We start from the raw sequence: 60,948 nt of genomic DNA on the forward strand, positions 1-60,948 counted from the left end.
TGTCACATCACGTCACGTGACAAAAGAACGAAAGACGAATGAGACCCGAAGACTCGAGAGGTGATCTAATCATTTCTCTTTCCGGTACAGAACATGTTAGGATGTTGCGCGTGTGCAGTCAACACAAAATGACCGAATCACTCTCTGAGATAGTCATATTAACGATTCGTTTTAAAATGAACGACCCATCAATAAAGTTATTCTGTTTCAACATTACCAGGAACATGAATTAACAAAAATAATGATGTGCACAGATAAATAATGTATAAACACTGCAATGTTCCATAATAAATAAGAATCATCCATTTTGATTTTGAAAAACTTTGGTTACAGGCTAATAACATACAGTTATTCAATGTAATCTCTCTAAAGTGGGAGTGAACAGATGAAAGTGCAGAAAGAGGAGGAGGTGAGAGAGAGAATAAGGGTGAAAGAGGAAAAGAGTGGTGTAGATGACGGCAAGTTGGGGGCTTTGTTTATAACCGAGACGAAGTGGACCATCACAAAAGGAGTCAAGCAGAGGCTGGAGGAGTGATAGAAAGACTGATTAGAGGAGAGAAAACAGTGAAAATGAGGACAAAGAGTCGTAGTTACATTCCTGTACTGAACTTAGAGTAATAGAGACCTGTGGAAAAAGCCTGTGCTGTACGTCTACTGAAACATATCTCACTGTACGCATAACTTCAATATCTGTTCAGCTGATGACAGGACAATCTGTCGGGCAATAAAAAGCAGTAATGAAACTAAGCTATCGGCGCCGCCATCTAAATAACGGGCTTGAGCATTGAGGGAAAAGATGAGTAGTTGGCAAGGGGAAGAAACAACAAACAAAGGCAATGTGACTGAGAGAGGCTGATGAGATTACACTTGAAATAGCATGAGCTATAGTGTTCTGGCAGTGTACAATACTGTATAACACTACACTTCGATATTATAGAATGAATCATAAAAATGTCTGGTTTAGTTGCATGCAATTATGCATAATTTATAGTTATTACTACGGTAACTACATGTAGCGTGTAACAAGGGCACTGTAACCAAAGCTTTTATATTTCACCACTTCTGAAGCTCAAATTCGGTCTGAAAATTCGTCAGACTTTGATAGTTGGAACTCCTAACGCCTTCTGCGAAACTAAGTCATGCATGCATGCGATTGTAATAGTGTGAACCTAACTGTTTTCGTGTTTCTAGAAGCTTAGAACTTGAAAAATAAGTGTTTTGCATGTTTATGTGCATATGTGTGTGTGTTTCTAAAAAATTAGGGAGAAAGATAAATAAATTAATATAAATTGAATATATGGCAGATGTTAATGGCGAAGTGAGGCACTGACACACACTCTCTCACACTCACACACACACACACACACACACACACACACACACACTCAGACACTCAATCACTCACAAACACACACACACACACACTCAATCACTGTCACACACACTCACACGTACACACACTCAGACACTCAATCAGTCACACACTAACACGCACACGCACACTCAATCACTCTCACTCACACTCAGACACTCACTCTCACACACACACTCACTCTCACACACTCAGACACTCACTCTCACACACACACTCACTCTCACTCACACTCAGACACTCACTCTCACACACTCAGACACTCACTCTCACACACTCAGACACTCACTCTCACACACACTCAGACACTCACTCTCACTCAGGCACTCACTCTTACACACTCAGACACTCACTCTCACTCAGGCACTCACTCTCACACACTCAGACACTCACTCTCATACACTCAGACACTCACTCTCACACACACTCAGACACTCACTCTCACTCAGGCACTCACTCTCAGACACACACTCACTCTCACACACTCAGACACTCACTCTCACACACACACTCACTCTCATACACTCAGACACTCACTCTCACACACTCAGACACTCACTCTCATACACTCAGACACTCACTCTCACACACACTCAGACACTCACTCTCACTCAGGCACTCACTCTCACACACACTCAGACACTCACTCTCACACACTCAGACACTCACTCTCACACACTCAGACACTCACTCTCACTCACACTCAGACACTCACTCTCACTCAGGCACTCACTCTCACACACACTCAGACACTCACTCTCACACACTCAGACACTCACTCTCATACACTCAGACACTCACTCTCACACACACTCAGACACTCACTCTCACTCAGGCACTCACTCTCACACACACTCAGACACTCACTCTCACACACTCAGACACTCACTCTCACACACTCAGACACTCACTCTCACTCACACTCAGACACTCACTCTCACTCAGGCACTCACTCTCACACACTCAGACACTCACTCTCACTCACACTCAGACGCTCACTCTCACTCAGGCACTCACTCTCACACACTCAGACACTCACTCTCACACACTCAGACACTCACTCTCACACACTCAGACACTCACTCTCACACACTCAGACACTCACTCTCACTCACACTCAGACACTCACTCTCACTCAGGCACTCACTCTCACACACACTCAGGCACTCACTCTCACACACACTCAGACACTCACTCTCACACACTCAGACACTCACTCTCACACACTCAGACACTCACTCTCACACACTCAGACACTCACTCTCACTCAGGCACTCACTCTCACTCACACTCAGACGCTCACTCTCACTCAGGCACTCACTCTCACACACTCAGACACTCACTCTCACACACTCAGACACTCACTCTCACTCACACTCAGACACTCACTCTCACTCAGGCACTCACTCTCACACACACTCAGACGCTCACTCTCACTCAGGCACTCACTCTCACACACTCAGACACTCACTCTCACACACACTCAGACGCTCACTCTCACTCAGGCACTCACTCTCACACACACTCAGACGCTCACTCTCACTCAGGCACTCACTCTCACACACACTCAGACGCTCACTCTCACTCAGACACTCACTCTCACACACTCAGACACTCACTCTCACACACTCAGACACTCACTCTCACTCAGGCACTCACTCTCACACACTCAGACACTCACTCTCACACACTCAGACACTCACTCTCACTCACACTCAGACACTCACTCTCACTCAGGCACTCACTCTCACACACACTCAGGCACTCACTCTCACACACACTCAGACACTCACTCTCACACACTCAGACACTCACTCTCACACACTCAGACACTCACTCTCACTCACTCAGACACTCACTCTCACACACTCAGACACTCACTCTCACACACTCAGACACTCACTCTCACACACTCAGACACTCACTCTCACACACTCAGACACTCACTCTCACTCACACTCAGACACTCACTCTCACTCAGGCACTCACTCTCACACACACTCAGGCACTCACTCTCACACACACTCAGACACTCACTCTCACACACTCAGACACTCACTCTCACACACTCAGACACTCACTCTCACACACTCAGACACTCACTCTCACTCAGGCACTCACTCTCACTCACACTCAGACGCTCACTCTCACTCAGGCACTCACTCTCACACACTCAGACACTCACTCTCACTCACACTCAGACACTCACTCTCACTCAGGCACTCACTCTCACACACACTCAGGCACTCACTCTCACACACACTCAGACACTCACTCTCACACACTCAGACACTCACTCTCACACACTCAGACACTCACTCTCACTCACTCAGACACTCACTCTCACACACTCAGACACTCACTCTCACACACTCAGACACTCACTCTCACACACTCAGACACTCACTCTCACACACTCAGACACTCACTCTCACTCACACTCAGACACTCACTCTCACTCAGGCACTCACTCTCACACACACTCAGGCACTCACTCTCACACACACTCAGACACTCACTCTCACACACTCAGACACTCACTCTCACACACTCAGACACTCACTCTCACACACTCAGACACTCACTCTCACTCAGGCACTCACTCTCACTCACACTCAGACGCTCACTCTCACTCAGGCACTCACTCTCACACACTCAGACACTCACTCTCACACACTCAGACACTCACTCTCACTCAGGCACTCACTCTCACACACTCAGACACTCACTCTCACTCACACTCAGACACTCACTCTCACTCAGGCACTCACTCTCACACACACTCAGGCACTCACTCTCACACACACTCAGACACTCACTCTCACACACTCAGACACTCACTCTCACACACTCAGACACTCACTCTCACTCACTCAGACACTCACTCTCACACACTCAGACACTCACTCTCACACACTCAGACACTCACTCTCACACACTCAGACACTCACTCTCACACACTCAGACACTCACTCTCACTCACACTCAGACACTCACTCTCACTCAGGCACTCACTCTCACACACACTCAGGCACTCACTCTCACACACACTCAGACACTCACTCTCACACACTCAGACACTCACTCTCACACACTCAGACACTCACTCTCACACACTCAGACACTCACTCTCACTCAGGCACTCACTCTCACTCACACTCAGACGCTCACTCTCACTCAGGCACTCACTCTCACACACTCAGACACTCACTCTCACACACTCAGACACTCACTCTCACTCACACTCAGACACTCACTCTCACTCAGGCACTCACTCTCACACACACTCAGACGCTCACTCTCACTCAGGCACTCACTCTCACACACTCAGACACTCACTCTCACACACACTCAGACGCTCACTCTCACTCAGGCACTCACTCTCACACACACTCAGACGCTCACTCTCACTCAGGCACTCACTCTCACACACACTCAGACGCTCACTCTCACTCAGACACTCACTCTCACACACTCAGACACTCACTCTCACACACTCAGACACTCACTCTCACTCAGGCACTCACTCTCACTCACACTCAGACGCTCACTCTCACTCAGGCACTCACTCTCACACACTCAGACACTCACTCTCACACACTCAGACACTCACTCTCACTCACACTCAGACACTCACTCTCACTCAGGCACTCACTCTCACACACACTCAGGCACTCACTCTCACACACACTCAGACACTCACTCTCACACACTCAGACACTCACTCTCACACACTCAGACACTCACTCTCACACACACACTCACTCTCACTCACACTCAGACACTCACTCTCACACACACACTCACTCTCATACACTCAGACACTCACTCTCACACACACTCAGACACTCACTCTCACTCAGGCACTCACACACACTCATACACTCACTCTCAAACACTCAGGCACTCACTCTCACACACACTCAGACACTCACTCTCACTCAGGCACTCACTCTCACACACACTCAGACACTCACTCTCACACACTCAGGCACTCACTCTCACACACACTCAGACACTCACTCTCACTCAGGCACTCACTCTCACACACACACTCACTCTCACACACTCAGACACTCACTCAGACACTCAATCACTGTCACACACTAACACGTACACACACACTCAATCACTCTTATTCACACACACACTCACACTCAGACACACACTCTCACACACACTCACACTCAGACACTCAGTCTCACACACACTCAGACACTCAATCACTGTCACACACACTCTCACACATACACACACACTCAGACACTCAATCACTGTCACACACTCAAACGTACACACACACTCAGACACTCAATCACTGTCACACACACTCACACGTACACACGCAATCACACACAATCCCTCTCTCACTCACACTCAGACACTCACTCAATCTCACACACACACACACACACACACACACACACACACACACACACACACACACACACACACCACCACCCAGTTCGTGTTTGTAAAGCTGAATTCACACATAATCCCAAATTTCCATCAACATTCCAGCATGATCTCCATTCTCTCGGAACATCATTCTAGTGTTTAATCAAAGCTGTAACAAACAATCTAGTCTACACAAGTAACACACCGTACTCCCAATCCCACGAGACGCAGACGTTTACATTCCTCACAGTGTGAGTGCTGATGTTTAGTGATCAAACTGAAGTAAGCTCTCATACACAGGGAGGAACACACACTCCTGCCACATGCGCTGGATCTGTAAGATGACAGCCAGTCACACACATCTCGAAGGCCGTCGCGTGAACATCTCCAGCCTCAGATCGGGTTGCGCTGCGTGTCTTGATCTCGTGTCTGCTGGTCTTTGTTCTCGCGTCTGTGAGCCTGTCCTCCATTGTTGCCCCGCGCCGAGCGCCACTTCTCCAGCCTCCATCTGGGCTCGGGGGGTTGGGTTGCTTTCTCGAAGCTTTAATTGTGTAGGTGAGGCCGATCTTAAAGTGCTTCAGCTAATTGGCTGTAAATGAGTCCATCTGCTTTGATTCGGAGTTGCAGTGAGTCTGCAGTTCTCAACGTCTTTTTATTCTTTCTGTCTCCGCTCTGTTATCCACTGGAGTCGATATGAAATCCAGATTTGCCCTTTATGCATTTGTAATATCACAGAAATTATTTCTATTTTGAAGAAAGAACTTTCCTTCTCTGCTGACATCACTTCCTGTGCAAGCCATTGGATAACGTAAACCAACAGCCGATAAAGTCCCATATTTTACTGTTAAATTATTGCAACTGATCAATATATTTTTGACAGCACTTATTAATCTTTGTTAATGTTAGTTAATAGAATACAATTCTTCATTGTTTGTTCATGTTGTCCAGAGTTTATTAAGGAATAATTGACGACAGGCCGTTGAATTATTAGAAAATAACGCACATCCGAGGCGGTAATGGAGTCAATAATGGACCGATTATTCCGCGTATACTACGGTTAACACCTCAAAACATTGTTCAGATGTTATATTTCAAGACATTTGTCAGGTTTTTGTTCTTCAAAAGCTCTGGTGTGTAGGACTAATTTCATACGCATCTCATCCTAAGCCTTCGGTGCTAATGCATCATTTTAGAGCCAGTGATAGCAGACTAATGTAGTTATTAATGCAGTTATTAGAGAGAGAGAGAGAGAGAGAGAGGGGTTAAGTGTGTGTGAATTACCTGACTCTATGCGTTTCTCAACAGTGTTCGGCAGCAGCGTCTCCGTCTTTAGTAATAGTGAAACTGTAAGTTTATCTGCTTCAAGAACAGAGCCGTTATTACATCGCTAGTGACAAATGTCATGAAGATTTTAAGTTTCTACTGATAAAATCGTCAGAGCAGCACTAACAACTTGTTTCTGTGCGAGTGTGTGTCCGGAGTGTATGTGTGTGTGTGTGTGTGTGTGTTTGAGCGGGAGAAGAAGAGTATGTGCTTTCCGTGTACGATAAAACATAATTTTGTGGCAAAAAAACATTGAAATAATTTATCGTTTTTATCCTATTGTTTACTATATTTATGTGCTTGGTCAGTGTCGGTGTGTGTTTTGGTTCTTTAGTTGTTGTCGGCTGTAAAGACCTTTGAAATAACTGAAATCATTTGGCGAAGTGATATAGAACTGTAACGCGGTCAAAACCTGCCGGAACTACTTTATCTGTGCAAATAACTGCACACCTTACAGCGTTCGTCAGCCAATCAGATTCAAGCGCTCAACACCCCTGTATGTTGTAATTTAAAATTTGTTGTTAGTACATGACAAAAATAACATTAACTAAGATTAACAACGGCTGTAGAAGTGTATTATTATTTTTATTTTGTCATTGTCTTGGTTACATTCGGTCTGACTCCATTTGGCCGATTTTTCAGTCAATTCCAGATTGTACAATTTTTTCTCATGGAATTACTGGTTTCAATCGGAAATACATTGCAAAAGGTAAAATTCACTTTACATTGACTTTAAGTTCAAACTCTGCATTTAAAGAGACCCTGACTCAACCAAACTTTAAGACTAATATTATTAACACATAACTAATATCATCAGCTGAAAGCACAATCAGAGCTTAAACATCTAATAAACAAACGCTTCAGATGTGGATGACTTGATGTAGGTCTGTTTCTGTCATCTTATCACCATCTAACAACCAGTGTGAGTTTCCTGTTTGCTCTTCAGCTCTTATCACTCCATCATTAACAGATGCAGACTCTTTTCCACACGTGAAACCTTGAGAGTTGTGTGTGATCAGGCCCGCATTGAGAACACACTGCAAACCCAAGGACCCCCTTCATAGAAGCCTATCTTGGTGCCACAATGTTTTCTAACACAGGAATAATGAATATTAAAAAAATAAAATAATCGCCCAGTAACTTTTTTAACTTAAATAATGTATTTAATTTATACAGTGGAGAATGCAAAGTCCTATTTTACATTTGTTTACTTTATTTCTGTACCTGAATACTATACTGTTAAACCTAAAAAGCAAGTTTATTTCATATGCATCTTTGTTCTGTTGTATTCATGTATTTATGTTGGCCTGCTGAATGTTAAATGGATCCAATCCTAATTAATAATTAATAAACTCCTAATTACTGCTTATTAATAGTTAGTAAGGTATTGTTGAGTTTAGGTATTGGGTGGATTAAAGGATGTAGTATACACTCACATAAAGGATTATTAGGAACACCATACTAATACTGTGTTTGACCCCCTTTCGCCTTCAGAACTGCCTTAATTCTACATGGTATGATTCAACAAGGTGCTGAAAACATTCTTTAGAAATGTTGGCCCATATTGATAGGATAGCATCTTGCAGTTGATGGAGATTTGTGGGATGCACATCCAGGGCACGAAGCTCCCGTTCCACCACATCCCAAAGATGCTCTATTGGGTTGAGATCTGGTGACTGTGGGGGCCATTTTAGTACAGTGAACTCATTGTCATGTTCAAGAAACCAATTTGAAATGATTCGAGCTTTGTGACATGGTGCATTATCCTGCTGGAAGTAGCCATCAGAGGATGGGTACATGGTGGCCGTAAAGGGATGGACATGGTCAGAAACAATGTTCAGGTAGGCCGTGGCATTTAAACGATGCCCAATTGGCACTAAGGGGCCTAAAGTGTGCCAAGAAAACATCCCCCACACCATTACACCACCACCACCAGCCTGCACAGTGGTAACAAGGCATGATGGATCCATGTTCTCATTCTGTTTACGCCAAATTCTGACTCTACCATCTGAATGTCTCAACAGAAATCGAGACTCATCAGACCAGGCAACATTTTTCCAGTCTTCAACTGTCCAATTTTGGTGAGCTCTTGCAAATTGTAGCCTCTTTTTCCTATTTGTAGTGGAGATGAGTGGTACCCGGTGGGGTCTTCTGCTGTTGTAGCCCATCCGCCTCAAGGTTGTGCGTGTTGTGGCTTCACAAATGCTTTGCTGCATACCTCGGTTGTAACGAGTGGTTATTTCAGTCAAAGTTGCTCTTCTATCAGCTTGAATCAGTCGGCCCATTCTCCTCTGACCTCTAGCATCAACAAGGCATTTTCGCCCACAGGACTGCCGCATACTGGATGTTTTTCCCTTTTCACACCATTCTTTGTAAACCCTAGAAATGGTTTTGCGTGAAAATCCCAGTAACTGAGCAGATTGTGAAATACTCAGACCGGCCCGTCTGGCACCAACAACCATGCCACGCTCAAAATTGCTTAAATCACCTTTCTTTCCCATTCTGACATTCAGTTTGGAGTTCAGGAGATTGTCTTGACCAGGACCACACCCCTAAATGCATTTGAAGCAACTGCCATGTGATTGGTTGATTAGATAATTACATTAATGAGAAATTGAACAAGTGTCCCTAATAATCCTTTAGGTGAGTGTATGTGGTCATGCAGAATAAGACATTAATATGTGCTTTATAGGTATTAATAAATAGCCAATGTCATAGTAATATGCTACTAGTTAATAGCGAGAATTGGACCCTAAACTAAAGTGTTAACATTTATTTTTATTCACTTATTATATATCAGTCTTGTTTCTGTTTTTCTGCACTAGAAGCTTCTGTCACCAACAATTCCTTGTGAGTAAGCACACTTTGCAATAAAGCTCATTTCTATGGTTAAATAAATGACTCATAAATGTTTTTTGTCATACGGCCCAATCATAATCGAAATAAACAATTGTGCTTATAATATTGACCATTTATTATGATTTTTATCATAATCGAGCAGTCCTATAATGAAGACTATCCTTTTTGTTTTACATTCCTGAGCAATTCGATGGCAAGAAGCTTGTGCAAGCAAACAATTGCTCTGAAAATGTTCTGTAAAACCTAGTGCCATAATAAAATAAAGGGCTCGGAGATCAATAAAAGCTTTTCCCACCTGAGGATCCCCGATTTCCCCGTAACTACCCAAACTACTGGTCCTGCTGGGCCCACAGATACAAAGGTACAGCATCAATACCAGCAATTTACCATAGCGGTGTCTTTCTTTATGTGTGCAGTGCATATGTGTGTGTGTGTGTGTGTGGTATCCTGCAAGCAGACAATAATTGGGATGCCACCAGTTTGCATCAATTGGAGACAAAACCGAGGGCCATTGAATGTGCTCCAGAATAATCAGAGAGAAGCGCTTGTCCTTTGTTTGGGCTGGTGCGCGTGAGTGAACGTCACAGAGAGATAGTTGCCGACCAGGAAAGAGCCATGAGAAAGAGCCATGTCTTTTCGTGCTCGGAGGGGATCAGACCATAAGGTGCGATCGGTGGTTTAAATGATTGGAAGATTCAGTGTAATTTCTTCCATTCAGTGTCCGGGCTTCATACTGTGAGAATAATGGAGGCCTGAGAGAGTGTCTGGATGACCGCTACCGTCCTGCTGCTACGCTGAAGAGGAGGAGACACACACACACACACACAGTCACCTTCAGCTCACTGTCTTTTTCAACACTAGGAAGGATCGTTTGCATATTTACACTGAAAAGTGAAGGTCTTTCAACAAACATTCGGACTGTGGCCTTAAAAACTTGGCGACTTTTGAGTTTTTGCATGAAAGCACGCATTAGTAATAAACTATGGTATTTGTAGTGAAAAACATCTTAAACACTATCAAACAACCTAAAAGTGCCCTAATGTTACCCATTATGTAAGTCTAATAATAGTAACATTAACAATACATACCATAATGTTCGTAAGCCTTGAAACTTGACTTTTGACTAAATGATGCACTTTCAAAAGTTTTTGCATGAGGGTTCATTTTAAGGAAATTAGTTTCACACAAGCTCCCAAAACACCATGCAATCATTTCTAATGATGTAAAAGTATACAAGGACATGTTATAGATACATCCCAATTTGCACGATTCTATGCCATTTTATAGTATAAATAGTGTGCAATTCCAGTGCACTTCAAATACCTGATGTACTTATCCATCACCATTATATTCACTGTTTTAATGTCAGGTAAATGTTATGATTGCAGAATTAAACTGTATCATCTGATCATTTAAAAATAAATTGTTCTCTTAGCTTTACTACTTCTTAAAGGTTAGCTTGACTGTAATTCAATGGTACTTTAAAATATGAGTGACATGTAGCTTGGCCGTCACTTTTGAAAAAGAAGTACAGTTTAGCATACTTTTAAAAAGAGTATTGTTACAGATATTAAGAATATACTTAAGTGTGAACTGGATGTAATGTTTTCAGACACTTACCTGCGTTTTATTTACAATTATTAAATTTAAGAGTGCTTTTGACCCATCCAGTAGAAATTAAGCATCTTTATATGTAATTTCATAAATATTTCTATTCTCGTTGAAATATGATTAAACTGCCAAACGTCCTGACAAGCATTATGATAAACTAAAATATACTTCAGTGTCATTTCTATTGAAACTTGAATGTCGCGTATTTGTAATTACACATATGTAATGAAGTTGCAAATTTATGTAATAGAAATTATAGTTAACGTGCTATATGTTAGTCAACACATCAATATAAGTGTACTTCTTCAGAGCATGACAAAAGTTTATTAAAACATGACTTTTAATTTGACACCAAGTGTGTTAAGTAACATCATGAAAGTTTGCTCTATTTAAGTACACTTTTATTTCAGTAATAGTATATGATCTGCAAGCAGTTTTTAATATACTTTTAAGATTAGAAGTAGTGCACACTCAGTTAAGCGCACTTCTTTTCCACAAGGGTTTGAACGCAGCCAAGCGCTCGTTTTCTGTCAGATATGTATTTCAATTGCAGATGTTGGGGCTGAAACGGCACATTTTAACCAGCGTCTGGCTCTTTTTTTCCACCTCCTTGTGTTTTATAGATTCAGTCTCTCTTTCATTCTCATAATCTGGCTCTGAATGTGTCAATAGGAAGACTTAGCTATTGTTTGAGCCCCATCGAGGCCATTAGCCTAGCACTCCCAAACAGCTAAATTACCCTCTTTCTCTTCTCGTCTCATCCCTATTTTTATAGTAATAACACAGAGAAAATGTCCCCTCTTTTCTTCCGCTCGATGTCGTCCTCCACTTTGGGAAAGGAGCGATTGAGAGGGTAGAAAGATGAACTGTGAGAGACGGGGGTTTAGGCGTTTGGGGAGGAGGGAAATTGGAAGCGCCCTTGGTGCAATACAATAAAAACATCCTGTAATTTGCAGTGACTCCCTGCTCTTCTCTCTATCAAATCACACACGCTCACTCGCTCCTTTATCACTCTTTCCCTCCCTCTGTGTCACAGAAAAGATTACCGATGTCTGCGAACCCATTTCAGAAATGACAGCAAATGGAAAAAGGTTATATACAATAAAACAAAAAGTTATTTTAAAGAACGTGTCGGTTTGGTGTTCACTTTTATAGACGCTATGAAACAGTAGTGTCGTATTTACTAAAAGCACAGGTAAAGCAGAGTTAAATGTGAAAGGCATCATCTTCAGTATTGCGATCTTCAATAACCTTACCATTAAATGGTGCACATTAGTACCATAGAGTAATATGTCCCCTTAAGGTATAACCCGTTTGTCACCGGCCCACCGGTGGGCCCTAAGCCATTACATTTTTAAAACAGTAATACTAAACCTAAACTATTCTTGACAAACTATATATAATTTGAAAGCTTACAATCTCTAGTTTCCATATTTGGTTACTGATTTTCAAAATAAATTACAGAGGAGCGGTAATTTATCAATTTGCAACAAGAATATTTTCATACTCCTAAGGCGTGTTCAGACCTTTATTTTGAAATAGCAATAAACATGAAAAATCATGAAAGAAGGGTAGAAACCTCAGTTCCCTTTCGTTGTCACTCCGAGTTCCGTCGGATGACGACGAATGGTGTTTCACTTAGGAAGCCTATCGACTTCGAGTACTAAAAAACGAGCCAATGGCAAAGAAATGCCATGGGTCTGCGGAATTTGCATGGCGCAACTCCGCCCCACCTCGTGGGTATAAAAGGAGGAAGCCCGGCAGAATGCAGACATGTTTTCGCTTCGGAGCCAAGAGCATCTCTTCACTCCACAGCCATTTCTGACTTCACTCTACGAGACGACCCACTCTCTCCGGTGTTGGTGTGACGGCGATCTGCAGCGAGTTCACATTGCCTGCTGATCTGTGCAGTGATCTGCCAATGAGTGTGTTTCTCCCTGCTCGCTTCAACATCGCAGCGTTTTTTTTCTCCTCTCACAAAAGAGCTCGCACGCGGCACGTCTTTTTAAAGACGGCTCGCCCGTGCATTTCTGGTTGCGGTCGACTCATTTCCGATTTTGATGGGCACATTCTCTGCTCTGCGTGCTTGGGCTTGATCACGCTAGAGCAGCGTTTGTGGATGACTCACGTTCTCCCCGCGAGAACGTGACCATCGCGTCATTACGATCGAGACTCAATGATCTCGTTAGAGAGAGAGTCCCCTCATCCACACCCCGATCTAACACTCTCCACGTGAGGTGCTACTTCGGCTGGTGGCCAGGGTGACCTGAGGGTATGAGTGTGGAACAAATCCGCCGACTGTTTGTCCGTGGACCACGCCCCCCTCTTCAGTGACGCAACCCGCGAGTGTTCAGGGGATTCCCCGGGTCTATTTTCGGATGCCCCGCGGGTTTCCCTTGACGCTCCAGAATCGGATCTGTTGTCCATCGCGGCATTACAGGGCGGGCTAGAATCTTCAGGAAGTGAAGAGACGGCCATGCTTTCCCGGGCCGCTGCGAGCATCGGACTAGAGTGGAACCTTTCACCCTGTCAGAGTGCTCGCTGCTGGGCGATTGGTTTTGGGTGTGGCCGCTGACTCCTGTCGGCGTCCACTCCAATGCATTCTTCCTCTCGGCGCGATCCTAAGCACCCGTCCGAAGCCTGTAGTTTTTCGTCTACAGTTGAGGCGAATTCCTATAGCGCTACAGGACAGGCAGCCGCCTCACTGCATGCCATGGCCATTCTGCTGGTCTACCAGACCCAGATGCTCACGGACATGCACGAGGGCGGGACTGACCCAGGGCTCTTCAGTGAGCTGCGCGCCGCCACTGACCTTGCTCTCCGAGCGACGAAAGTGGCCGTACGCTCCCTGGGTCAGGTGATGTCCACCATTCTGTGGCTGAACCTGTCTGGTGTGCAGGATGTCGGGCGGACCCATCTGCTTGACACCCCCATATCCCAGGTCGACCTCTTCGGCGGTGCGGTTGAGGGCTTTGCCCAACAGTTCTCAACCGCCCACGAGCAGACTGAGGCTTATTCTGCCCCGACGACCCCGCCGTCCGAGCAGATCCCTCAGTCTGCCCACCGCCGAAGGCGCCCTCCTGCGGTTCCCACCCCGCCCGTTCACCCGGGCTGGCTCTGGAAGCCGCAGGGGGACGCCACAGCCCTCTCCAGCCCCGCCCCCCGCTATACGCCGGGTTAAGCGGCACTCTTGAGATGGGCTGCTCAGAGATGGGACTCAGTTCTTTCCAGGAGCTGGTAGCAGGGCCACTCCTTTCCCTGGTGGAGGGCCGGGGAAGAATCCTAATTCCCAGAAAGAACTGACTCTCCCGTCTCTGAGCACACAGAGTTCTCGGACGACACGGCGCGCCGCCCAGGTTATTCTCCTCTGTCGCCAGACCCCTGGCAGAGCAGACCCCCGTGGAACGTTCGTCCTTCCCTGGTCTCCTCTGTCAGGACGCGGCCTATGACTGTGCCCCCACACCGGGCCATTATGCCGCGGGCTCCTGGACAGGACCCCACCACCTATGGCACGTCAATTGCCTCGAGTTGCTGGCTGTACAGCTCGCCCTGCGCCGCTTCCGAGCCGTGCTCAGGGGCCAGCATGTACTAGTCCGATCAGACAATACAGCAACTGTAGCCTACATCAACCGTCAAGGTGGTCTGCGCTCCCGCCGTATGTCGCAACTCGCCCGCCACCTCCTCTTATGGAGTCAGAAGCATCTGAGGTCGCTTCGTGCCGTTTATATTCCTGGAGCCCTGAACTGTGCAGACGAGCTCTCATGGTTTCAGCCCCTCCCTAGAGAATGGCGACTCCATCCCCAGTCGGTTCAGCTGATTTGGGATCAGTTCGGGGACGCACAGATAGATCTGTTTGCCTCTTACGACTCGACCCATTGCGCCCTGTTTTATTCCCTGACGGAGGGCACGCTCGGCACGGATGCACTGGCGCACAGCTGGCCGCGGGGCCGCAAATATGCGTTTCCCCCAGTGAGCCTTCTTGCGCAGACCCTGCGCAAGGTCAGGGAGGACGAGGAGCAGGTCTTGCTGGTCGCGCTGTATTGGCCCACCCGAACCTGGTTCTCCGAACTCTCTCCTCGCGACAGCACCTCCTTGGCCCATACCTCTGAGGAAGGACCTACTTTCTCAGGGACGGGGCACCCTGTGGCACCCTCGTCCCAATCTCTGGAGCCTCCACGTGTGGCTCCTGGACGGGACGAGGCAGGTTTGAGTACCCTACCACCAGCGGTGGTGGCTACCATCACTTCCGCTAGAGCGTCGTCCACGAGACACGTCTACGCGTTGAAGTGGAACCTCTTCGTCAACTGGTGCTCTTCTCACCGAGTAGACCCCCGGAGATGATTAGCGTCATGCTTTCCTTCCTTCAAGATGGGTTGGAGCAAAGGCTGTCTCCCTCCACCCTCAAGGTCTATGTCGCCGCTATTGCCGCACAGCATGATCTTATAGAAGGTAAGTCGGTGGGGAAGCACGACCTGATCGTCAGGTTCCTGAGAGGAGCGAGGAGACTGAATCCTCCTCGCCCTCCTCTCGTACCCTCTTGGGACCTCGCACTGGTTCTATCTGCCCTGCGGAGTGCTCCCTTTGAGCCTTTGCAGTCAGTCGAGCTTAACTTCCTGTCTATGAAGACAGCGCTTCTGACTGCATTGGCCTCCCAGGGCTCCAGACTAACTTTTCCACTGGTTGCACTCAGGGCCGTAGCTAGAGGATTCGGGGCCCCCTGAAAAAATATTGATGTGGGCCCCCACCACCCTCCACCAATATCATATACTGTACAATAGATGAACATGGAGGCCCACATATAACAGAAGATGGTGATGTTGTTGTAAAACCTTTATTTTAAAAGTTAAATGTTTATATAAAAATGACAACTAATAAAAAATAACAAAAAGCAAGAAATTGTTAAATAATAATAAAACCAATTTTTAAAAAGTAATATTCCCCCCCCCCCATCAGTCTGTTATAATTCATAAATCAAAAAGTAAACATTTAGAAATTGACAAGAATGCAGTCTAATTAAAAAAATAAAACCATTTATTGCCTTATTTTTTAATAAAGATAATATGGAACTGGTAATATTATTAAATAAAGCGAATACATTTATTCATCCAAGTGCAGTGTGCTGTATTCGTGTTTTCTCGATGTTTTAAATATCATCAGCCGGCAGGTCAGATGCATAATGCATTAATTGCGTCGTGACTCGTGTAAATTTTTTTAAACTCTATTTTCAATAGTGTAAAAAGACAGGAATTTAGACCACGTAATCATTCGGTCGATTGTGGCGCGCACGATAATAAAAAATGACTGTACACGGCAGACTGTAGACGGAAGTTTTCTAATTCCCAGCGAAATAACAATATATAACCGGTCTTTAAGAACGTCTTGATCGACTGGGATACAACCACTCTCCTTGCCTCCCTCTCCGTCTTTTCCCCGACATTTTTCAGTCAGTCAGTCTCCTGCTCTTCCACCAAGTTCATCGTTAACTTCAGGCTGCCGCCTCAACTCTGATTGGTTCTGTTCACGAGCTGGGGTGGGACTTACAATTTTATTGGGTCCATCTGATGTTTGTCACTGACTCTGACTGAATAATTTAAAAATACTTTAGGTCGGACTAAACCATTTTTATGGAGGTAAGAGAAGCAGATATTTGGAAAAATATTTACCCAAATTGCACGTTTTTGTGGTTTTCATTTAAATCTCAGGCATACAACTAATATAAATATTAGAATTATTCATACAACAGGGGCCTAAATAGCATAACTGCTGGATTTTGTGGGGCCCCCTGGGCAGCGGGGGCCCCTATAATTGTCACCACCTTTCACCCCACTAGCGACGGCCCTGGTTGCACTGGTGCTACCAACTTTCTCAGTTGGTCGCACCAGCATATGATTTGGTCGCACCTTTGCTACATGCCATGGGATTAATCAATGCATGCTGATGAATAGTGGTTTTAATGGACCAAGGCTAGCAAAGGCTTTCTGGGTTGCAGCATAAATACCTGTAATATATTATATAAAAAAAACCCACATGTAATATATGATAATTATCATTGCCAAATTTCAGGATTTTCGTGGATTTTGGACAGTAATTTTAATCTGTAATTTTAAGCATTTTACATTTGAATTATACACTCTAAAAAATGCTGGGTTGTTTCAACCCAAATTTGGGTCTTATATGGACAAACCCAAATGTTGGGATGCAAATGTAATAAAAAAAATTACAGTTGGAAGAGAAAGTTGAAGTTGGGTTGAAATTTTTAATTACATTTTTAACCCAACATTTGGGTTTGTCCATATTTGACCCAAATTTGAGTTTAAACAACCCAGCATTGTTTAGAGTGTATACATCTATCTATTTACATTCTATCAGCATCATCTTTCTATCTTTTAAAAATCATTAAACATTCAAATGTATGCATTACATTTTAAAAAATTAGAGTAGTATAATATGCTGATACAGATTTTCCGTTATCAAAGTTTATAGTTGTAACAAAAATCAGAAATCTCACACTCCTTACCTTCAGCATTTTATAATAATTTTCCTCTGTCGATCGATTACTATCATCTAACCGCTGAAAAGACGTAGGAAGGGGCTCGGTATTTCGTGAGACCTTTTCATTTTAATATGCCTTAATTCCTGAATTCGTAATTGCCGCGTTTCACCATCAGTGTGCAATGTGTGTGACGTGTACGTTCCTCAATAAATAAACTGCACGTGTCTTGCGCAAGAACACCTTAGCCGGAGCTACTTCTCTCGGTTAATGTCTATGGCGAGTCACGCAGGCACTGGGCAACTCCGCAGCCGAGCCCGGGATAAAATAGTCAGAATATAAACACTTATTATAAGCGTACCGTAGGGATTCAGGATAAATCAAAAACACGGTTTGGAAAATGGATTTATGATGTACTCGTTCATTTTGAACATAAGTTACGGACTGCAGCAGCTGATACAACGGCGTTCTGTTGCGCGAGCGTCCACTCGCACAAATGCGACCACATACAATTTTAACTCGCACATTCTCAAAAAACGGTCGCATATGCGACCAATTTGGTCGCAGTCTGGAACCCTGCCTCCATTTAGAGGGTAGGGGACCTGCACGCATTCTTCGTTGACGAAGCGTGCCTGGAATTCGGGCCGGCTTACTCTCACGTGATCCTGAGACCCTGGCCTGTATATGTGCCCAAGGTTCCTACCTCTCCCTTCCGGGACCAGGTGCTGAACCTGCAAGCGCTGCCCCCGGAGGAGGCAGACCCAGCCTTGGCACTGCTCTGTCCAGTACGTGCTCTCCGCATCTATGTAGACAGAACGCAGTGTTTCAGGACCTCAGACCAGCTCTTTGTCTGTTATGGTGGGAAGCTGAAGGGAAAGGCTCTCTCCAAGCAAAGGTTGTCTCACTGGATAGTGGACGCCATTGCTTTAGCATACCAGCAGCAAGGTCGACCGTGCCCCCTTGGTGTGACCGCCCACTCCACCCGGAGTGTGGCATCCTCTTGGGCTCTAGCGCATGGCGCCTCGCTAACAGACATCTGCAGAGCTGCAGGCTGGGCGACACCCAACACATTCGCCAGATTCTACAATCTCCGAGTGGAGCCAGTGTCCTCTCATGTACTCGCTTCAACCAGCTAGTACCGGACCCGCTCAGGTGTCTTCGCTTGCTCGCCATTCCACTCCACGGACTGGATACGTGCGATATTCTCCTCAGGTGAGCTTCCCCGAAAGCCCTGAGTTCCTCCAGCACTCCTGACGTCGGCGCCAGTGTCTTTGCCTGCGTATCGGCTAGGTGCCTCCCGTGTGCATGGTCCCTCCTCTGAGCGACCCCCACATGTGTATTCCACTGTAAGCCTCTTTGAGCATGTGTCTTTCCCTTGGCAAGCCACCTTGCCACCCCTGGGTTTGAAATATTCCACCTGCGGCTGGACACCCCAGTGTTCTCCATATGCATCCCTCTGGGTCATATGTGTATTCTCTAAGTCCCCCCCCCCCCCTCTGGGTTGGCAGTAATTGCATATTTCCTCTAAGCTATGGGATATGCCCCCAGTGTACCTTTGTATTCCTGTGTTAAATAGGAGTCCTTCGTCCGTGCTTGTCTCACGACAGGGATCTCAGATTTACGCAGGGCACTGGAAGACAGCCGAGAAGGTGGCGTGAATAGACTGGTATCCCCATTCGTCGTCATCCGACGGAACTCTGAGTGACAACGAAAGGGAACGTCTCGGTTACGGATGTAACCCTTGTTCCCTGAGTAGGGAACGGAGACGTTCCGTCTTCCTGCCACTTTCCGCTGTACAGCGGGGATCGCCTGAGCTCAGTCTTGGCTCCTCAGCGAAGAAACATGTCTGCATTCTGCCGGGCTTCCTCCTTTTATACCCACAAGGTGGGGCGGAGTTGCGCCATGCAAATTCCGCAGACCCATGGCATTTTTTTGCCATTGGCTCGTTTTGTAGTACTCGAAGTCGATAGGCTTCCTAAGCGAAACCCCATTCGTCGTCATCCGACGGAACGTCTCCGTTCCCTACTCAGGGAACGAGGGTTACATCCGTAACCCTTTGTTTTCATGCCAAGAGTTCAAAAGATAGCATCCATTCAATTATTTTAGAAAAATAGGTCTGAAAATGTTTTAAATATAAAGAAAAAATAATAGATTCACCATTTGTGATGTGGCCGTGAGCTATAACGCACATACTTGTTCTTTTTATGTGTTTCTTAGAGGTTGAATTCATATTCAAATCTGCCAAACTTCTCATATTACTTCTGAATAGGATATCTACTTCATAAATTGTATGAAAATTGTGGTAATAATGGTTCAGATCACTCAAAATATGGAAATGGAGGCGCCCTTATATGGGCAGTAGTGGAGTCTGGTTGTGCCCTAGTGGAAGCGTGCGGTACTGCGCCCAAACAACATCTCACTGAAAGCTCATTTTTTGAGATATCAACCTAAAATTTTAAACACAACATGTTCAGATTTTTGGCTTTGATTTTTTTTTCCAGTTTTAGAGTCGCCCAGGTTTCGAAAAAATCTATTTTATATAAAATATGAATAATACATTTTTTTACATTGAACATTTTCATAAACTCAAACTTCTATAATTTTTTTCTGTTTCACTTTCTTAATTTATTTCACTTTTACAAAAATCTGCCAAATGTCTTCAACTTATCTTTTTCAATTCAATTTCAATTTCTTTTCAATAGAAAACACATGAGTGACTTTTGCCTCAACTGTCCCGAACATTTTCCCAAAGCGCTGTGGAAAACAAACAGGTGGTTTTGGTTTCTCCTTTGTATTTTTGTTGTTGGCAGAATTGGTTTTCTACATGTTTTCTTTCAGGATTGCCTGTTGTGTTCTTTAAATGATCTTTGCAGGGTGTCCACTATGTAAGCTTTTGTGAACGAGATCACACTATAGCCAATCTTTCTTGAGAAGAACGGGGCTTTGCGTGCCTTTATTCGAAAGTAACACACTTGCTCGTAATTACATATATCTCACTTTTTCATTTTACACCCTGATATTTTCAGAGTGTTCAAAAACTTATTTGGTAACACTTTATTAAAGCCTGTATAAAAGTATGCATTAATTATTTCTTGTAATGCATTGTATGTTCTTATGAGCAACTTTAACCACCGTCAGTCAAAATATTATAATGCATTTTAACTTTGGTTACAATTACTAATGAAGATATGCAGTGCATTATAATGTACTTTATGAATACCTAAATAATGCATTATACATAAAGGCTGTAAGTAGTGTTACCAGTCATTGTGTTTTATTGGCTCCTCCGTCAAATAAGAAAGTTCGTCTTGATAGCATCCAGAGCTTTGGACATGCATTGAAATAAGCGAATGATCATTTACATTCTGTTGTGAATAGAAGTTTACATGAGAAATATTAATACAAGCCACTTTCTTTTTCAGATTTCTCGAAACCATAATATTGGCATCAGTGTAACCCATTACAATTAAGTAACTCAAGTTACATAATAGCAACGCATTACTTTTTGAAATAAGTAAAACACCGCAAAATGTATCGAAACAGTAAAATGCAAACTTTAACAAATATAGTTTATGTATTTAATCTCACTTTATTAACTGTAAATGTGCCTTTCACTTAAGGTGCAAAAGGGCCTTAACATTTGCCAAAAAATAGAAATATTTTTGTTATTAAAAGTAAACGAGCTAAAAATGAACACTAAAGCAACACATATTGTCCAATGTACTCAATCACATTATTCGCGATCAATGCAACAAAGTTTTTTCTCTTCTGAACTTGAATTATTTTCTTTCTTTTACTTGTAATTCTCTAAAATGTGAAATCTACAAGACTGAACTATTGAATGTGAACCAATCAAGTAGGCTCGAAACTCGAAAATGATTTTTGCTGAAACTGCAGTTCCCAGCATGCTTTGCTTGAGACTTAATAAGGAGAGTAAAAATGTTGAAATTAACTGTTATTTTTCTGTTTTTGAGCAAAATGAGAAGACATGATAGTGTTTATCCAGGGGCGTAGGAGCAATTTTGAACCTGGGGGGGACAATAAATGCTGTGGGGGGGGGGTCCCGAATTTTTATATATATTTTTGTATATATAAGGCACTTAAATGCTAATTTGTAAAGACTTATGGGAACAGACTGTATTACTTAGTTTGGTTTTAAGCAGTGATTAAGTTGGGATTTATTATGTGGGCTCTCCCTAGGGGGGTCCGGGGGTATGCTCCCCCGGGAAATTTTTTTGAAAAATAAACCATTAAATGGCACTTTCTGGAGAGTTTCGTGCAAAGAAATTGAGAAAATGAGTCTTACATGATATGTGAAAAACTGCAAGGTTAAGAGCATATACTTTGCATTGTTGTAGTATCAACAGGTATTAGGACATTTAGCATTTACATTACTGTTAATCAGTCATGTACTGATTAACTAAAATCAAAAACTCAAATAAATGGTTGATTTAATTTCCATTAACCACCTAGTTTACCCCCCAAGGATAGATTGAAAAATAAAATCAATCTATCCTAGTGGAAAGGTTCCTTGGTAGCTAAAAGTAGGTCTAGCAAGTCTTATATTTCTGTAATTCACACAGATCAAACACAAATATGCTGCCTGAATAGATTGCTAGTTTATTTTGAGTAGCCAGCTAGCAGTTCTCTTGGCAGTTTGCTGATAATCCGGTGTCTGAAGTAAAATGCTCAAAACATCTCCTGAGAAAAATCACATGGCCAACCTAGTCTTGGTTATTTAATTTAGATTTAGTCTTATTTTCCTTACCTTGTCATTCAAGGCCAGGGCACTTTATGTACATTTCTAGAACTTTTGCACGCTTCCACATCCCGCGCAACTAGGATCTCCCAGGAAAACTCATTATATATCCAGAGAGGGCTTTGATATATCACTGCGTACATTAATCCGTGTCACCTAGATGCGCATGCGCGAGCGGTGCGCGATCATGGTCGACTGACAACGAGATTAGCAGCTGAAGAATACGGCCGAATTATGTATTTAAAAGTTGCCGAATGGATTCATTTGGAGACTGTGAAATCGGCAGAGATAGGCAGGCAGTGCAAAACAAAATCTTACATTGGGAAATAGTGGGGGGGACAAAACTTAGATTTTGAAATGTGGGGGGGACATGTCCCCCCCACGTATAATGGCTCCTACGCCCCTGTGTTTATCAGTGTTTAATGTTCAATTATGTTGGAATTATTATGCCGTTAAGTTACTGTTACAGAGATGAGTGGAGCATTTGCTTAGGCTGTGCATGTAATTTCTTTCATGATCAACGAGCAACTTAGCATGTTAATATGAGCTATTGCAATTAATATTTTGTTAGCTAGTTAATGTACAAACATGAGGTAAAACAATGAACGATATGAGACCAATATATGAGAGAAAACTAATGCCACAAGAGCTATATAGGCTTAAATATGCAGAAGACCAAACCTTCCTGGCTGTCCCACACTTCGCAATGAGAGCAAGCACAGGCTTTGATCGCTATCTTAGATGCTTCAGGAAATGAGCTTCGTATTAAAATCCTACATGACACACGACACGAGCCCAGTGCTAAAGCACAGCACGCTGTAAAAACAAACACACAAATCCCCGCGCGCGCGCGCGCACACACACACACACACACACACACATCTGAGCGCTCTGCACTCGACAGGAAATTAAAAACCTTTTAAAATTACCCGTAAAACCATAGAGGCTCCGAAATGAGAAAATAATCACTAAATAATCAACAGCGTTTTAAAGTGCGCGACCGTTGACGCCTCTCAATCTGGCGCGCTTGATAACTCGACCAGCGTGCACGCGCACTCAGCAGTCCTTTCCAAAATTATTTGCAAATAAATGTCATCACTCATCACCTTTGCAAATCAAGGTCAATCATTCAAACACGGAGGGTAATCATTTTAATGAAAAGAGACTATTAAGAAAAAACATAATTAAGGACCCTTCAAAAGCATAGAATATCACATTGCGTTTCGTGTTGAATTATACAGAGTTGTGTAGTAGGCTACTAGCTTATTAATGACTAGTGCACTTGGAATAATTAAGGCTAGTCTTATTAAAATAATTGAACTACTCTGTGTGAAACTGGTAATATGCCTACTTGAAACGCTCTGTGGGTGATACGGGCTACATGTTCAGAATATTAATGATTCATTAATTATCACCGTTTAAAATGCATTCAGTGAATAATTCACACACATGGCAGAAACCCATCTGATGTTATTTCTGAAAAGAGAATAGGACACAACTACAACATTAGACTGGTTTTACAGGTCATTTATAAGAGTGACATCGCCCCCTAGTGGCCAGATGTCACATGCACTGCCATCCGATACCATACGTGTGAACAGACAATAATGGTGAAAACAATTATTACTTGTGTAATTGTGTTCAATCAATTGATTTAATAGTTGATGAATGGAAAATGCATTATCAAAACCAGTGACAACTGCAAACAAATTCTGTAGACTTTTTAATTAACGTGTCAAGGTGAATTTAGTGGATAAGCATCTCAAGTTTGAAGTGGGGTTTTTTTCAATACTATATTTATTTAAGGAAAAGCTGCATTCATATTTTGTTATATGATGCGTAGACATTGTATTGTGACATAAGCATCATTTGAAGGCCTATTTGAAGAATTATTTCTTTGCGATGTATCCTTGCATTTACATGAATAATGCATAATTTATAATAAAAGGTAATGGTAACCCACTGGTAATGATGACTCAAGTGTAACAACATTATTTGGATCAGTATTGTAAAGTGAAAAACATGATAACTCCCTAATATTGACTGAAGTCATTGTAAGCTTTTGAGTTTTTTGTAAGAATAATAATTCCTTCTGATGGATTTGGTAACACTTTATTCATTACTAGTGTGTTCCCATGATCTTTATTCTTCACTTTATAATACTTATCCAAATAACTAGTTGTTCCTTTAGAAAGATGTAAACTTGAGTCATTACCATCCAAAACTTTACAAAAACCTCAAAATTTACGGTAAAATACCGGCAGCTGTGGTTGCCAGAACTTTACCGTCAAAAATAATGGACGTTTTTGGTTTTACAGACTTAACTTAAAATTTACAGTAATAAACCGTATTTCATGATCTGAAATACAGTTAATTTGTCGACATATTGAAGTATTACTATCTGTTTTGTACCATTGTAATACACTGAAAACCACCAACCACAGCAGTGATGAGAGTCATATGATCAATCAAAGCTCATCACAAGCAGCTCTTCTTCAAGAAAGATAAAACTATTATTTAGAAGCTGCACAGTGTCATTCGCACAAACATTAAACACCATCATGGTAACACACATGAAATTAAAAAAATGCAATAAACACTAATTTAACAACATTACATGTAACATAAAACCCTAATGTACATAACTGATTAGAAAAAAAACAAGAAAACTATGAAGAAACATAGTTATTTCAACAAAAATACATCAAATGTGAAGTGTCACGCAGGGAATTGTGGGAATGTCAATTTACGGTTTTTCACTGTAAATTATACAATGAGTTGTTCTTTTTCACTTCCAAAAACTGTAAATCTAACGGTATTTTACAGTAAAATTACATTAAATGTACCATTAGATCTATCACAGTTATTTACCGTATATAGTAAGGAAACTTTCTGTTAACCAATTATCAGTTTTCCACTGTAGCATTTTTACAGTCTTTTACCGTTAAAATCACAATCATTTTATACAGTGATTCAGTCAATAGGTAATTATCAAGCTTTTCACAATACTGATCCAAATTGTTAGTAGTTCCTTTAGAAGGATGTAGTAACACTAGATTCATTACTAATGGCTTACTGTTATATTATATTATATTATATATTATATTATACATTATATGCATTATTAATATTAATTATGAACCTGTAGTTCTGATACCCCTTTTCCACCAAGGCAGAGCTGGTGCTGGTTCGGAGCCAGAGCCTAGTTTCAATTCGGTTCTTTGTTTTTCCACACGCAAAGCACCAGCTCCGAACCAGGAAAAGTGGTTCTTAAGTAGCACCAAATCATTGCTGGTCTAGAACAGAGCCAAGTAAGAACTGCTTGCGTCAGGGGCTGGGGGCGGGGTTACCGTGACCAAAAAGACGAATAGAAATAGAAACTTGTGACCGCCATTTTTAAATAGCAGCTAGTCGAGCTAATAGCAGCTTGATTATAATATCCGTCTATGTAAGTTACGGCGAGCTGCACAAACGCGTTGGATTCCGATGTATTTTTGCAAACCCATGAGCATCCATAGTAACGCAACGTCCGTTATTGTTGATGGCTTGTTCGAGATGCATCGGAGCGGCGCGGACCGATTGGAGCTGCGGGAGTGTTTGGAGATCATACGACTCCTTGTGCTTTTGGATCGCTTTTGCAGTGCTTTGATGTCATGCGGCGATCGATCTGCGAGAACCCGATGCATCTCGAAAAAGCCTGGCGTGTTTGTGTTTGGCGCTACCGCACTAGGGTTGCTGGGCAACATGAGACGTATGCAGTGACGTAAGATCTGGCTCTGTTGTGGCTCTCTAGCCGGTGGAAAGGCAAACCGGTTCTTAGTAAGCTTGTCAGTCGAACCAACTCCGAACCAGCTCTGGCTCTGGCTCTGAACCAGCACCCGGTTCTTGTTGGTGGAAAAGGGGTATTAGTGTCATGATCCTGGTTCTTTCCTTCTGTTTTCTTTCCTTTGTCTCCCTCTGCTGGTAACACTACATTTCTTCTCTCTCCTTTCTCACGCACACACCCATTATCTCTTCCTCTCATTACCGTCAGCTGTCTCATGATCATCTCACCTACACACCTGTTCTCTATCTTCCCCTTATCTCCACGCTACTTTTTACCTCTTTCTTTCTTGTCTCATTTGTCGGATTATTGTTTGACCTTCATGCACGTTAGATCGCTGTATATGCTACTTCTCCGAGGTTGTATCCCTTGTCCTGTCCTATCCTGTCTCGTCTTGATTGTAAGAACGTCACGGTTATCTGCTGCTGTGTTTTACCACTTCTGTGCCGTACCCAGCCATCTCCGTGGAGTGTAGCAGAGGGTCCGTCGTCAAACCCGCTGTCCCGCCTACAGTTCTCCCGAACCTCCAGGTTTTCCGGCTGAGGTCATCTAACCCCGTTTGAACAAGCAGCTGAACGCTGCACAGTTTCCTTTGTGAAAGAGACTTTTTCTGTTATTTCAGCCTGTGAGACGTTGTCTTATTTTTCATTAAAAGACTTACCTGCAATCATCTCTGGACTCCTCTTTTCCGTGACACTTAGTCTTCATGAGGTATGAAAAATAGTTCCTGATTAGCTAATAGTGAACCACTGAGCGCTATTACTGACTAATTTGTTAATCAGAGTTTCTTGTTAGTTAATATTAGTTACTAGAATGTTAAAGGTGCTCTACGTAACTTTTAGCGGCCTCTAGTGGTGATGTTTCAGATTGCAACCAAATTTTACAAGAGCGCTCGTGCTCAAACTCATTGACAATACCGTCTATTACGCAAATATCTCGGCGAATACTAGACGGATTCGGCGAGCACCGAGCTCGTTGGGACCATCTAGTCGAGCTGAAAATAACCATATAAGTTCCATAGTTTTTGGTGGTGTTTTCGCGGAGATATTAGCAGAAAACCATCGGGCGCGCTGCAAAATTGCGATCTCAGATCTCAGAAGAAAATCGCTCGTATCTCTGGAACGCAAAGACCCAGAGAGCTCAAATTCGGGGGAGGAGGTCCCAGGGGAACCCTTGCCCGAACGCTAGAGTGGCGGGCCTCGGGGATGCCCCCTACCGGATCGCCGTTCGCTGGGACCCCCGATTTCGAACGGCTATAACTCGGGGAGCCGGGCGAGTTGGACCTCGGGGGTGGGCTCGTTGGAAAGGCCCCGTCCAGCACTACGAACGATTCGAGTCTTGGGAATATTAGCCGAAAAACGTGCGCCTTTAACCGGACGTAACTCCCTGACCGTCTACAATAGACTGTATATAAGGAGAGAGGCTCGGGAGCGCGCATGCACATCACATCCGTGGGATTTCGCGGTAAATCCGACCCGGAGACTTCACATAGAAATAGGAATACTGGCCTTCAGAGGTAATAGCAAAACCCGACAAGTGGATCATTGTAATGTGTGATTACAACCCCTTCACACACAGGCAATAAAAAAAGGATTCATTTTAGAAGAAAAGTTCCATATAGCACCTTTAATAGTGCGTTACGCATTTGTAGTTATTCATTAGCACACTGTATAGGCCCAGTGTAATGTTCCTGCACTGAGTATTTATAGCTGTGCCCGTGCAGGACAGAGTCTGTGCCGGTGTCGTGTCCCAGAGGACTGTGTGTGCAATGCGCTTCTGGATCTGTTACTGACAAGGGAACTAAATATAGTCCGAGTCGGACGACAACATGTGAATCTCACAGACATCGGCTCACTCTGGAGAATCTCCAGTTGTGATTGTCCTTCGGTCAGCTGTTAACTAATCCACACTGTTTAGTTACGGCATGATCCACGTCTGTGCAACAAGGGTGAGTCGCTGCAGTGTGTGTGTGTGTGAATGTCAGATTTACTTTCATTGATGATCGTATCAGTAATGCAACAATCTGGACGTTTAAATGAAAGACTTCTGCTGATGGTCTACAGCTTTTTTCAAGGTTAAGATGTTTAATTTTCTTGAATGTTAGGCCTGTTTATAGAGAGGTCAAATGCAAGGGTTGCAACAATTAAGGGATTTAAAAAAAATCTAGTTTAAAATACACTTTCTACGTTCTTAGAAATGTAGTCTTTGTATTCACGTTGGCTTTGAAAATGACTTTGAAAAGATCAAACTTTAATGACTGTAAAATAGTAAGTAAAAAAGAATTATTGAAGAATTATTTTTAGACACTTTAGATCGACAAAACAAGTCTTTAAGTCTTCAAAACTAAACTAAAATTGTAATACAAAACTCATGTAAATTTTTTTATATTTTAAGATAATTCCTGACCTTTATAAACAGTAATGTTGTAAAGTCATGGTCTACATGAGTACTCTCTGTGATGTCAATTCCTGTTTTTTTTTTTTGGGCACGTTGGTCACACCAACAACAACAAATAAATAATGATAAAGGCCAATAATGTCACTGATACATTTTCAAAACTGTAAATAAAATAAAACCATCTAAATGTATTTTAATACAGAAATTTAAATAGTCATCATAGAAGATGTGTATTGAAGTCACTGTCATAAATGTAATTTGTAATAAATTAATACACAGAACACACAAAAAAAAGCAGTGGTCCTCAACCAAATTTCAAGCAAAATTTCCAGCTGGGCCCCAATAATTTTGCTAAACTGAACAGCCAATCAGATTGATCTCTCTCACTGACCCAACGCCGATTCAACATGAGCCCCTTTCACACACAGATCCCGGAAAATACACTGATTTGTCCCGGGATCGTTTGGTTTGGCTTCATTCACACTAGCAGTGATTTTCTGGAATCTGTGCAAGCGTTCACACACACACACACACACACACATCCTGTAAAGACACGTGACATCAGGATGACAAACACAAACTTTCTTCTTTGTTAATGTGCAACGTGAACGTTGATCTGCAAAAAAGTGCTCTTCTTACTTAGTATTTTTGTCTTGTTTACAGTCCAAATATAAAAAATTCTTAAATCAAGAAGCATTTACTAGATGAGTAAAATGACAAGAAATTGTATCTTGTTTTCCAAAAAAAAAAAAAAACTAAATTAAGTGAGTTTTTGCTTAAAACAAGCTAAATTATCTGCCAATGGGGTAAGAAAAATAGTCTTAATTCAAATGGAAAACAAGATTACTTTTCTTACCCCATTGGCAGATAATTTTGCTTGTTTTAAGCAAAAACTCACTTAATTTAGTTTTTTTTTTCTTCGGAAAACAAGATACAATTTCTTGTCATTTTACTCATCTAGTAAATGCCTCTTGATTTAAGATTTTTTTTATATTTGGACTGGAAACAAGACAAAAATACTAAGGCTGCGTCCTAAATCGCCTACTACGCCCTAAAAGTATGTACTCTTTTTGTGAAGAAAAAGTAGATACTTCTGAGAGTGTAGCAGAAGAGTAGGCAAGCTTTGGGACACACTACTTTCTCATCTTTAACGGACAGATCTGTCGCGTCCATATTATCACCGTAAACTGCCCTGTCAATCATCCTGTCACCGTAAACTGCCCTGTCATTCATCTCGTCACAGTTAAAATCCTCCATTCTCCATTCAAAGAACCTCAACGGGCATAGGCCTGGAGTTAGATGGCCAAGAGCTTGTGAGAAAACTGCATGGGACACGGTAAACACAGATCTATGCTTTGCATTGGAAAGATTAACTGGTACAGTTGAAAAGAAGCTGGATAAATTTGGGGACATCATTTACGCATTTGGAAGTGAGAGGTTTGGTGTGGAAAAAAGGAAGGAAAAAGTACAGACTACTCCTGGAATGTCTAGACGGCAGCAGAAAATTGAAGGGTTAGTTAGAGAAAGGAGACAGCTGAGGAAGCAATGGAAAAGAGCAGAACAAAGTCAGAAGGAGGGACTCAATCTCTTACAAAGGGCCATAAAAGATAAGCAACATTACGCAGAGCTGAGCGTCTACGGAAACGCTACAAAAAGAAGGAACGTGCGAGGGCTAATTTCTATAAAGACCCATTCAAATTCGTAAAGAAGTTATTCACCAGGGAGAAGAATGGCACTTTAAAAGCATCTAGGGTTGAGCTAGAGAGATATTTGGAGGAAACGCATACAGTGCAAAAAGGCATGAGCCTATGTCAATTCCATCAGACATACCACCTATCAACCCACCAGAATACCAAATGGAGGTATGTGCACCTAAGTGGAAAGAGGTAGAGCAGGCTGTGAGAAAGGCAAGGGCTTCATCATCTCCAGGGCCTAATGGAGTTCCGTACAGAGTGTACAAGAGTGCTTCAGAAGTTCTGCGAATTCTGTGGAAATTGATAAAAGTGCTATGGGAAAAACAGGTTGTACCTAGAGCATGGCGCAGAGCAGGTGGAGTCTTTATACCTAAAGAAAAAGATGCTACAAGCATCAGTCAGTTTCGTCCTATTTCACTATTAAACGTTGAAGGTAAGATTTTCTTCAGCATTATTGCCCAGAGATTGTCCACCTACCTATTAAAGAATGGCTTCATTGACACTTCAGTTCAAAAAGCGGGCATTCCAGGGTTCTCAGGATGCTTAGAACACAACAATGTTATCTGGCAAAGAATTCAGTCAGCTAAAAAGGAGAGGAAGGAGCTCCATGTGACATTCCTGGATTTGGCTAATGCATATGGTTCAGTGCCACATGAGCTTCTTTGGGCAGCATTTGATTTTTTCAGAGTAACAATGTCAATAACAAATTTAGTGAAAGCCTATTTTGGAGATTTGCAATTTAGTTTCTCAACTCCAAAATTCAGCACCGCATGGCAATGCCTAGAGGTTGGAATAATGGCAGGATGCACCATTTCTCCACTGGCTTTTACCATGGCAATGGAAGTAATCATTTGGGCATAAAGATGGGTAGTAGGAGGAGAGCGCTTGGCTTCTGGGATGCGACTACCACCAATCAGAGCATACATGGATGACATGACAACCATGACTACAACAGTAGCCTGCACTAATCGGTTATTGGGGAAGTTAACAGATAATATCGAATGGGCACGAATGCAATTTAAGCCCTCTAAATCAAGGAGCATCACGATAGTTCAAGGAAAGGTAGTAGATAAAACATTCTTCATTAATGGTGAGGCAATACCAACAGTTTCTGAGAAGCCAGTGAAGAGTCTTGGGAGATGGTACGATGGGGATCTAAAGGACACAGTTCGAGTAGGAGAAGTTAGACGACAAGCAGTGGAAGGGTTGAAGAGCATAAACAGCTGTGCTCTACCTGGCAAACCAAAACTCTGGTGCTTTCAGTTTGGTCTACTGCCAAGGTTGCTGTGGCCACTGGCTGTGTACGAGGTTTCTTTGACAACAGTGGATAAGCTGGAAGCGTTAATAAGTTCATACATCAGGAAATGGTTGGGAGTTCCACGCTGCCTCAGCAGAGTGGGACTTTATAGTAAAGGAATATTGCAGCTGCCAGTCTCTGCTTTAACCGAGGAGTTTAAGTGCGCCAAGGTCAGACTGGAAATGACCTTAGTAGAGTCACGCGTCAAATGCGTAAGGGAGGCAGCCCCTGTGTTAAAAACTGGTAGAAAGTGGTCAGCAAAGAAATCTGTAGTAGAGGCAAAGGCTGACCTTCAAATTGGGGATATCGTGGGACAGGTACAGCATGGAAGAGGGGGTTTTGGGCTCAGTTTAGCTCCTCCTAAATGGCACAAGGCAGGCCCAGCTCGAAGGAGGAAGCTGGTAGTCAACGAGGTGCGAAAGCAGGAGGAGAGGATGAGGTGTATAAAGGCCATTTCCCAGGCCAAGCAGGGAGATTGGATGAGATGGGAGAGTGTGGAACAACGCAAAATGGGCTGGCAAGACCTTTGGTCAATGGAAGAGAGTAGGATCAGTTTCCTTATTAGGTCAACATATGATGTTCTCCCATCACCGCAGAACCTAAACCTCTGGGTAGGAGAGGATCCCTCTTGTCCTTTGTGTCCATCACCTGCCACATTAAGGCACATTTTGACAGGATGTAAGGTGGCTCTTAGCCAAGGTCGGTTTACTTGGCGCCATGACCAAGTACTGCGATGTTTGGCTTTACCATTGGAAGGCAAGCGTAGTATGACCAATAAGTTGCCGCCTGTTCTAGCAAAACATTACACACAGAAGACAATATTCCTCCGCCCAGGCGAGCAACCACCAAGAAAAGGTGCTAACACCAATTCTCGCCCAGGACAACTGGAAGCTGCTAGGGACTGGAAGATGCTGGCTGATCTTGATCAACGGCTTATTTTTACACCTGAGATTGCCACCACTAACCTACGACCAGATATTGTTTTGTGGTCTGGATCAGCACGCATTGTTCAACTGATAGAGTTAACAGTGCCATGGGAGGATGCAGTAGATGAGGCATATGAGAGGAAGAAACTGCGGCCACTGAAGCAGAACAGCGAGGATGGAGAGTCCAGGTTTATCCAGTGGAAGTGGGTTGTCGAGGTTTTGTGGCACACTCTACAACCCGGTTCCTCAGAGACGTCGGATTCAGCGGCCAAGAGTTGCGTCGCACAGTAAAGAACTTATCTGAAGCAGCAGAAAGGAGCAGCAACTGGCTGTGGTTGAGACGGAAAGATTCTGGCTGGCTGTGTACAGGCCGCCACGCTACGGTTTCGTAGAATTCTTGAAAACTTGAAGAGTCTGTTGGTTTATTTGGATAGGTTGTATAGTATTTACAGTCATTACGTTCCTGTATATATTGCGTGAATGACGGGTGGTTGGGCAGATGTTGTGTTTTGCGGTAGGTGGTATGCCATACGGAACCGTTGCCACTGAAACTGCATATTAACGCACCAGTGGGGCTCGACAGCCTTAGTCAAACGGGTTGGCGTGTATGGTTGGGTTGCGGAGAGATTGTGAGATTTTGGTTAGGTCTCAGCAGCAGGAGGGAGGTAGAGGTCAGTAAGCTGGACTGAGTTGAGTGGGGGACGGAGGGGGGTGACTCTGGGACGCCAGAGTCACTGTCGAGCCCTTTTGAGGTGTCGTGGGCTAGTCGACGAAACACTGAGGACGGAAGGTGCCCACTTGAAGACCCTAGAGATGTCCCCTACTCGGCTCAATCCAGACGGTTGTCGTGCTGGTCCACTAGGGAGACCACACTGTAGTTGCAGCCGTCGTGTGTGCTGACGCGCCAAGTACACTGCAGCCGTTAACGCCGGACAGAAGGGGAGTCACACCACCATATGGAAAGAAGCGTAAATGGGTGAAGCATAGGTTACTGTAAAGCTACGTCTTAGTGTTGCTTATCTTGGCAAAAGCCGAGTACAAATCAGCATGAAGTTTTAACATCTACTCTCGTGTAATGGAAATCATGTGTTTGCAAATTGAATGCAATGATGCATTTAAAAGTTAATGGCTAAACGTATCTTTGCAAAAGTTCACAATGCTGCTGCAGATGCAATATAATGTAGACAACATTGAATAAATACATTTTCGTCAGGTTATATACTGATAATAAATCACTCAAACCCCTTTATCTAAACCTCTCTAAATAAACGCCGGACTCGCGCGTCCTCCATGTCTGTAGTTTTTTAACACTTTTCACTCGTGTTTGTAGTTCTAACCGAATCCTTGTCCAACGCGCGATGGGTTGTGGGCAATATCAGCCGTTAGTGTGCGCATCGATCTGCACTTCGGAAACGGTAGACCATCCGGGTATCTTTGGGACACTCATTTAAACATACTACGATTTGGGACATACTAATTATATTTTTAGAATACTATTTAGGACAGATAGTATGCGAATTGGGACGCAGCATAAGTAAGAAAAGCATTTTTTGCAGTCGCACGATAACTACGCCATCACTACGACACACCCCTTACGGCATTGATCCTGCCTTTTTGTTTTTGCGACGTGTTCCGGGAATGATCCCAGCAGTGTTTCCAGGTCCCCATCCTGGGATCAATCCCGGGACGTGTTTGCGTTCACACAGGAGGCACTCTAGCAATTCTATGGCAATTTTCTGGGATCAAAGGATAAACGTCTCTGTTTTAAGCATATCGTTGTCGTGTAAACGTACCCTAAGGTAACGTCTACATTTTCGTTTCAAGACGCTCTCCATCCAGATAAGCATTTTCAAGCGTTTTCCAAGAGTTTCTCATCAACACTGAAACCTGCAACAGCGCATGCGTAAAACCTCAAAAAAGCTCACTGAGATGATACAGCCAGAACAAGACATGATCAAGTTATCGCGCAATTCTTCTGGCAGGATCATTTCATTAAGCAAAATATCTGAAGCGTACAGGTCGCACTCACTCACCACTATATGTTTGGTCTGAAACGCAACTCATGTTTAGCCGCAGGACAGCAAATGTGAGTAAATTCTGTCATCTTTGCAGGACTGTGATATGAAGAGTGTGCAAAGTAACATATTTTAGTGAAAGTGAATAGCACATAACAGGCACAATACCGGTATAAACATGAATATCTATCACCACTAATGTTTTAAACACTATTTATTTTTTTAACTCTACATTTGTGCAGTAAAATTAACTTCAAAGAAGATCTACATGTATCCTTTTCATTCATGGAGATAACATGGGAAATGTGCTTTAGTGCCATGCTTCTAACACCTGGTGGAAAACAAACACTTTTAACATGAAAACGACATGAAATTCCCACTATAACCAGTAAATGGCAGCAGAGGAGCACTCAATCGCTCAAATGCCTCTTCCACTCCCTTTCATAGTTCTTTTCGCGTGTTTTGCTTTTGGATTTATTATAAAATTAATATTATGATTTTTTTTAGCAATTTTGTAATGTATAGCAAGAGTAGGAAAAGTCACAAAGTTTTATGCCATTTAGATAAAAAGAAATTTCATAGAAGAAATAAATAAACCCAGATTTTACAGTGGATGGAACCCGCATCATAATATGTAAACTGCATTTATGACAAAGAACTACACAGCTATCATAATCTATAAATAAACACACACACACTGTCCCCTGCTTCTGACGCTGTGCTGCTACAGATTAATATATGCGGATGAGCCGAAGCCCGTCGCCGATTCCATGTGAGTTTTAAAGGGGACTGAGGCGATCACCAATTAGTTTAAAGCTGCAGTCTGTAACTTTTTTGGGTAAAAAATTATCCAAAATAAATTTTTGAGCAAGTACATAACCAGCCAGTGTTCAACACTCTCTGCTTGCCGTAGCTCGATTCAAAACGGTAAGCTTGTAATAATGTTTTTAATTCCAGTGGGGCTGGTGGATTTCCGGGGGAAATTCGAGCATGTCTTTGCGTCATTACGTCACATCTGTACACACACATCTGTACACACACATCTGTACACACACATCTGTACACACACATCTGTACACACACATCAGTACACACACATCTGTACACACACATCCAGTGACAACTGGAGATTCACCCGCTGTAAAATGCAAAAGACTTCGTTCGGACTTCGGAGTGGCGACAGAAAAGAAGAGACTGCAAACGGCCCATGTGAAAACAAGGATAATATCGGAAGGACATTACATGTAGTCACGCAATGCTGATGTTGAACATTAACAATTTGAGAACAAAGTATAATTTGCACGGTTTGACGTAGGGCTGGGCGATATGGCCCAAAAAAATTATCACGATATTTTTTTTTTATATCAGTCGATATCGATAATTATCACAATAAATGTCAAATCTTTATTTCTTTCAAGTTTAAAGGCAGATTTTTGCTCCTAAGTGAAAGTTGTATAAACCAGAGCGTTAATTGTGGTTTTAACTCTTTATTGTCAGAACATATCATGACAAACACTTGCCAAACAGGTGAACATTTCACAAATCTGAGGTAGAACATTCAAACATTTGTCATTTTTTCTTAACAAAATTAATATCTGAATAGAAAAATATTTCTTCAGCACAGTTTGCAGTGCAGCCTGCAATATTCAAATTACATGTTTTGTCTCGAAATGCATATTTGACATCGAGTTGACAGTAAATCTGCATCCTAACTCAAGCTTATACTACTCTGTTAAATTTATGTGCATTAACAAAAACAGTAACATCTGTTTAAAAAAAAAAATTAACGACCACATTTTTATTTGGTAAAATGTAATATTCTGACTGTTTGAGTTTTATTAAAATTAACCATTGGTCATCCAGTATCATGCATTTAGATCATGATAACCACAGACAAAGCCGGGCACAGCCTATAGCACCTCACTCATGGCAAAATGTAAACTTTATGGTTTCTATTTGTATGAAAAACAGTAGCCTAACAGTTAAATGCATTATTAAATACTATAATTATATTCCATTAGTCATTTAATACATTGTCTACATTAATAATATTATACAATTCAATATGTATCCCACATTTCATGGTGCAGTTAATATTACTAGGCTAACGTTACAGTAAATCCGTGGTAGGCTAAATGGATTCAGTATCAATTCAGATTCTGACTGTATCACAGTGTTTCTCCTGTTCGTCAGCACTGTTTCATCTGCCTTTAAACTGGTTTAAATCACCGAGACTTTTGTGTTCTTCACTGAATTCAAGCGCTTCTCACTGGATCTCGTGAGCGAGACGATCAGAGTAAACGCGTCTGCTCTGCTGTAGTCCAGTGAGCTCCGCGCGCGCTGCCGTTTGGACTTTGAGCCGAGCGGATAAACGGTCCGTGAGACGCGCGCGGTTCAAATGAGTTTCGTTCCGCTTTTGGCGCATAAACATTATCGAACATTTATCGACCTCTTGATATCGTTTTATCGAGAAAAATTATATCGCGATAATTATCGTTATCATTTTATCGCCCAGCCCTAGTTTGACGTGATATGATAAGCGATCGTTAGATTTAATCAGTGTGATTTACTGCAATGCTTTTTCCCCTTAGTTGGTCAGAACAAAAGTGGATGTTAGTCACTTGTTCAGACATTTTCCAGTGAAAATTCTTATGTTGGTCATACTTCCAAAAAGTATAATCTGTGATTGTGAATGCCAGTATCCACACCGGCGGCGACTGACAGCCGCACACTCTCCTCAAAACATTGTGTTCATCCGCGCTGTGCCGTGCCGAAGCACAACCCACGTAAAGTTGATCATTCCACGAATGACTGCAATTGCAGATTTCGAACAGAGATGGCGACAAAGAGGAAAAACTGAGGAAATGTTTAGGTGGGCTGGGTGGAAATATGGGGGGCTAAAGCCCTCTTAAAATGAGCCTAGTGTCCCCTGGTGTGGACAAGGCCTGAAAGGTAGAGAAGCACTGACATAAGGTTTAATCTGAAGCATCTGGGGCCGGTTTCACAAAGCTTTAGACCGGTCTATAGTGTTAGACAAGTCTAAAATTTGCTCATAGACTAGCCTAATGCAAGTTAGACTGTTTCACAAAAAGAAAGACTGACTTAATTTAGACCAAAAAAATCAGACACCTTTTCCCAGGCTAACTTAGGTCTAAGACTCTGTTACCGTGGCAACCAGCAGTAACAATCAGTTACACTACAAACAGCCGAAAGAAAACATCGGCGACTGTCCACTATATATATTCATCACCATTTCAGTGTCTTTAAGTTTCTCTTGGGGTCCTCCTCCCGTTTTTGGATATTTCCTCTCAAATATTTCTTGTACCATGTTTTTGTATCTTTTCTGTACGTCTTTAACGCTCCGCTCAACGGTCGGATTAACGCTGTTAACTGTCGTAGCAATCTTTGTCCAAATTAAACATTTCTTCTCTTGTTTCTACATTCTCCGCTAAATTTCTCAAGTAAAATGTCCTTGTAACTGTTATACTCCTCCAACAAACACATATCTTCCGCTGAGGTAAACTGCACTGAGCGGTTGAATGCGCTTACTCGATCCGGCATGTTTTTGTTTTGAAAAGTGTCTTATTTGACCCAGAATGCATTGCGGTGTAGTCCTACTTAAGATAGTCAGAGTCTTAAGTGCTTTGTGCAACGGTCTGATTTAGATGTCTATCTGAAGTCTGACTATCTACTATATCTAAGCCATAGTCAAAGTCTATCTTTGTGAAACCGGCCCCTGATCTTTTCTTTTTATTCCCAAGGACCCGGATGATCAGAACAGGCCGTTTATGTAGATGATCAATGGAAAGAAGCCTGAACGTGTAATAGGAGTGTGTGCTGAAGAGAGAGACTGCTGTTGCCTGTTGTAATCTGAAGTGATGGTGTTGTCGGATAACGCAGTGATCGGCCGAGGCCTGAGCAGTCCTGACCCGCTGGTGCGCGAGGCCTATTTGATGGCGTACGACTACATCAACTATGTGACGGTGAAACCGGGCGTCCCGTTGGGTTCGGCCCCGTCCCGAGCCTCGGCCGCGCTGAGACACGCCGGAGACGAGCTGCTCAATCGCTTCCCGATCTTCTTTCGGCGCTGGCCTCGTGTTTTCCAGGACGTTTCGGAGCGGACGGCCTGCGCGACCCTGGTGTCGATCCTGGACGAGCACTTCGCCCCCTCTCGGCGCCGAGAGCTGGCCTGGAGCGCGGTGCTGTCCGTGTTCGTGCTGGCGGGACAGCTGGCTCTGCACTGCCAGGAGAGGGGCATGTCTGCGGTCCTGCCCCAGATCCAGGAGTGTGTGGGCAGTTACGTAGAGAGAGTCGTCTGCCCCGAGATCAGGGACCGAGGAGGATGGGTAAGTGTCGAGGGGCACAGACCTGTTCTTCTCGTTAAAGGTGCTGTGTGTCACTTTTTCACTCTAATAAAGCATAAAAATATCAGGTAACACTTAATTTTACAGTGTCCTTGTTACATGTTACACGTATTTACTATAGTAATAACAGTAAATTATGCATAATTACATGCAACTAACCCTCAACCAAATCCTAATCCTACCCTAACCCTATAGATCAATTTTCAGTTGGTAAACATGGTGACGTTTTTTGTGGGCGGAGCTTAGGTGGAGGCAGAATGATCCCTCTGGCCACTTCCCTAAAGTTAGTTTGCAAGTTTTGTTAGCTTGTTTTTTAACAATGACGGGAGAAAATCGGATTTTATCTTAATGTGTAAGGTCACTCAGTGTCCAGGACCGCGATTGTTATTTGCAAAAGTTGATTTTAACGGACGGAACCAGATTGGCCGACCCGTAGACGCTCACTCAATGATGGACGATCTGACAGGATTAACGTTAGCGCTACCTCCGGTTGAGTGGCCGGACTTCTACACCTATCCGATAGAGAAACCGAGCGTAAAGAGAAACTGAGGGCATATAAATCTTTAGATGCCTATAACTATGTGCTGAATGGTCATGTAAAGACTTGTGTGGTACGGTCCGCAGTTCTGCCGAGCCAGTGCCGAGAAGACGACAATGTAAAGAGTGACATTACGGTGCGATGTTAATGATTTGAATATTTTCTAGAAATAAAAATTTCAGATACAGCATATTCATTTTTCATCGATTCTTGCACCCAACAACACAACAAGATGACATTTAATAATAATAATAATAATTTAAGCTCCTTATTATGTAGCCGAATCTGTGCTGGTTTGTATTGGCCGCCTCCAGTTTTCACTTTGTTTTGCCTCCAGCTAGCGCCGTGTGACGTAACTGTGACATCGGTTCGAAATTGGTCTATAGTAAGTACATGTAGTTGCTTAATATTACTCAGTACTTAAATATATAATTACACTGTAACAGTGACACCTTAAAATAAATTGTTATCGAATACCATAATATGTTTGCATGTATTGAGGAAACATGGTGAAGACTAAAATTTCATCTTTTAATATAATTTCATTATTTAATATTATGTATCTGTATTATTATTCTTTATTAGTATTCATAATCAGTTGTATTAAATATGATCCTTAAACACGTGTCCATGCAATCTATAGTCTAACTCATGCTTTATAAACTTAGATAATACAACTAAAGAATAATAAAGAATAATAATACAGATACATTATAATTAATAATGAAATTATATTAAAAGATGAAATTTTAGTCTTCACATGCTAAGTTCACATACTCGTTTCTCTAAAAAAACACTTTTACTTTGAAATGTGTGTTTCCAGGCTGGAATGTTTGTTATTGTTTTGGTCTGTGATATTCACGTTGCCACTTTGCCAATTTTCATTGTCCATTGCGCTCGTTCCTGTTGTGTGTGCTCAAACTGGCGACCCGTGTGAGCGCCGTCGAGTCTGAGGAGGCGGGGGAAACAACGATCTCCGAAATTTTGAGTTGGACCGCAGTACCGATTTCAACCACTATCTGTCATTCTTACAGACTGCAGTTTTAAGCATCAGGACCAAACGGCAACCTTCCGGTCTCTCTCTTGAATCCGACACAGAAGTGATTTTCCCTTCACCAAAAAACATGAGCATAAATCTTGTTTTTACATATTGTTGCATTCTGAAATTCTTTACACAACACAAGTACATGTTGCATTACAGACACCTGGACCAACTTGTTACATTGTACTTACCCTGTCAGAAAAATTTGCAAAAACTTACCTTATTTACTTACCCACACACACAAGAGGATTGGGGCAGTACCCTTAAAGAGACAACTTTGGTCCTTATCTGCCCCTAAAATGTCTGTATTAATACATTATAGTAGTAAATATGTACCCTTCAGATTCTATCCAAGCGATTGGATCGATTCGAGGAGTTTTGTGGTTGAAATTTAAAAAGTAACAAATCCTTCCATCGCAGGTCAATTTGATCCCATTAGGAATGAATGCGAGGAATGCTTCAGTAAACATAGAAAACCTAAACATGCTCAAAATTCAAACTAAAAATGCTAAAACTTTACCATCAAAACTATTTTATAATGTCTACATGTGTATCTGAATGCATACTGAAGAACTGATTTTAGGACCCGGAAACAGCTCATTTGCTCCATATAGAGCTATAAGGCCATCTAGTGGCAAGACTCATGAAATTTCATGTTATATAATTTTTTCCACACAAGAGGTCGGCAAAGACACCCAATGTGGGACTTTTTGTGCTTTTTTAACAAGTTTCTGCACGTATTGCAGTTATTTTGTATCGAACTTGAAAGAACATAAAGAATGTGCTTACATTATATTATTAAATTAAATTATTGATAAAATCTAGTAATTTAGACGTAGATAATAATAATAATAAAAAAATTGCATTAAAAAACTGAAAATATGGGGGGTGGAAATCAATGTTAATATGGCAGCTGTAGGAGCAAATTGCATCATTGGTAACTGTTTTTTCCCTCTAGGACGTGTATGCACACTAGGTGAACAAAATAAATAATAATGCCATGGTTTGAGCTAAACAAGCATGATTTATCTAGTCAGAAATTCATGGTTTTTCATGCTACCTTCATGGGACATATTTTATGATCATAATTTATTCTATTTATTTATTATCACTATCATATTTGAGTAACTGAAAAAAATTCTTTATTAGAAAAGATTTAGTGCTGTAGTAAACTGCACTTAAAAAATTTATTTTACATTTTAATAAAATATATAATTACATTTTATTTAGGCTGCCTTCATTTTAAGGTAAGAGTGAGCAGCCATTTTTAACTTGTACACGTTCGAGGCTTCCGGTGTTATTTTAGTCTTATTGTAAACTGATATTTGTTATATTATTTTTTATTTATTATCGTAATCATAAATCATTCAGCACACATTTTACTGCAGTTATTCTTTAGCCATGGGATGGCGGGTAATGAATTGGAAGTCTCCCGCGCATTCGCATTACTTCTGCATAGCAAAATAAAGTGGATTTTTTTATTGCATATTGTAATAAAATATAGTTTTTTTGTTGTTGTTAATTGCAGACTTTGTGTTTTGCTCTCAGTCAGGTTTTATCACTCGTTTTGGCGAGAAGCAGAATCTTGAAGACCAGGTGAAGCGGGCTTGCTGCTGGTCTCTGCTCTTGCTGTGTGTTGGGATCTTATCCTACTTTGTATGGACGAAAAGGAAAACTTAGACAACAGCGCTATCTGCTGAGAAACTGTAATAAAGACACTCGTGATTCGCTTGGGTGTGGTAAGCATAGGTTTGTATACGTAGATGCCGCTCCAGTCCAGACACGTCAGCGCGCCCGCCATCTTGCAACGGTCAGCGTGTCGTCACTCACTGCAATCAATGATGCCACAATATTTTACAGGTTCGATTTCAATTTTAAACTCACGAAGAAAAGATATGGGATAACCTTTTAAAAGTGATAATGTGTTGGTTTGTGTTTATATGTAGCCTATTAACTTAATACTACATGTTTTTCCTATGGTAGGTTACTTTTCATGTTTTTACTTTTACTATGGTAACTTGTTAATGTTGTGTGTGTTAGCTAACGCCTTTGTCTTGTTGTAGCTATTGTGTTAGTTTAGCTAAATAATCTGCTGAAGTTTATTTCATATATATTCGTCTAACACAGGCGTCTAACTAGGGTTGCAGACACTCAGTAAACTTGCTCTCGGACGTTCACAGACCAGTTTTGACCGTTCCAATATGGCGGAAACGGCCGCTAATGGGGCATCAATGTATAATATACCTATGGTGGTAAGATCATGATAACATATTTAAGTATTACTAGTTTTAAAGCTATAAACCCAAATTGTTATTTAATGCTGTGTAAGTAACTGTGAAGGATAAACCTTCCTTTTTTAAATTAAGTTTCTAGTGAGAACAGCTATAACAGCCCTATGTCCAATTATGACTTAATACTCATGTTTATTTTATTTTTTTGCTGTACTGTACATACTGTACATGACTGAAACGTTTCTCATAACCTCCCTTTGATATTAAAGGGTTTGCTCAATCTAAATTTAAAATTGGTTACCTGTATTCTTCAGAATATCTTCTAAATTATACTATATTCAACATTTCTGGTCACTACCAGTTGTGTTATTAGTTTTGATAACTTAACACTAGTATCATGAACTAAGAAAAGGGATATTTTTCTGTATTCATAAACAATTCTAAGAGAACCTTTTCACTGTTTATTAAAATGCATTAATGTATATAGAAATGAACGTCGAGATTAATAAATATGGTAAAACACTGTTCATTTCTATTTCATGTTACTAACTGCACAGTTAACAGAACCCTGTTGTATGGGTTGAACATTCTCATAATCATGTACGAAGGATTATGAAACTTGTGACTGGTAACGTAAATATACTTTGGCATGATAATGTTGTTGTTAATGTTAACTCAACCAGTGATGTCTGGAGGCAAACTCGACAGGTTTGACGAGGATCTGTGACCAGTAAAGAATGAGGATGGGTTCAGGTGAGTGCGAACTAATTAAATAAAGAGGAAGACATCTTAACAGAAGAAAAAGCCTTTTAATGACATCTTTACAAACATTTGAAGTAAATCAAAAAAGTTCATCAAAGTTGTCCTAAGACAAGAACGGGTATTGTTGTAATTCATGTATATGGATTTTCATGTATTCAGGGTTCTATATGTTAACCGTGCAGTTAATTAAATAAAGAGGAAGACATCTTAACAGAAGAAAAAGACTTTTAATGACATCTGTACAAACAAGAGACAAGAACAAAAATGATTTTTTTTTCCTTGTACGAGAGCGAAATGATACAGCTTGGAAAACGACACGTATATTAAGAGAGATCTAAGCCAGCTCTTCCTCTCCCTCCTCCTCAAACTCGCCCTCCTCTTCCGCGGTGGCGTCCTGATACTGCTGATACTCGGACACCAGGTCGTTCATGTTGCTCTCGGCCTCGGTGAACTCCATCTCATCCATGCCTTCTCCTGTGTACCAGTGGAGGAAAGCTTTGCGCCGGAACATGGCGGTGAACTGCTCGGAAATGCGCTTGAAGAGCTCCTGGATGGCAGTGCTGTTCCCGATGAAGGTGGCGGCCATTTTGAGCCCGCGCGGCGGGATGTCGCAAACGGCGGTTTTGACGTTGTTTGGGATCCACTCGACGAAGTAGCTGCTGTTCTTGTTCTGAACGTTGAGCATCTGCTCGTCGACCTCCTTCATGGACATGCGGCCACGGAAGATGGCGGCGACTGTGAGGTAGCGTCCGTGGCGCGGGTCGCAAGCCGCCATCATGTTCTTGGCGTCGAACATTTGCTGAGTGAGCTCTGGTACGGTTAGGGAACGGTACTGTTGGCTCCCCCTGCTGGTGAGAGGAGCGAAGCCAGGCATGAAGAAGTGGAGGCGAGGGAAAGGCACCATGTTTACGGCTAGCTTGCGCAGATCAGCGTTTAGCTGGCCGGGGAAACGCAGGCAAGTGGTGACGCCGCTCATAGTAGCGGATACGAGATGGTTCAGATCGCCGTACGAAGGAGTGGTGAGTTTAAGCGTGCGGAAGCAGATGTCGTACAGCGCTTCGTTGTCGATACAATAGGTCTCGTCTGTGTTCTCAACCAGTTGATGCACAGAGAGTGTGGCGTTGTAGGGCTCCACCACGGTGTCGGACACTTTAGGCGAGGGCACCACGCTGAAGGTGTTCATGATGCGGTCGGGATACTCCTCGCGGATCTTGCTGATGAGGAGCGTCCCCATGCCGGAGCCGGTTCCTCCTCCCAAAGAGTGTGTGAGCTGGAAGCCCTGCAGGCAATCGCAGCTTTCGGCTTCTTTACGAACCACGTCCAGGACCGAGTCCACCAGCTCCGCCCCCTCCGTGTAGTGGCCTTTAGCCCAGTTGTTTCCAGCACCACTCTGACCTGTTGCGAGATATTTAAAACATCCTCATTTTGAACAAATATATGGCATTTCGTTTAATTAATAAATAGTGTTGTCAAAAATATCAATACTGAAATATCGGAAACGGCTCTTTTTCTGCAGTATTGATACACATCTCTTCTCTACGACAGCGAATTGACACACACCCGCCTCCTGTCACTCACTCTCATAAAGCCATGAGAATGGGAATTGACCTTTTTTTCCCGTGGCTTATTGCAATTAATCCATACAAAAATGTCGACGTGCCCGTCTTGCAGAGTATTTAGATGAACAGTCAGTTTTGAAACGTAAATAGTTGAGATAAAACGCATATTGTGTAACAGTATATTGGATCTTGACGTGACGGCAGCCTTATAAACCTGCTGCAGTCTGTCATGTTAATTAAAGAACAAAAGACAAAGAGAAAATCACTCGTTGATCTGGTTTTGTAACATTAATTGTAAGCATTAATCTGTATTTAATTTTTTTTTTTATGAAACCTATCCAGTGTTATTGTACATTTGATTACTTTAGTATTCAGTTAAGAAAGGCTACACAAATCAGTGTTAGGAAACCTGAAAAACTTAAAGCCATGTTTATTTCATTTATCTCTTTATTCAATTGTAGTTATATGTGCTATCATTTGCAATTTGTTTATTTATTCTCATTTCATTACTGACTGTTTATTTGTCTTTTTTTGGGTGGGGTGGGTAAATTTAGTTCAATGATTCAAATAAAGCCTCCCTGTTCAGTGTGTAAGAACTATTACAACAAAATGACCCAAATTTTCAAAAACAAAACAAAACTGTGGTACCGAAAAAATGGTATGAAATATTGATATTTTTTCAAGGTATCATACCAAAGTTGGAAATTCCAGTATAGTGACAACACTATCAATAACAATACCCACCAAAAACAAAGTTGTCTGGCCTGAAGACCTGGCCGAAGGGTCCCGACCTCACGGAGTCCATGGTTCCCGGCTCCAAATCCACCAACACAGCACGGGGCACGTATTTGCCTCCTAAAACATGATAAAACACAGGGTTAATATGGCTTGATAAATTAAAAATACAAAACTATTTTACCATATTAAAAAAATCATACTGTGCACCCTCACTTGGTAGTATTGCTATGTGGACGTACCTGATGCCTCATTGTAATAGACGTTGATCCTGTCGAGCTGGAGGTCGCTGTCACCATGATATGTGCCGGTGGGATCAATACCATGTTCATCACTGATAACTTCCCAGAACTACAGGATATAATAAACATATTAGTGACTTGAGTAGATTGTGCTTAAAGCTGTAGGCAACAATTAACAACAATGTTATCAGTAATGCAGATTTAAAATCAACAATTTATTTATTCATATTGTGGACTGAAATAGACCTTATTCAGAGTGGCACCATGACAGGTATGAAAGCGAGGCTATGAGGGATAGACTTACCGTGTTATTTCAATGGTATCTGCTGTAAAAAAAATTGTATAAAAGCTCCTAGATCACTTTTTTTTTTGTCAACTTAAAATTTCTCTGAAAAATATTTTTGTATTGTTTCATAAGCAGAACAATCCAAAAATAATTATATAACAGTACAACCCACTCAACAGATGTATGTATATCCCACACAGCCTCGCTTTCACTCCCGTTAAAAATCAAAGGTTTTGATTTTATGTGAATAATTTTATGTTTTATGTGAATAAGGTCTTTATTTCATTAAAACTACGCTTTTCAAATATTCACGGAGTGGGCTTAACAAAAGGAGCCAACTGTTCACAAACTCCCACGCATATTTCACATTAACATGCTTTTAGGCATTATACGTTATATACAAAATCGTTACATAAAATGCGCTTTTATACATTTTAATTTCGGTTACAATTTGTTATAACGTCACTAACAAATGAGCTTCTTTGAATTCCTCCCGCGCAAAACTCGCGCGCGCGCCACGCGCACCGGTTGGCTGAAATCCATTTCCGGTGCGCTCATACCTAATCGATTTATAGGGCGTCTACATTTCGGAAATAAATAGATAAATAAAATAAATATCCGACTTAACAGGCCGGTGCTATAAGATTTACGTTTTTTTTGGTAATATTTATTTCGATTATTTCCTTTAGAAAATCTGGGATATGGCTATATTTAGACTGCGCTTACACGTTCACTTCCTTTTGTCGCACTGCAGTGAATCTCACAAAGGGAAGCTCCCAGACAGACGCCGGCGAGACGAACAATTGACATGGAAAAAAAACATGCATTTATACACATTTTGGCCAACTGCTAAAATACATAATCTTTGAAAATCTTTTAATCGTTTCAACCTAACCAAATAAACCCCGAACGAGGAAGCACATGTATGACCTAGATTTCATTCAAACGAGATCAGAATATTTTGGAATATTGGACTGTGAACATACAGCCTAGTATTAGAGAAAATATTACCGATTCGATTTTTTTATTTTTCATTACATATCCTATTCTATAAACACTAATACCAAATATTAAACCAACAACAACTGCAAATTTCAATTAAAAAAAATAATAATTAAAAAAATTAAAAAACAAACCTTGGCTCCAATCTGGTTTCCGCACTGTCCGGCTTGAAGATGCACGATTTCCCTCATTTTCACTCTTGGGTAATAAGATTTGAGAAGGCAACTAACCTTTTTCTTTCTTCAACTGGTTGGGAAAAGACACTTCCCCCATATAAATAGACCCCTGAAGCCCCGCCCCTCCGGACACACAAGGTTAGTATGTATCAGAACACCATTAGCTGTCTGTGTAAAGCCCGCCCACAACTATCATTCTATCCAATCACAGTAGAGACAGAGAATGCTGATTAGCCCTAAACGACTGTCAATCAAATTTGATGTTAACGTGTGATTTTCTGCTGCAGCGCTGTTTCGTATTAAAAAAAAAGAAGGAGAATAGTTGACATACCACAGAAGCAAAGCCTTGTAATGAAGCTGGACATTTAGAAAACGCTTCTTTGTTTATTAAATGTTCTGTGTTCCCAGGCTTAGTATAATAACAGGAAGTAAAATTTAGCATTCTATTTACAGGCAAAAAAAAAAGAAGCGTAAATAGCCTATCATAACTAGTAAAATGTATAAGAAATTAAAAATGTATAAGCTTTGTTGAATAGATAATTTAACAAAAAAACAGAATAGCTCAGTACCCATAAGTGGTAAATACAAATTAGTATACATTGCTGTTAATTTGTCCTGCGTTTACTACATAGAGCACTTGTTTCTAGGGGTGTAACAATATATCGTGTCACAATATATCGTAATACAAAAATGCAACAATATGTATCGTGGATAGTGACTATGTATTGTGTATAATTCACCCACAATAGAAATTACTGTGAGAAAAAAATTCAAGTTTTCAGAGTTTTAGTGTCAGTACTGCATTAAACTGCTATATATAATGTTGAATATGATGTATATTAATGCAATGGGGGAATATTTGTGGGTCCTGATAATGATAACGCCAAATGTCTGATGTTACCAGTAAAAAGTGGCCGACATTATTTTAAATATATCTAGTCAGTGACAGAGTTCAAGCATATTCATCTAAAATAATTCTGTGTTTTCAGCTTCAGAATCATGAATATGTTTATTCTGGTGTCTCTATTGTCCAGAGATGAAGATGTCTAGTGATGTTTTAGCAACATGAAGCCCTTTGTGGTGCCAGTTAGGTTTCTCAAAGCTACATAAAGAGAAGTTAAAGAGATAGTTCAGCCAAAAATGAAAAGTCTGTCATTAATTACTCACGCTAATGTCTATCCAAACCCGTAAGACTTTCGTTTATCTTCTGAACACAAATGAAGATATTTTTTATTAAATCTGAGAGATTTCTGTCTCTCCAATGACAGCTGTAGCAAATTTCAGAGACATGAACATAATCCATGCATGTGTGGTTTAACCCCAACTTTATGAAGCGACACCAGAAACACAATTTACCACTTTATTAACAAAATATTAATCTCCAAGTTTACCATAAATCAGAACCACTGGATTACATTATAGATGTCTTTACTGCCGTTCTGGGGCTTGTAAGCGGTAGTTGCGTAGCCTGTCAATGGAGGGACAGAAATCTCTCAGATTTAATAAAAAATATCTTCATTTGTGCTTCGAAGATTGTGTTTGGATAGACATTAGCGTGAGTGATTAAAGACAGAATATTCATGTTTGGGTGAACTATCCCTTTAAATGTCTTGTGTGTATGTGTAAGTGCAGAAGAGAGAAATGTAATTGTATTGGGGTTTTATGTTTCACAGACAGACACATCTCTGGTTTGGGTGCAGTTGTATTCTTCAAAACTAATCTGGAGAGGGAATGCGTGGTAATGTAATCTGCCCTGGCGCAGTTGCTGTGACTTAAACCTGGAGAATGAGGGTTCGCCCCAGTCCTGCTGCATCATGGGTAAAGTCCTCGGGGTTTCAGAGGGCTGGCCAGATAAGACTGCAGATACTGTTACACAAGCAGATGGTACAGTACACTGATGCGTTCGGGATTCAAAGCATTTGAAGTGAGGCTACTTATGTACTCATTGTTTCACGATTAAAGTAGGTTAATGACAGTGAATACTTGCAGATCACTCGGGTGCGTCGTGGCAGTTTCATGAAGGCTTTTCTGTATTAATGAGTTCCAGTTAGTTTTAAGGTATTTGCAATTTGGTCAAAATCTATTGCCCCTCTTGTCGTTCCAAACCCAAATGACTTCTTTCTAGTGCGGGGCAACGATTAATCGCGATTAATCGCATCCAAAATAAAAGTTTGTGTTTACATAATATATGTACTGTGTATAATTATTTTGTATATATTTGCATGTATATACTATATGTATACATAACTTATATTATACATAAATAATATACATTTTTTATATATAAATAACACATTTTTCTTAAATATATACATGCATATGTGTGTATTTATATTTACACATATATTATGTAAACACAAACTTTTATTTTGGATGCGATTAATCGTTGCACAGCACTATTCCAAACCCATACGACTTTTTCCTCATGTTGAACACATTGGGAATGCTTTTTGCACGCTGACAAGAGAGAGATAAAGAATGAGGAACAGGCCTATAATATACGCAGTAATAAATTTGATGTGCCGTTTCCCAGGGAAGGTGTGAGTAAAAGAGGGTGGAGATGAAAAGTGAGAACAAACAAAGACGTTGTGTGCATGCATATTTGTAAATAGATATATTTTCATTTGTATGATGTCTATCATATTTGTGAGATCTAATATATTAGACAGAATCAGTGTTCATTCAACATAGTCGTTACGAATGTAAAATTCACCCTATTTGTTTTGTTAAAGCATATAGATCTTACTGTAAACAATTCATGCATGTATAAAATAGTTTTTCATCTCATGTTGTTCAATCTAAATGTCATAACTTTGCAGAGAAACAATTGATCTCTCTCTAGTCAGCTTAAAGGGATACTTCACCCTAAAATGAAAATAAAGTCATAATTTACTCACCCTGGTGTTGTTCTAATGCCGTATGCCCTTTTATTCTTTTATGGACAAAAGGAGAATTTTTTATAAAATGCCCAGATAATGGCAGTGAATAGCGACCAGCATCAAGCTTTTAACAGAAAGAGACATGTGACACGTGTTCTTGGATTTATGATATGAAATTTAAAACGCATTAAGCCGCAAAAGAGACACTGTTCCCGAGACGGCTTTCTTTGCGCGGAGAGGATTGCGGATAAGCAAATGTGCTTCGGATACGCGCCTAAATGTGAAGGCACAAAACATTGGAGAGTATTCACGTAAACACATGTTATGTCTTGAGTAAACGTACACAGTTGAGACAGAAAACACACGTGTAACAGTATATTGGATCCGTGCATTAGCTCTTAAAGTGACAGCACCCTAATAACCCTGCTGTCTGTGTCACACAATCAATGTACTTTCTTCTCTGAGGTGAATATATCCGTTGTGTTCGTCGCAACAAGCAGTTCACGTCCTCAAATGTCTTATTAAACTCAGTGAAGAAACGGATAGTTTGATTTCTGATTTGATTTCTAGACATTTTTTTAAAAATGCTCCTTTCGCGGCCCATAAAAGAAAGAAGGGCATACAACATTAGAACGGCATGAAATTATGATGACTGAGTTTTAATTATAGGGTGAACTATCCCTTCAATTGAAAACCAGTTCACATTCATTTTTGAGTGCAATTTAATTGTATAACCCTGTATGTCCTGCCATTTTCACTCAGATGTGCATCACAATACAGAACAGAAGATCTGTTGCTACTAACGCTTTATCACGACTTTAATCAAAACGTGAAAACTCGATCCTCCTCGGAAATGACTTTCCTTCTCTATTAATGTCACCGAGTCATTTCAGTAATGTTTACCAGTAATAGCAGATCAATACAATCCAATGAAGTCCACTGGTAAAAAAAACTATTTAAAATACATTTATTTCATACGAACTATAAATCTATTACCATATTTATTAACATATCACTTGAGACTTACTGATATAAATATTATAATTAAACTTTATTTTATTGTACAATGCACATTTCTTAATATTAAACCTAAAATGTGTTTTAATATCACTATTAGTAAGGATGGTGTGATCTCTGTATAATATCAGTCTTTAAATGATATTTAAAGTGTACTTGCAATAGTCAAATATACTTCAGTTTATCTTTAGTTGAACTTCAGCACTATTTCTGGATTATTAAAGTACATCATTCAAAATTAGTTTAGTTTAGCAGACTTTAAGTTTATCAGTTTAGTACACCAACAGTACAATTGCAGGGTATTTATATTTAGTATGTAAATGTATTTGTAGTATACTTAGCATACAATAAATGTATTGCAACATTTTAGTATTTTTTTTCCATATTTTTTTAGTATCTGGATAAAATCCTGTTCTGCTCTAAAAAAAAAATTAATGGTTAAATATCTTAGTTTCATTTGGAAATATGTGACATTACAGAAGGAAAATGTGTTTCACTCAGTGTCCATCTGCAGAAAATGACATTATAAAGAAGACTTATTAATTTTCCACACCCTGTCTCTCTTCACGCCTCTCTAGTCATCAAAATATGTCTACGTCATTATAACATAATGATTTCAATTTAAGGCAAAACGTCTCATTTGACATTGTTAGAAGCAGTCATGAAAGTCTACACTACTTAAGGTCAATTAAGTGGCCTTTGATTTCATCATTACACTCAATGCAATTAAGCTCAATTGTTTTTCACAATGCAGTGTCTGAAAAGAGGAGTCTTTTCTTCTTTCACCACTTCTCCTTTCATCTAGCTGTCGCATAAGAAGCATTTTTTTTGTTTTTTTGCCTGCTAAATGGATTATTTATGCCACAGGGCCAAAGCTGCACATTTGAGTTGTTACACTGTTTTGCTTGTACATTATAATGGATGCATTACAGAGCACATGTGACACACAGCGGTCTATGCTACACTGACTGGGTTTGCTTTTATTGAATAGTCTGCAGTCTCTGCCGGTCCTGCTAAAGCTAGCATTACACACTCAGGCTTTATAGATCTCATGTGCTGATGATAAATCAGGCTAAACTGATCCTGTGTTCCCAGCATGAAAATCTATCTGGTCAATATCATCAAATATTAGAAGGGTTATTAGATGCTATAAAACTGTCTAATCAGGAAGAGAGTATAGCAATCGTGACCGTTTTAGCATTAGTGTTTGCATTGAAGCAGAAATACCCTCGAGAAAAAAAGACACTTTAGCATACATTTACAGTAAGAAGATTACTTATTGCATAAATAATATACTGAATATACTTAGTAGCATGAAATCAGAATGGACAATTCTGGTTTTTATGGGCTATTGCAGTGTTTATTCTATATGATTTATCCGTGCACATCATAATTGTTCCTGGTAATGTTGAATCAGAATATCTTCCTCTTGCAGCATATCTTCTCTTCTCTGATGATGAGGGCGGGGCTACAACCTGTCACTCACATGAGATCAGCCAATCGCAAACCACAACCATCCAATCAATTCCACACAGACAAAATCATACAAATATCCTAAATGACAAGTAGATTAGTGTTGTTCCACTGATAGCTCTCTCTCTAAAGCCTGTGTGTGTGTGTGTGTGTGTGTGTGTGTGTGAGAGAGAGAGAGAGAGAGAGAGAGAGAGAGAGAGAGAGAGAGAGAGAGAGAGAGAGAGAGAGAGAGAGAGAGAGAGAGAGAGAGAGTGTTTGCACGTGTGTGCATGGGCGTGTCTGTGTGTGTTAGTGTGAGTGTGTGTGTGAGAGAGTGTGTGTGTTTGTGTCTGTGTGTGTGAGAGAGAGAGAGAGAGAGAGAGAGAGAGAGAGAGAGAGAGAGAGAGTGTGTGTGTGTGTGTGTGTGTGTGTGTGTGTGTGTGTGTGTGTGTGTGTGTGTGTGTGTGTGTGTATTGGGTAAAGCAGAGGCTGCAGTTCTTTACTCATGACGAATAAGATCTCAACACAACATCTCTCATATGAACAGCTGTTTCTCAGAGCATCGACTGATGGGAAATTCACCAGATCCCACAGGATATCATGATCATGATCCACAGGATCAATACGTCATGATCAGTAATCCAGCGCTGTATAAAATATAATGCATTATAACTGCAGTGTGTACATGAACCGCTGCGTCAGATGCACGAACTGATGTTTATTATTGAGGAACTGTTCCTTTAACATGTTGGTCTTTGTGTCTCCACTGCCCTTCCCCCCACAGGATCCTGAGTCACACACACGGTACTCCCACAGTCAGCTGTTCTCACACACACACACACACACAACTCAATGACCTCAAGACTATCTCTCTTTATCCAGCGCTGGCTCGGGCTCAAACCCTGCCGATCAGGTTCAGAGGAACAGGCTGTCGCGAGCTCATTCTTTTGCCCTGTTATTGTATTTTAGGTCCACAGATGTAAAGGAAAAAACATATGTGATAAATGAGACAATAACTGAAAACCTAGAGATTTATGTCAGCATGTTGCTAAGCTGACAATGCAATACTGTAGCCTAATGAGCATAAAATACATCGCACACAAATGTCCGGTTAATCATGACGCTATAAAGCTATTTTATACTTTTCAGTAATATTATTTTGAAAGAAGTCTCTTCTGCTCACCAAGGCGGCATTTATTTGATCAAAAATACAGTAAAACAGTAATATTGTGAAATATTATTACAATTTAAAATAACTAATTTCTATTTTAATATATTTTAAGATGTAATTATATTCTTGTGATCAAAGCTGTATTTTCAGCACTCCAGTCTTCAGTGTCACATGATCCTTCAGAAATCACTCTAATATGATGATTTAATAATCAAGAAACATTTATGATTATTATCATCAATGTTGAAAACTGTTGCGCTGCTTTATATATATATTTTTCAGGATTATTTGATGAATAGAAAGTAAAAACAAACAAACCCATTTATAAATAGAAATCTTTTGTATTTATTAAAAATCTTACTGCCCGCAAAGCATACATTATATGTGTACTTATATGTACAGGGTTATTTTATAGTCAAGTCACCTTTATTTATATAGCGATTTTTACAATACAGATTATTTCAAAGCAGCTTTACAGAGATATGTGTCAGTGATGGTTCGTATTATATTAAACTATATTATATTGCATCATGTACTTAGTGTTATATTAATTACATTAGGTAGTGTAACAGTGCTAATGTTAGCCATTGAGGCTTCAGATCCCACAGAAGGATCCTCGATCCAGACGGAGATCAGGAGCTTTCCTCAACAGCTGTAGGACAGATCCAGATGGCAGGAGGGGGGTTTGCATATGTATGAGTCGAGTAGTGCACACTATTGTAGTCAATCATTGACATGCAAGTCAATCATCCACAGAATATCACCTTTCGCATTCAACTCTCTTCTGACGAGCCGGAGATGAATGGCAGGACTCGTGCTTAAGATGCTGTGTAAACGGGTTCTCTTCTCGCTCGCAGGGGTCAGTGTGTGTTATGAGTTGTGTTGTTGTATATTGAGTTGTGCTGTCTGTGGGGGTTGAGACTGGTTTAAAGGGCTCTGGTCTCTCCAGGGAAGCGCTAGCAGGATATGAGCTCTGATGCTAATGCTAATGGACTGCCCTCCTCCTCCCTGATGAGACCCTGGAGACACACACACATAGATGCAGGCCTTGCAGAATACACACCGTTTCACTGCATAGACTCACGGGTCATTGACGAATAAGGTTTTTAAAAGTGTAAAAAAAAAATGTAATTCATTTTGAAAACATTTTTTTTTTAGTTTTATAAAGTGTTAACAATGAGATTATGTGGTTTTTGCAATCATTTAACACTGCTTTGATCTTCTTTCTTTTTTTACAAGATGGAAAAAATGTGTCACCAAAAAGTCATTCGGTTTAACCATGAATCTATTTAAAATGATTAATTTGCAGATAATTATTCATGAAAAAATCGGTTGACGTTGAGGTAGTGTGTAACACAGAAGAAATATAAAATAACATTATCACTGATCTCATAAATGTATTCATTTTATTGGACTACTCTAAACCCTACAACATATTCAAGTAAAACATTGCACAGGCAAATGTAGAAAAAAGCCTAATCTGCTTTATATTTGTATTATTGTAGTTCCTTTAGTTATTAAACACAATATTATTCAACTTAAATATATATCGAATGACTATCTGCTGCCCTTGTCATTATGAATATTTAAGACAATACACAGACACAAATAGCTACAGAAGCACATTTTATTGTTAAAATAATATTATGATACTGGTTCGTCATACTGGGAACTGGGAACTCGCCCATGTTGTTTATGGTTTTACTGTGTGTTTTTAAGGCCTTGCACGCTCCCGAATACATGCCGGATCTTATCCAGGTCTATCAGACGACAAGGCCATCATTGAGGTCATGTCAAATATTACTTTTAAAGATACTAAATCTCGTCTAAAGTCCAAAGGGGATCGTGGCTTTTCAGTTGCTGCAGTAAAATCTGGATAACCCGTCTTTGGATATTAGATGTTGTACTTCACTGGGTTTTTATAAATCACGTTTGAGGATACATTCATTTACATTTAGCAGTTGATTGTACCTTGTTTTACTGTTGTCTTGCATTTTAATTGTCCTTTGGTTTTGTGTTTAATGTTTTTTTGCTATTTATGCGGTTGGAATATTGTTATAATGGAAAGCACTTTGGCCAACTCATGTTGTTTTTAAATGTGCTGTTCAAACTAACTAACAAATCAAGCTTAGGACGACACATTTGTGAGCCTGAGCGTTTGTCTTTTCCTTTCCTGAAGGCCTTGTTGAGCTCGGGATGCTTATTTTAGGGGGAGGGTTTCGCATCTTCTCAATCAATAGCAAGACTTCAATACGGACCAAAGGTCATTAGTGAGCCGCATTCAAAAGAAGTCATTTGTGAACATCTGCTGTACACAGAATATAGTGGTTTGTTATAGCAAGATTATCTTGGCTAGTCATTTCGAGCTAGCCTGTTCCAGAAATTGCTTGGAAATTTCACAAAGAAATGCGCAAATTTGAAGTCGAAAACCCGTTTTTCTTTTTTTTGTTTCATTTACAACTTGGAAAAATATTTTTACATGGTACCAGCATGATGTAAATTTACAATTTAATGCAAAAGAAAAATGGTTTAAACTAATTAATTCATAAAATTCACATTTATTTGTATAGCGCTTTTCACAACACACACATCGTTTCAAAGCAGCTTTACAAAAAATGCACGAGTCCACATTACAATTCAGAGTGATCCGTTATCAGAGGAAACTGTATGAGTTATGTATTTCAGAAATGTACATATACAAAATCACAGTTAGCTAAAAATGTCTTAATTTAAACAATGTAATAATTTAAGGCAGAAACAATGAGCTCATTGAAGTAATGAATCCTTGTTCGTGTATTTACTGCTTTTTCATTTGCATTCAACTGATATCTTGTGTCATATGAATACAGGGTTACACTTTATTTTGAGGCGTCTTTGTTAGACTAATTACACATTTAGTAATATAAATGGACGTACTTACTGTAGTGGTTAGTTGCATGTTATTATGCATCATTTATAGTTATTACTATAGTAATGACATTTAAAAAGAACACTAAAGTCATTCAGCTGTATTAGTAACACTATTGTAATGCAAGGCATTGAAAAGCATGTGTTGGAAACGCATCTTCAGCTGTGAAGAACTGAGGCCTCGCCCAAAGGTTTACACCACTAATACCTGTGGCTCCCTCTAGTGTTCACAGAGTGACACTCATTGGCAGATTATTACGGTGTCCGGGAGGGGACATGTTCGGTTCGTGGCCATGTCCATATGGGATACATACTGTTAAAAAAGATAGGTGGGATAGTGATAATATGTCATGGCCATGAGATGATAATTTGTGGGAACGTAATAATTACTCGTGGGAACCTTATTTAACAGTCAGTTTGTCGAGGTAAAACCTTCCGGATTTGAGTTTTTGAAGGGTGGGATGTCAGTACGTCCCAAAACTTCTGCTACACACTCAAAAGTATGCAGTTTTTCTCTACAAAAAGAGTACACACTCACCTAAAGGATTATTAGGAACACCACACTAATACTGTGTTTGACCCCCTTTCGCCTTCAGAACTGCCTTAATTCTACGTGGCATTGATTCAACAAGGTGCTGAAAGTTTTCTTTAGAAATGTTGGCCCATATTGATAGGATAGCATCTTGCAGTTGATGGAGATTTGTGGGATGCACATCCAGGGCACGAAGCTCCCGTTCCACCACATCCCAAAGATGCTCTATTGGGTTGAGATCTGGTGACTGTGGGGGCCATTTTAGTACAGTGAACTCATTGTCATGTTCAAGAAACCAATATGAAATGATTCGAGCTTTGTGACATGGTGCATTATCCTGCTGGAAGTAGCCATCAGAGGATGGGTACATGGTGGCCATAAAGGGATGGACATGTTCAGAAACAATGCTCAGGTAGGCCGTGGCATTTAAACGATGCCCAATTGGCACTAAGGGGCCTAAAGTGTGCCAAGAAAACATCCCCCACACCATTACACCACCACCACCAGCCTGCACAGTGGTAACAAGGCATGATGGTTCCATGTTCTCATTCTGTTTACGCCAAATTCTGACTCTACCATCTGAATGTCTCAACAGAAATCGAGACTCATCAGACCAGGCAACATTTTTCCAGTCTTCAACTGTCCAATTTTGGTGAGCTCTTGCAAATTGTAGCCTCTTTTTCCTATTTGTAGTGGAGATGAGTGGTACCCGGTGGGGTCTTCTGCTGTTGTAGCCCATCCGCCTCAAGGTTGTGCGTGTTGTGGCTTCACAAATGCTTTGCTGCATACCTCGGTTGTAACGAGTGGTTATTTCAGTCAAAGTTGCTCTTCTATCAGCTTGAATCAGTCGGCCCATTCTCCTCTGACCTCTAGCATCAACAAGGCATTTTCGCCCACAGGACTGCCGCATACTGGATGTTTTTCCCTTTTCACACCATTCTTTGTAAACCCTAGAAATGGTTGTGCGTGAAAATCCCAGTAACTGAGCAGATTGTGAAATACTCAGACCGGCCCGTCTGGCACCAACAACCATACCACGCTCAAAATTGCTTAAATCACCTTTCTTTCCCATTCTGACATTCAGTTTGGAGTTCAGGAGATTGTCTTGACCAGGACCACACCCCTAAATGCATTGAAGCAACTGCCATGTGATTGGTTGATTAGATAATTGCATTAATGAGAAATTGAACAGGTGTTCCTAATAATCCTTTAGGTGAGTGTAAGTAGGCGAATTGGGAAGCAACCAGAAGGAAGGAAATCAAAACAGTGTGTACTTGTTTTCAAGCCGCCATTTAGATTGTTGGATACGCTTTGGCAGATACACAAAGTTGCTTTACAATACCAATAATTTGTTGATTTCTAGTTCATTTTAAAATGACCATTTTCTCAGTTTCAGCAGATCAGGTGGAGGTTGGCAGGTTTTCAATACAGAGGAACAGAGAGGTGACTATTTTAGAAAAGGACTTTGTTCTTCATCGTGAGGGAACCATTAGGCGTCTGCTGGGCTGTTTACACGATGGTTTAAAAAAAAAAAAAAAAAAGTACAACTTTATGCGTTCTGGCCATTCATTTACACTACAAAGGCGTTTTGGTTGCCAGAGAACACACACTTTTGAAAACGGGTTTCAAAGTGCAAGTTTTTGAAAACGGCAACAAAAACGTGAATCTCTGAAGACGTTGTCGTCATGCACATGCGCATTACGTGTTCAGTTTATAGTGTTTCGATATGTTGAGTGGAATTGAGATTAGTATAGAGAAAAGGGATGTTTTTTTGTTATAAAAAAAAAAGAAAGAAAAAGATATAGACAAGAGGCACGATTTTATGTTGAATTTGATCTTATTACTTGGTAAGTTTTACATATGGTCTGAAAGGGGACCTAACATCTACCACTTTAAAGCTGACATGATTTATTTTGAAACACTGAAAGGACTCTCAAACCGCAAAGCAACCAGAACGATGGACATCCTCAAAGAATTAAATTCCTCTTCTTTATTTTAATTATACATGTATACCTCGTTTTCCATTGTGTTGTTTTTCTTTCTTTTTCTTGTTTCGATGTGATTCGAATGTTCTTTAATTTCATTGATATGAATGTTCTCTTTAATGCTCTTCATATCTTATGATGATTTGCAATCATTTAGAACAGTATATGTGAATCATTTATATCTACTGTATTATGTCAGATAATTTTGGAAATAAAAAAAAAGTACGCTTGGGTATAATTTTTTTTTAAAAAGTATAGTGTTTCATCGCCATCTACTGGCCTGGCAGCAGAATACAGCGTTTTTAGTCGTTTTCGTGGATCCGTGTGAATAGGGATCGTTTTGACAATGTCTGTGCGCAGAAAACTCAAACTACTGGATGTGTAGAGTCACGCTGGCTGGAAGATCGGCCAACAGGGAATTGCTGGAATAACCTAGTCTTGAAACGTCAAGAGCTTGGATGAAGGTCTGCACAGACTGCTGAAACAGGAATGGTTTGATGCTATGAAGTGCCACTGGTTTCTTGCTGTGATGTTCGCCATCAGTGTTGTTGAACCCTATTGAACAGTGATGTTGTGGTCGCTCAGGTTTGGCAAGATTGAGCTGAAGCCAGACATGCCTTTATGAGTGTTTCCAGTGAAGTTCTGCATATTGAGGAAAAGAGGGGACAAAGCACTGAACCATGGCAAGCCCGGTGATTTGATTCAGACAAGTCCACACTAATGCAGATATACTGGAAAATGTGATATTAAACCATTCAAGCGCATGAAGACCCACAGGCTGTTTTCTGTTTACACATCCAAAGCGCACTCACAGAAAGCCGCCTCTCATACTGTATAGATTGATTTTTTGCACTTAAAAAGACAAATACAAACAAAATATCCCCGTAAACAGTCGGTTAGGTCTTACGTTAACAAACAGTTGACACATTTTTACACGTCTCAGTGTATTGGATACGTGCAGCTCTTAAAGTGACAGCAGCCTAATATTCCCACTGCGGTCTTTATAATAGCGCTAATCAAACAATGACACCCGCTGTTCTTGACTGAATATGTTTTGTACCTATAAATGTATATATTTTATTTATAAGCAATCAAAGAACAATC

General features: G+C 41.0%; 2 protein-coding genes across 2 annotated transcripts; one reads left to right on the top strand and one right to left on the bottom strand.

Moving 5' to 3' along the window:
- Positions 1-28,442: 28,442 nt before the first annotated feature.
- Positions 28,443-42,752, top strand: bcl2l16 (BCL2 like 16). Its single transcript, XM_056246924.1, has 3 exons — positions 28,443-28,583; positions 38,726-39,310; positions 42,457-42,752. Exons 2-3 carry the CDS (start codon positions 38,843-38,845, stop codon positions 42,586-42,588), a joined length of 600 nt encoding a protein of 199 aa, XP_056102899.1. The 5' UTR covers positions 28,443-28,583; positions 38,726-38,842; the 3' UTR covers positions 42,589-42,752.
- A 1,438-nt stretch (positions 42,753-44,190) lies between these two features.
- On the bottom strand, positions 44,191-48,009 carry tubb2b (tubulin, beta 2b). Its single transcript, XM_056246925.1, has 4 exons — positions 47,860-48,009; positions 46,438-46,546; positions 46,205-46,315; positions 44,191-45,296 (listed from the first exon to the last, which is right to left on the bottom strand). The coding sequence occupies exons 1-4, from the start codon at positions 47,914-47,916 to the stop codon at positions 44,236-44,238; spliced, it is 1,338 nt and encodes a 445-aa protein (XP_056102900.1). The 5' UTR covers positions 47,917-48,009; the 3' UTR covers positions 44,191-44,235.
- Between the last annotated feature and the right edge of the window lie 12,939 nt (positions 48,010-60,948).

The sequence above is a fragment of the Rhinichthys klamathensis genome, unplaced genomic scaffold (genome assembly GCF_029890125.1).
Source record: "Rhinichthys klamathensis goyatoka isolate OS25496 unplaced genomic scaffold, OSU_Roscu_1.1 h1tg000040l_1, whole genome shotgun sequence".
In the NCBI taxonomy this organism is placed as follows: domain Eukaryota; kingdom Metazoa; phylum Chordata; class Actinopteri; order Cypriniformes; family Leuciscidae; genus Rhinichthys; species Rhinichthys klamathensis.

Bases quoted from the DNA above. Each gene is read 5' to 3' on its own strand.
- tubb2b (XM_056246925.1), bottom strand. From the start codon at position 47,916: ATGAGGGAAATCGTGCATCTTCAAGCCGGACAGTGCGGAAACCAGATT. The intron at 46,316-46,437 runs GTACGTCCACAT...ATCATGTTTTAG, and splicing joins CTATTACAATGAGGCATCAG to GAGGCAAATACGTGCCCCGT. The intron at 45,297-46,204 runs GTGGGTATTGTT...ATCTCGCAACAG, and splicing joins GCCAGACAACTTTGTTTTTG to GTCAGAGTGGTGCTGGAAAC.
- bcl2l16 (XM_056246924.1), top strand. From the start codon at position 38,843: ATGGTGTTGTCGGATAACGCAGTGATCGGCCGAGGCCTGAGCAGTCCT. The intron at 39,311-42,456 runs GTAAGTGTCGAG...TTTTGCTCTCAG, and splicing joins TCAGGGACCGAGGAGGATGG to TCAGGTTTTATCACTCGTTT.